Genomic DNA, 67,472 nt, shown 5'->3' on the forward strand with positions numbered 1-67,472 from the left:
TAAGGAAAACATTTAATTGTGGTGGTTCTTTTTCAGAGGTTTCAGAGGTTCTGTCCATTATCATCATGATGGAGAGAACGGCAGCATGCAGGCAGACATGGTGCTGGCTTCATCTTAATCAGAGGGCAACAGAAAGTGGACTGTGTATCACACTGAGCTTGAGCATAGGACACCTCAAAGCTCAACCTCACAGTGACACACTTCCTTCAACAAGGCCACACCTAACAGTGCTACTACTTCCTGTTAGTTTCCGGGCCTGATTACGTTTAAACTACCACACCATCTACACTGCTGAATTTCTCCATTCCACCATCTTTTGACATTATATGGATGACTTTTCTCTCCAACTCCTGAACTGAATTAATCTGCTTCTTTGTTATCTCCTTCCAGCACAGTGAATATTTTTAATAGGAAAGAAAGAACAGAAGTTTCAGCTGCTCAGCTCCAGATGGGAGGAAGGGTAGAAAAAGCTGCTTCCAGAAGCAGGTTGAGAACCACTATCACTGACTAGTCCAGGAAACATAGGCTTCAGGAAGAGGCTGATCAAGCCATGGGCCTTTCTCTAAAGTAGATTATATAGTAGGACAAACAGCACATCTTAATAGACACAGGAAATTAAAATAAGTCCTTAAATTACAGCTGATCACAATGGAATAACACTACCAATCATCAGCAAGAGAATTATGAGCACAAAGTCGACACAGTAAGAGAAAACATTCCTAGACCTGAATGAACATGAGAAAACAACATACCTAATTCAATGGGCTAGGGTGAAAAATGCTATGCAGGCCCTTGAGGAAGAATTGCCATCAATAGTCTCACTCCATCAGGCATGATGTGCCCACAGATACAGGAGCATGGCCATTATGGGGGTAGCCAATCACTTTCTGCTTATATTTCAGCCCCTGTCCACGGGAGTTAATTCATGCTTAGTCCTGTAAGCCTGGTCAAGTGCAAGACTGCCCTAGTCATGGAAACTCCCACCTATTTGCTGCAGTGCAGGAGCTCATGTGTAGGTTGGACATAAAAAGACTGATGCTAGAAAAAGCCAACAGTAGAAAGACAGACAGTTCGCCATTCTGTAGCACGAGTTCTAACAGGTCTTACTAATAACCGGCGTCAGCTATCGGGTGAAAGCCGATCAGAGAAGCAGAGCAGTTCTTACTTCTACCAGTGCTCTGACCAAAGGGGAGATCCTGTCCTCAGACTGACTACCTGGACTGCTGCTTAGGACTGCCTTGAGTTCCTATCTCCTCTCACCTTATATTCCTCCTCTCTCCATCCTGCCACATCACTCCTTTCTCCACCTCTTTAGTGCTAGGATTAAAGTCATGTGATCCCAAGTGCTGGGATCACCTTTGTGTGAGCTGTTTCTCTTTTGGGCTGGATCAATTTCGTGTAGCCCAGGGTGGCCTTGATGCAACAGAGATCTGCCTGCCTGTCTCCTGATCACTAGGATTAAAGGTGTGTGCCACCACTGCCTGGCCTCTATAGCTGCCTAGTGTAGCTAGCTCTGCACTCTGATCTTCAGACAAGCTTTATTTGTTATAGCATAAACAAAAACCTCCACCGCCTACACCAAGTGGTAGGATCTTTTACATGGGGGAGAAGGTTATTAGGTGTGTGATAAAGTGCAAGGAGGTGGGAAGACAGATGGCACAGAGTCGGTAACTGTCAATAAAGTGTTTACAGAGAGAAGACTGTATAACTATAGGCACACCTCAATGCATTTTGTTCACAGGGCACCCAGAAGGAACTCTGATTTAAATTCTTATATTTTTGAACTAACTGGAAATAAATGAGTTATTTAAAAAGGTGGCTGGCACCTAAGATGACAGATTTCCCCCAAGTTTCATCATTGTGAAGTTTCAGTTGAGTAAATTTTACTTACTTTTAGAATTAAGATTATTACTAATATAAAATTATAAAACATACTGGAAAGAGAAAGCAAATTGACTGGTATGTTTATTGGTAAATCCATAGTCAAGCTCCATGATTTAAAGTTATTTAAAAGTAAAAATATCTACAAAAGGAACATGGTATTTTAAATTAAAATAATTTAAAAAGACTGTAGTATGATGGTTATAAAATAACAATTATGAATATGACATTTATAATTACAGAAAACATTAAAAATGAACATTAACAAAGTTTACCTTGCTGCTGCTTTAGGGGAAAAGATGTGGATGAATATTTTTTTATGTGCATTTACTAAGAGATTTTCCAAATGACATTGCAAATGTCCCTCTCTTTGGAATTTTGCTATAAAATATGAATTTACTCAAAGGAGATAGAATGAATAAATCCCAAAGATGGTGGGAAAATAAGTTGTCAAATATGCAGCATATAATTACAAAGGGCACATCCTGAACATCCAAGGCACAATAGTCAGACGAAGAGCACTACCTATCTCCAGGGACATGCACACAAGAATTATTAATTCAAGAGGAAACATACATTTCATAGTTGATCTTTCACTTGTCTATGCTGACTTTTAAATCCTTTCTTGATCCCAATGAAATCTAGTTTGAAAAGAGGATTTTCTTCAAATGTGAATAGTTGAAACATGATTAGTATCTGTATCTTACATTCTATTTTGTACTTCTGTTCTTTCCTTAATGTTTGCATACATCTAAGTTCTTTAAAATGATAACCTTGAAAATGAATTTCTGAAAAGCTGTTTTCAATTTATATGCCTGAGGTGTTTATATACTATTCTCAAAGACTGGGCTGAGTTATACGAGGTTAGAGGCCACAAGTAGGTATTGTCAGATGCATATTGGACTGTTAATGATTTTTTTATGTTTACATTATGTACTTTCTATTCTGAAATTTTAGACTAGTATACTGAAGAATCTAATTAGGTGAAAAATGCCCCAAATTTCCATTTTATTATCTTACAAAACTCTGAATATATTTTAACTTAATTCCAATAAAATACTGTATCATGTGAAGCGCCCAAATAACAGCCAAAATAACACGTTTATCATAGACAAATGCTATCTCTTCAACCACAGTTCTTCCAGACTTCAACAGTTAATTACACATGGCAATAACTACTTTATCAAGCGTTCTGCTAGTGAGGTCACAAGGCACATAAAAGTTATTTTTAAAAGGATCAATGAAAGAAATATCCTATTGGTTAGGGCTCTATATCCAGGGAAATATTTTTAAAGTTGCTGGTAATATAAATAAATTTCAAACAAGTAGCTAAACTTACTGTCCTCAGTAGCTCTGAATGTTCAGAAATAACAAAAACATCTCAGGAAAAAAGAGAAATGGTATCAAACTTCTTGTTTTACAAAATGTGACAGTTTAAACAAGAAATAAATGTACCCCACAGGCTGAGATACTTGAACACTTGGGCCTAGCTGGGGTGGGGTGGTGGTGGTAGTGCTGTTTGGGGATGTTTAGGAGGAGCAGACCTACTGGAGAAATTATGTCTCTGGGGGAAGGGTTTTCAGAGCACACAGTTTCTCCTTACTTCCTGTTCACTCTTGGCTTTGTGCTGTGGTAGAGACATGGCTACTCAGTTTCCTGCTCCTACTGCTATGCTTGCCACTTGCTGCCATGCTTCCCGATAGACTCTCTCCCTCTGGAACCATAAGTTTAAATACATTCTTTTATTAACATAGAGTTCTGCTGTTAAGACTATATTCAAATGTAGTCCCCTGGATGATAGACAGCAAATGTGGATGGATGCTACATAAGAGAAAAGCTTCAAATGGATCATGCTCTTAGTCCATCATGCTATGGGCTTACACACAGGTGTGAAAACCAAACACACCTAAATAATGGAAGGATATTTACATGCTTATATTATTTCTCATTAAGAAACATTATTAAAGCATAGTGTGAGTATATTAAATTAATTCACAGTATAAACACACTTTAAGGAGTAATTTTAGTTGGGAATAATAAAAATACACATATCATGTCAGTTAAGTACTATTAATACATATTTTGTTTTTTCACATATATGAAAATATACATGTAGGGCTCTTTTAAACTAAACATTTTTACATAAATATCCACTGATTTAAATAAAGGTTGACAGAGGTAGAATTTGTGTCACTGTTCATGATTCGCAGGAACAAGTACTTCAAATATCTCATTACTTTTGTGCTCTTATAAAAATCCACGTGGAAACTCACTGAAAACCATCACCTGAGAAGCGAATGAAGAGAAAAATGATACAGTTGTTCAATATATTAATAAAAACTTAATTCAACAGTGTTTTAAATTACAGCCTCTCATAAAACTTGCTTCCCAAATCTCATCATATTTAAGAAGCACCAGTCTACTTCTTGAAGTGCGTTGGACACATGAAGACAAAAGCAATAAAAACGTGATTTGGGGTTGCTTACTCACAGGGTCCCTCAGCATGCCTGTTGCCACCCTTGTTACGATAAAGCTCCAGGGGACCTTGCAAAGGTGACTGAGGACGCCGAGGGGGAGACGAACACACCAGGCAGCCAGAGCTTAAGTGAAAAGTTTTATTACAAAGGCAAGGGAGGGAGAAGGAAAAAGAAAAGAGGTAAAGAGACAGAGAGAGGACAGATGAGAAGAGGGAAAAAGGAAAAGTCCTGTCTGCCCTGGGGGAAACAAGCGGAAAAGTAAGAGGAAAGAGGGGGTACATGCCAGGTCTGTCTTTTAAAGGGTCCTTTGCACCTGGGCTGACCAGGGTACTGCCTGGGTGCGTTCTGCCAGGTGACAGGGGCAGGCCAGCGTAATGCCTGAGTCCTCACAACTGTGATTAAAGAACTACATACTTGGTCTCTGCCCCTTGTACCTGGCACAAGGCTCCCAGGAAGAATTTGAGCAGTAAGAGTGACTCTGGGATGCACATGAGAGGACCAATTAGGGGAGAGCTGCTCACCAGGAAGGTGAGGTTGGATAGAGGAGAAGGTCAAGGGCCCAGTCACCAATGACGGGTCAGTTTCTTACGCCAGGTACTCGAGTCTCTGTGGGCTAGAGGCCTTCCAGAGAGATGGACACGTGGAAGCTGTGCTTGGAGATGGAACGGAAGCTTGTACCCTGTGTTTGTCCGGAAATTCATTGGTATCGTTGTAGTAAAGTGTGCGCCCCTGGCAAATTCAATCAAACCTGGGAGGAAAACCTACGGGACCCTAGGTTTAACAGCAGGTGGGCCAGAGGCACACTCACCTGGGGTGTACTTGGCACCCGAGGAGGGAGGACCCTTGTTGACTGACCCCTTACCAATGGGATCTGACACTGTCTTCAGACAGAGCAGTTTAAAGAGTGTACTGAAATTTTAGGACAACTAGTTGGTGGGTTGTGCTGGGTGTGTGGTAGTAGGAAAAACATGCTCTCCTATCTGGGTGATGTTAATAAAAAGAAAATAAGAGCAAAAAATGGGTTATATATTTTCATTACTAGAGAGACACTAATCTGAGAAACCATTGCATGTGTGTGTAATTTGTTTCTGAGTGCTCATTGGAGAAATCCTTTAAAATTAGTTTTAGCAACATTACCCAGAAATATCTACACAAATGGATTACTGGTTGATAAACATGTTGCAACACTAAGAATTGTCAATTATTAGAAAATTAAAAGTTGTGAGTCTGTTAACAGCTGTAAAGGATTCTAATGTACATGGGCTGGGAAGGTTGTAAGTCTGGAAATGGAAGTGAGTGGTGGTAAGGGTGTGGAAACCAGAGCCTAGGCAGTGCTGAGGGTAGGAAGCAGCTCTCTGTGAAACATGCCCTACAGAGGTGAGCTAGCAGGTAAAGTGCCTGCTGTGAAAGAGGAGGGGCAGAGTTCAGATCTCTAGCACCCACACAAGAGCTGGCCCCTGAGTAACCCCAGAGCTGGGGGCAGGCAAGGAAAGATGGAATCGGGCTGGCCAACCAATCTAACCGAAGTGATGAGCTCAGGGTCCAATGAGAGGCCTTGACTGGAAAAGTAGGGTGGAAGGCAATGGAGGGAGACACCCAGCATTGACTTCTAGACTTTACACATTCACATACGGGCCGCACAGCACACCTGCATGTACACATGCACTTGTTGATCACGGGGGGGGGGGGGGGTCCCCAGCCCTGTTATCGGTGGCTCCTAAGAAGTCCAAGATAGCTCTGAGTCCCCAGGAATTTTTTTTTAGGGAATCTACAAAGTCAAGCCTTTTACAAATAATACCAATGAATTATTTGTCATTTTACTGGCTCCCATCCATGGGTTACAGCTGAGTTTTTTAGAGGCTACCTGATGGGAGAAGCTACAGGTACATCACAAACACCCAGCTTTGCTTGTGTAGACAAGTGGTTGTCCTGGGCAGTATGTAAACAATAAAGTTTAATTTTATTTAGAGAGACAGGGACTATTGGCTAAACATCCTACTTGGCCACCTGAAGAGCTAAACCACCAGAGACTAATGTGGAAAAGTGTCTTTTAACTTATTCTGAGGGTTTGTTAACAAAAGTTAACTGGTTCTTAAGCATCCTCAAAATAACCAGGTACCTTACGAGATCCATACCAGATGTAAGGATGCAATGACTCAAGGTGAAAGAGAAAAGTAAGTGTTGTAAGAATGTAAACATCATGGCAAAAAGTAGCTATCAGGCATCCTTAGCCCAGGACCCTAAACACTGGCCTCAGTTTGTGGAAGCACACAGCAACTATTGTTTGTTATGAGACTTTGAGTCTCTGAGGAAATGCTAATTATCTTCGACACACAGCTCTTCTATTAAAAGAGGCAAGGAAATGCATCACTTTAAAGAAACTGACTCAGCCATTTCTGTCAGTGAGTCTGCATTCTTCAGTCAGTATCTGTCAAAGCCAGGGTCTGACTCAGGCTTCTGTCCTATTTTCCAGGGTATAAGTACATCCCTTCAACCCCACCTCAGCCGAAGATATCCCAACATCACCTTCTTGGGATCAGATCCTCATGTTTACGGAAGCTTGCCCACTAAGTGACCTCAGCAATTTCAGTCCTAAGTCTATACTCAGGACACTTCCTAACAGCTATCATATGCCTGTCAAGCACAGAGCTCGATCTCATAAATGCACCACTGAGAATAAGAAGCCAGAAATGTACAATTGCAATGACAAAATCCAAAATCAAAGGAAAGCGGAGCTTGCAGCTAGAGCCAGGGGGCCTGTTTTCTCTGTCTTGGTGCATGTCAGACAGCTGTGTTCAGTTTACTCCCAGTGAGCTACATACCTCGGATACGGTACCGTTTCTTGACTGACTGACTGTCTGTCTGTCTGTCTGTCTGTCTGCCTGCCTGCCTGCCTGTCTGTCTGTCTGAGGCAGGGTCTCATGTAGCCTAGGTTGGCTTCAAACTGACTATGTAGCTGAGGATGACCTTGAACTCCTGACCTTCCTGCTTTCACCTCCTAAGAAGTGGGAACACAGCTTTCTGAACTCATTCCTATTGCTCCTTTTGTCTGGCCCCTACATTTTCTGTGTGGCTCAGACACAGCGGTGAGGGAGATCTACCACAGACAAGTCTTCAGTCAACCATCTGTATCCACCCCTCAGTCAGGAAAGACTCAGGCCCCTGCTGAGTTAGAGTGAAGTCTACACTTGCATGCATGTATCTCACCTCCACATACTGTGTATTCCCACCCTACCTTTCAAACCATTCTCCTCCCACATTATTCCCCTACAGCCTGCCATTCCTGCCAAGCTGAGTGCACTGTGTCTCTCCGGTCTGTCTTTCCATCTTCCATCAGCTATTATTTGTACACTGAATTTGGTACTTGATTAATATCATCCTGTGATATCTCAATTCTTAGCAATTTCCTATGGCTTTGATTCCAACTCCTCTTCAGGGCTAAGAATGAATCAAGATTTCTGCATGCAGGGCAAGTGCTCCTTTAAAGACCCACATTCCTAACCCTTCCCCTTTTAGCTGGATAAAATAGACACAGAGAGAAATACATGGATCACATGCTCAGTTGATAAACGTTTACAACTACACCTACCATGTATCGGCTGTCATGCCACCAACACATAGAACATCTCTGTTGCTTCAAGAAGTTCTCCTGAACACCTTCCCAAGCCATTTCTTTTTCCCTGATAGGGGCAATAATTCCAAAATTTTTACAACTACAGAACAACTTTGCTTGTCTTTAGTATATGATACATACCTTCCTGATAACTATGCATTTATATGTTCAGGAGAATGTACAGGAGATCTCAGAGTAGAACTCAGAGGTGATGTAGGAAGACCATGTCGGCGCATCTCTTGGATTGCTCGCTCTCTGTTGGTGAAGATCATAGAAGAGATTATATGTAAGCACTATCAAAACCCAAAAAGTGTCCTTACAGAATGGAAAAGATCTTCACCAACCCCACATCTGACAGAGGACTGATCTCCAAAATATACAAAGAACTCAAGAAACTAGAAATCAAACTACCAAATAATCCAATTAAAAAATAAAGAATTCTTAACAGAATAATCTCAAATGGCAGAAAGACAATTAGGGAAATATTCAACATCCTTAGTCATCAGGAAAATGCAAATCAAAACCACTCTGAGATTCCATCTTACACCAATCACAATGACCAAGATAAAAAACACCAATGACAGCTTATGCTGGAGAGGATGTGGAGAAAGGGGAACACTCCTCCATTGCTGGTGGGAGTGCAAACTTGTACAGCTGCTGTGGAAATCAGTGTGGCGAACTTAGAAAATCAGGGATCAACCTACCTCAAGACCCTGCAATACCACTGTTGGGCATGTACCCAAAGGAAGCACATTCACACCACAAGGGCATTTGTTCAACTATGTTCATAGCAACATTATTTGTAATAGCCAGATCTTAGATGCCCCTCAACTGAAGAATGGATAAGAAAATGTGGTATATTTACACAATGGAGTACTACTTAGTGGTAAGAAACAAAGACATCCTAAAATTCACAGGCAAATGGACAGAACTAGAAAAAAACCATCCTAAGTAAGGCAACACAAAACAAGAAAGACAAATATAGTATGTACTCACCCATAAGTGGCTACCAGACATAAAGCAAAAGATACCCAGCCTACAATCCATAACCCCAGAGAAGCTAGAACCCTCTTCCAGAATCAGATGGAAGCAGATGCAGAAATCCACAACTAACCAATGCAAGCTCCTGGAGTATAATCAAAGTGAGGGAGGAGTGATAATATGAACAAAGGAGTCAAGACCATGATGGGGAAAGCCACAGAATCAGCTGACCTGAGCTAGTGAGAGATTTGACTCAGGTCTGACAAGTGGAAAACCTGTATAAGATCCAAACTAGACTCCCTTGATATAGGTGGCAATGGTGTGGCTGGGACAATATATGAGGCCACTGGCAGTAGGACCAAGATTTTATAGTAATGCACAAACTGACTTAGTGGAGCCCATTCTATGTGGAGAGATATCTTGCCCAGCCTAGATACAGGGGTATGGGGAGTGCCTTGGTCCTGCCTTAACTAGATGAGATTTCCTAGGGGAGGCCTTACCCTCTCCATGGAGCAGATGAGTGGGGAAGTGGGGGGAGTGGGAGGAGAGGAGGGAAGGGGAACTGGAATTGGAATGTAAAAAACAAATTAATTAAAAAAAAAAAAAACCCTAAAAATGGCTATTGGGTTATTAGTCAATTAAATAACACCTACTAATGGAATTAGCATTTCTACCACTTTTATTTATTTGTTTTGTTTTGTCTTTGAAATGGGGACTTACTATGTTACCCATGTTACTATCCTAGACTCAGACTCAAGTGATTCTCCTGCCTCAGTCTTCCCAAGAAGCTGGGATTACAAATGGAGAGGATGCCTGGCTTAGCCTTATATACTTTTACCAAATCTGCAGGATTGAAAAAAAATATATTTGTTTTTATTTCATGTGTATGGGTGCTTTGCCTGCATGCTTGTCTATGCACAACACAGATGCCTGGTGCCTGTGGAGACCAGAAAAGGGTTAGTTACAGATGACTCTGGGCCAAGCAGCCGGTGCTCATAACCACTGGGCCATCTTTCCAGCCCCAATTTGCAGGGTACCCCCCCCCCCATCCAGGAGTATAGAAAATATTTCAATTAAAAGAATATGCATTAGAAAAAATTGTTCAAAGCAATTATGCTACAGCCAAGTCATAACATTAGGACATCAACAAAATAGTATATTCGAAGCATAATGATCACAATATATTTTTTTTTAAAAAAATAGGATACCAAGTATACATTCAGAAACATACAAATCCCCATAAGCCAGCCACGGTGGTACATACCTATAAAGCCAGCACTTGGGTGGCAGAGGCTTAGAAGGAGAGAGACCATGTCCTCAAAAATCAAACCAAAGCAAACAAAAGCAAAAACCAACATACAACTAGATGATAAACTAACAATACTAATAGTGATTGTGGGACAGCTTACTTTTTTCTCTCTGTTTTAACTGTTTATCTGTTAACAGGCAGTTCCCTCTCCTTTTGGACGCCTTCTGTGGCCTTTGGTAGAGTTAGGCACCCCGGTTTCACCCGTCCCTTCCTGGTTCCCCTTCTACCCTCACTCTAAGTCTTGGTTCTTACTGGACCTCTGCCCCTGCCTATTCTCACATCAGTGCTGTTCTCCAGAGCATGGTTTACAAAGTCCTTACTGATTCCAGCTGAGGGGAAACTCATCCTCCAATAAGTCAATACAATTCTACACTTGCTTCTGCCCCTGCAGTTACACATTTCTTACCCACTTCTTGAGATAGGGTTTTGCTATGTAGGGCAAGCTGGCCTCAAGCTCACAATCCTCCTGCCTCAGCCTACTGAGTTTGAGGATTACAGGTGTGTACCATCATTCCTGACACTTATTATTTATATTCATTCTTGTGTGTGTGTGTGTGTGTGTGTGTGTGTGTGTGTGTGTGTGTGCGCATGGATGTATCAACTCAAAAGCAGTTATTTAGAAGTCTATGTATGGAGCAATCACATAACAGTTTTATGTCACTAACTTGTCACTGCAGTCCCAGGCTGAGTACAGAGCTTTCATTTTGGATGTTTCCTTCCTCTGCCCCACCCCACCCCCTTTCTCATCTCTCTTTACACATAACTCTAGGCTTCTCTGTGCTCCAATCTCCCAAACATCGGAGACAAAAGAGCCCACTTTCTCATCACATTCTTTCCTGTCTAGAATCTGCCAGTGCCCACTGTTTCCTCTGTGGCTCCTCAGTCTCTGGCGTGGGCCTTTTCTTGAGTTACTCAATACAACTTTCCTTCTTAGCACAGTTCCTCAAACCTTTCCTGTTCTCAATATTACCACATCAATAACAGTTCAGAAGACTTTCTCTCTCCAGATTTCTCCCTCGCTCTAAGAAATGAGAATGAACATGCAGAACCCTGCTCGTGTACTGTGGTCTCTGAGGGATTAAGCACTGGACTACCTAAATTATTTTGCTGCCTCTTCCCACCCACAAGAAGCAGGTTTTGTCTTGAGGTTGGCTGATAGTGCCCATGAGAGAACTTCACTTAGTTTGACAGTAAAGAGCAGGGAAGATGTGTTCTCAAGGCCCTCGGCTTCTCTGAGGCCCAGGGCTAAGGAAAGGGGATGGATCTTTAACTCTGGGCCATTCAGAGCATGACGGAGGGTCTTAGGATTACAGAAAAGTGTACTTATCATTAAGAAAGACAAATAATTATATACAGTTTAGCACTCTATTTTCTAAATTTCAAAAAAAAAAAATCACCACAGCTTTCATACCACTGCTACAATAAAATTCATTTCTATTTGAAGTCATAACCACTGACTTAGCAGCAAACCCCTGACACTCCACACAGCGTATCACTTAAGTTTGATGCAAATGGAGTAGGATTAATTTTTTTTAAACGATCTAATAGGCAATTTTAGCCTCTTGAGAACAAATCCCAGGTGTCTCAGAAAGAACAACAGAGAAATATAACTTGGCTGTTGACTTGAAAAGTAGACTGATTTTAATTCATTTCTTTTTGGACACTGGTCTCCCACGCTAGCCTTAAACTCCTGATCCCTCTGCCTCAGTCTCCTGTATGCTGGGACACAGGTACACACCACTACATCTGACGTGGTTTACCTGATAAAGCAGGTTACGTCTCTGCAATATTTAGGGACTCAATGTTTTAACCTAAAGCAAATGAACTGAACTATGAGCATGAAAATGACTAAGGAGCAGGGAATATATTATAGAGGTTAAGGGCTATATAAACAGGTATGTTTGTATTTTAACAGTGGCTCTGTCATGTACAAGTGTGACTCCAGTTTCCTATCATGTAGGCATGCTGGGTGTACAGCTCACACCTGCTAGCTGCTCCTAGGATACGATCAGCAGCAGCATCTCTGAAATGCATTCAAGGCTTCCGAATGCACTGTATTTGGGGCCTCTTGCAGGGACCTTTGCTATCTCCCCATCTACACCTCACTGTCACCCCGTAGAATGCTGCAAAAAGCAGTCCTATAACAGAGTTATTTTCCTTACTGCAGGGATGCTATCTCTTACAGAATCTTTAGCTCCATGGGAGAATTAGCCAAGAAATTTATCTTATATCTTAATACTAAAGAAGCTCGCTATTTGCAAGCCATATTAAATCTCTTTGAATAGGATAGAAGATATGTAGGAATACTGTTTAGTGTTAAACAGAAATGTCTTACCGTTCATATCTCTCGTTTGAAATCTGCCTTTTCAGATTTTCATAATCTGCCTGAAATTGTGTCACTTTAGCTCGTAGCATGGAGGTTTCTCGGCTCTGGGTAGTTCTTAAAAACAAAGGTAAAGATCTCAGGAATAGAAATGAACAGTCTGTTTTGGAGGTCAAGAGCAAATATAAACAGAGGTGCTGCTTAAGAACAGACAAGGCTCTCTGGCTTTTCAACAGTGACCCTCTCAACTTCCGGCTTCTTTGGCATTCTTTGGGTTATTGTCAGTCATGGAGCTGGTGGCATATGCTGCACATGCAGCAGAACACGAACTAGAACAGAGATGTAAATTGGTCCTTCCTTGCCTCTTATCCCTGGAGGAACACTGTTTTCCATTCCCCAAGTCCCTGTAAAAAGCCCATTCTCATCCATGGTGATGGCCACTTATGAGGACCAGATGTCACCTGCTCTAAGCCTTTGTCCATCTATAACACAGCTCAACCTGACCCTCTGGAGCTCTGCTTACTCCTCAAATCCAGGTTCTTCCCTGAAGCTCACTCTTCCCCTCTCACTCCCACAGTGCCACCTGGAGGTGGGGAGGATGTACACATCTACAGCTTCATTCTTCAGATGTCCAGCAGCACCAGGCAAGAAAGCCAGGTCCGGGGATTTTGTATCACCCTCCCACAGTGTCCTCCCTACCACAGCACTGCCCCACACAGGTTGCTCCATGACACTTACAATTTGCTTTCTGAGAGGGTTAACTTCTCTTTCAGCAGCTGGATTTCTGTGTCCTTCTCATGGGAGGTCAGATGGGAATGAAATTCCTTATCTCTGTTCGTAGCTAACAACGATTCAAGATTTTTAATGGTCTGTCTCTCACTTGTCAGTTGTTTTTTTAATAGTTCTGACTCTGATTTTACATTTTCTAATTCTGCCATTGCCTACAAGAAAAACAAAGAGAAATTTAGTAAAAACTTAGGCTTAGTCTGAAAATTATTTATCTTACAATAGTAATTGATATCAATTTCCATTTTTGAATACTGGTTGAAGACTTCAAAACATTTCTTTAGTCATAAAAAAAGCATCACAGTTTTAAAGTTATCTTTGCTGTTTTCACTTAGGGCCTATTTGGCTTTAAGGCACGCTTCACCCCTCCAATGACTACCACCTCCCCCAGCTGCCAGGCCATGAGCTAATAAGGTTCCCTGGTCTATGCAGTAGGCTTACTCTTTGACCACTAAGTCAAACTAGTATCGTTATTCTCAGTACATGGACTGGCAAGTAAACCCTAAAGATATACTCCTGTGAGAGCACACACCAGCTTGTCTCAATTTGGGAATGGGGAAGTCCAGTAAAGGAGATTTAGTTAATTAATAATTTAAATGCCTTGAGATTTTTTTTTTTAAATCAAGAAAAATTCAACTATTTCACTCAGAAAAAAAAAAACTGTTTAATCTTTCAATCAAATTTTACTTTTAGACAGAAAAAGAATGTATGTTCCTGATCTACAGTTCGAAAATGCCTAATGTGTTAAGTACCATCTATTTCAAACCCAATTTTATCCTTTTTATTTTCTTATAGCACTGGGACCAAACCCAGAACATCATGCACGAAGGCGAGGACTCGCCACTAAACTACATCCCAGCTCATCCTTATGCTTGACAGAAAATCTTGGCAGAGAATCTGTAGTCATATTGAGTTATCAAAACCTTGCTGTCAAAACGACCTAACGGAGAACACACGAAAAGGGAACGTAAAGTGCAACCGTGCCTAAAGGGTCCCACAAAGCAATGTGCCCGACACTGTCTCAGCACCTACCCTCTCCAGATCCAAACTTTTGGAATTCAGCTGTTGGGTCATGAGGTCTTTGCCCGTGTCGAGCTTAATGCAAAGTTCTCGGAGAGATGACATATCACTTAACACTGTTGCCTTCTCATTTTCAAGACATCGCAGTTCTTCTTCTAACCGAGCCATGGCTTTTGCCATTGATGAGATCTGAGACTCGTAAGCATGATGTGCATTTATGTGCTGAGTAAAGAAAGCAAAGCATGAAGATCCAGTCATTTGAGTGCAAGCCTTCAAAGACAGCTTCAGGAACTTGTGTGTCCACAAATACACTTCAGAAAAACAAGTGCCAATTTGTATACATGCTATAACATTCTCAGGAAGTAATGTGCTATTTTAAGATGGCCTACTTAACACGCGCAAAAGGAAGAACATATAATTATTAATTATCATGACTAAATATCTCATGTATACATTTAGAAGAAACAAACATGAAAATTATGCTAAAATAGTGTGAATATGATTTTAAAGGTTTTTTTCATAAATATTCCTTGTTATAATAGTATTTTCTCATGAAATAGTAACATTTTATGTGAATATACTTATATATATTTCCAAATCATTCTTTTAAATTCAAAACTTTAAAACTAGAGTTTATTTTAAAACTAAATCCTTGAATTTATAATTAAATTTAGTTTAGTTTCATTGGCCAACTTTATAAGATTTCAGTAATTTTGAAATAATGAAAAAATTGAAATACTGATAAGACTTTCCTAAATTAACCCACTTTAAACTTCTTATCATTTAAAATTATGCAATAGTTATTAATTTATGTAAATTCCACTTTGGTGTTTCAGGAAGACAGCCACTCTTAAAAGGCTAATTTTTTCTTTTAGTATAGTTCACAGAAATCAATTAAAAGCCAATATTGTACAATGAAGATTCTTAGATATCATAGCTACAAAAAAGTAAACACTTGAATTTTTCAATATTAGTACACTGAGCAAACAAACACAAGCACATGAAGCCAGACTAACAATGTGGTTCACAGGTAGGACACTGTCCTAGCAGGCACAAAGGCCCAGAGTTCCAGCCTCCGAACTATAAAAACAAACAAAACAAAACAAAAAACCTGTAACAACCCATTTTATACATCACATAAGAATATTAACAATAATAAAGAATAAAACATTAAGGTCTCGCCAGAGACACTATTAAAAGTAGAGAAGCATTTCGTTAATACAGAATCTGTAGTTCTTCTATAGTGTGGAGGCCTGTCATTACAGACTGCTGCAAAATGGGTGTGATGCTTTGGTTTGGTGGCCCCCATAGGCTCATAAAGTTGAACCTGGTCCCCATTTGGTGGTGCTCGGGAGACTATGGAAATTTGGGGACAAGGAGGCTTGATAGAGGAAGGACATCACTGGGGATGGGCCTTGAGAGTTTACAATCTTGCCCACTCCTTGCTTACTCTCTGCTTTCTATGTGTGGCTGACGGTGTGACCTCAGCTCCCTGTTCCTGCCTCCTGCTGCCAGGCCTCCCTTGACCCCTGTTATGGATTCTCCTGGATCTGGAAACCAAAATAAACTTTCTCCTCTAAGTTCCTTCAGGTCATGGTGTTTTATCACAATGACAGAAACGTCACTAATAATCCTGAATGGCATCATTTCCCCTTCAGATCTGGAGGTGGCAAGCCATTATTCCTTTTTCTTTTTTGCGGGTTTTTTGTTGTTGTAGTTTCATGATGACTTTATAACATATATATATGTACATATATATATGTACATATATATGTATGTGTATGTATGTATGTATATATTAAAATATAAAATTATATATACATATATATATATATATATAAAATTTTTTCTTATTTTACATATTGATCCCAGTTCCCTCTCCCTCCCTCCCATACCCCTGGCCCTCCTCCCATCCCATCCCCCCCCCAACTCCACAGGGAGGGTGATGCCTTCCAGGAGGGATCATCAAAATCTGTGAAGTCATTTGGGGTAGGGACTAGATCCTCCCTCTTGCCTCTAGGCTAAGGAAGTATTCCTCCATGGGGTATGTGCTCCCAAAATCCTTTCATGCACCAGGGATACATCCTGGTTCTAGAGTCAGAGGTCCCTTAAACTGCCCAGGCCTTCTAACTGAGACCTATGTTCAGGGGGTCTGAGTCAGTCCCATACTGGATTCCCAGCTGTCAGTCTGGGGGCTCATTAGATCCTCCTTGTTCAGGTCAGCTGTCTATGTGTGTTTCTGTATCCTGGTTTTGACCCCTTTTCTTATCACTCCTCCTTCTCTGTAATTGGATTCCAGGAGTTCAGGTCAGTGTTTAGTTGTGGGTGTCTGCTTCTGTTTCCATCAGCTACCAGCTGAGGGCTTTATGACGGCATATAAGTTAGTCATCAATCTCATTATCAGGGAAGGGCATTTAAGGTAGTCTTTCCAATGTTGCTCAGATTGTTAGTTGTGGTCATCCTTGTAGGGCTCTGGACATTTCTCTAGAGTCAGTTTTCTCTTCAAACCTACAGTGGTTCCCTCGATTATGGTATCTCTCTCTCTCTCTCTCTCTCTCTCTCTCTCTCTCTCTCTCTCTCTCTCTCTCTCTCTCTCTCTCTCTCTCTCTTTAACTTTATGTGTTAAGGGTATTTTGCCTGAAGTCTGTACACCATGTGCATGCAGTGCCCACAGAGCCCAGAAGAGGGCATCAGATCCCCTTAAAACTGGAGTTAGGCATTGTTGTGAGCCCAAGTTCTCTGACAGGGCAGTCAGAGGTCTTAACTACTGAGCCATTGCTCTAGCCCTGCAAACCCAGATGTCAAGTTATCAGGGCTAGCTCCTTCTGGAGACTCTGAAGCAGACAACTCTATGGTGTTTGTGGTTTGGTGTTTGTCTTGTGGGCATCTCTGTCTCCTGTGATTTCACACTGCTCTCCCATATCCCAACTTTCCCTTATCTAAGACATGGTCTACCTTTCCCAGCACCATCTAACCTTAACCACATCTGCAAAGACACCACTGTCAACAAGGTCAGAGAGCTAACTTCCTCAGTGAGGTTCCACTTCCCCTTGCAGTAACATCGCAGGCTGGTGACCAAGTCTTTAGCCCACAGGTCTTTAGGAGATGTGTAAGATGCCAACCATAGCCCTAGTCCAAGGTAAGTCTGTAATCAAGCAGGACAACTTCTATTCAGTTTCAAGTCTTAGAGGTAACTATCTGTGACCCTAATACACTGTCCCTGGGTCTCCCAGGATGGGCTCACTTTCTTAATCCTCAGGGACAGTGGGACTACCGCTAGCCCCAATCCTAAGTCCTATGGCTTCTGGTGGCTTCCACCCTCAAGTTATCCAGTCACACTACTGGCTGCCTCAGGGTATTATGGGCATGCTGAAATACCTCTGAAAGCCATTAAGTCTGGCTTCTTGGCTTGATAGTTCTGTCTGTACCCTCCCTCACAATGAGGCTTCCTTCCCACACTCTGGGCCATCTCATGCCTCTAAGTGTGTCATTTGCTGAGTGGTTTCTTCCCTGGACAGCGAAGCATTACCTCCTGGATTTCCTTCTCGAGGAGCTCTACTCGTTCTCGAAGGTGTCTCCTCTCTGTGTCGATGGACAGCAGCTCCAGGCGGACCGAGCTATTCTCCCCTTCAGCTTGCTGGGCTTTGATCTCCCAGTCCTCAGCACGGTTGTGAAGCATCTGGAATCTGTCTAGTAAGTCTTTGTTTTCATTTTCCTAGTTTAAGAACAATTACGTTATTTCTAAGTCGATACTGTCAATGGAACGTGTATATCATAAATACAGACACACCACAGGGAACTGCTTGAACTTAGGAAACATCAGTATGTGTATTGGCACTACACTAAGGTCCATGGGCAGAAATATAAAGTTAGTAGGAAAGACCTCTACTCTCAAATGGAATATCAAATGTCCAGTATCTTATACCAGAGGCAGAATTAAAGACAAAAGAGAGTTCTTAGAAACTAGAGTGAAATGCAAGCCGACTCACCTTTGCAGCCATCAGGCTCTCCCACCGCGACACCTCGGTGATGTACTTGTGAACTCTATTCTTCATCTCTTCTTTGTCTTGTATCGCTGCTTCCAGTTCCATCGAGATTTCCTATAAGTCAGTCAGGCAAGACAGAGCCAGCATCAAGCTTTGGTCATGTCAAATATATCCTTTGGAATCGAAACAAGGGGAAAATCTCTACTGTGTTATTTTCATGTATTTCTCTGAGTGACTGTGTGTGTGTGTGTTATGCACATAGCTCATGTGCACAGATAGAGAGCAGAGGAGGATGCCAGGCATCCTTCATTACCATTCGTCTCCCGCATTCTCTCAAGACAGGCCTTTCAACAAGCTCCTGAGAGCTGCTACTCTATGACCCCCAACTTGGGAGTGGCAGGCAGTCATGCCAGGCTTTTGTATAGGTATAGAGGATTTGAACTCAGAACCTCCGACTTTCATTTCACAGCAAGCATTCTTACCCACTGGGCCATCTCCCCATCCCTGATCTGGACTTTTCAGCAAACTTTTCCACAAGGCTCCCATGACAGTATTGCCCTTGCATTTGATTTTACATCGGGGCCAGTTATGGTCAGTAGTTGACATAAAAAAAGTTAACATATCTACCATGTGATTTATATTGAGTAATACTAAAAGTAATTTTCTAAATATAAGAGAAATCATTGGTCCTTAGAGCATAATCCTGTAATATACCATTAAAAACAAAACTACTACCTTACAATATTTGCCATTTAAAATATCTCTTTACTTAACTACAGATGTATCTCTAATATAATGGAAGTAAGCACAAACTACTAAAACTTGTCATGGGTCCTTTGTAAATAGAGAAAAGTTGCCCTAAGGGTGACTCTGCTGTCCTCACCCAATGCTGTGACAATAACTTCCATTACAGAGAAAGCTATGCTCCCTAGCAACAAAAACCAAATGGTATCAGGCCTGGTGACACATACCTGTCAATACCACATTTGAGGGGCCAGAGATGAGGGTCAGGACCAGCCCTTGGCTACATAGGGATTTCAAGGCCAACCTGGGCTATATGTGACCCTATGTCAAACAAAACAAAACAAACAAACAAACAAACTCAAGTGTGAAAAAAGTTCAACTCCAAATGGAGGAGACTGCAGCTGTGCTGATTAGGTGGCCTGTGACAGCTGCATTCTAAAACTATCCTTGCTAACACTCGGACAGCCACTGTTCCCCTCAAGGAGTTCCATGTCTTCCATTCTTAGAAGTGTAATACTTAGCAAATAAGTAAGTTCCATGGAAATCTCTGCCTGGTACTACACCTGGTTTTCCCTCGCCATCGTGGCCAGGTCATCTTGTAGCCTTCTGTTTTCCTTAAAGGAGATCTCTCTAGACTTCCCAACATCATCAAGCTCTTTGTGAGCCACATCAAGCTGGCGGCGAAGGCTGCTTATCTCTCGGTCTCGATTAGCCAAAGTGTCCTTTAGCTGGCTGTGGAAGAGTGGTGTGGCAATAATAAGCATTATGGAAAACTCTAGTTTACTTAAAATGAGACTATAACAATCTCAATAAGTGTTCGAGTACAGAGAGTATAGCTGCTGCCTTTGGACACTCATGCACTTTACATTCCTATCAATCATTATATGCAAATAAAGCCACAAAATACATATTATTATTCCACAAGTTAAGCAAACATAACATTTTCAACTGTTAGGAACAAAACATAATATAAAGCTACATTAAATATTTAGTGTTTACATTTCCACTATTATATAAAACATAAAGGCATGCCAAATAAATATAATTAGTGACTTTTGTTTTTAGATGGCTTAAATTCTTTCTGGAGACCAGACACAAAATATAAAATTTTTAGAGTGCTCAGGGTAAGTTTAACTGAAGAACAAATGTAAAAACTGGCTATCAGTGCAATCTAGGATGAGATGATGACTTGAACAGGTGAGTACATAAACACAAAGAGCAAGCAGATAAAAGCACAGGCGATAGGGTACCACAGAGGCAGAGAACAAGTCAGAGCAGGGATGGAGAAAGCAAGGTTCCAGGGACAAAACCGGGAACTTCACAGGAGACAGTTTCCTCTCACCAGACTGCCAACAAGGTAAGCCCTCATTCTCTGAACAGTTCTCAAGCGGAATGCCCTTTCATTGATTACTTACTTCAAAGACGTTTCATACTCTGTGACTGTGACCTTCACCTGGGCAATAGCTTTCTCCTGAAGAAATCACAGAAACATAAAGATTCTAAAAAGTCATTCATACAGAATCATCCTTACTAAATTTGCATATCTACCATATTTAGATGGTAAGTAGCTAAATATACACTTTAATGACATAAATCACACATAAAGCAAGCACTAAGTAAACACACTTCTATATCCATCTGTATGTCACATCTGGACATGTTTCTACCCACCTAAGAACTGAAGTGGTTTCTTTAAAGTGTTCCCTTAATGAGACAAAAACCACATTCTAGAAATGTATCAGAACCCATCTTAAGGATTCCAATTACTGGTTAGAAGGAAATTTAGATCTGTCAAAGATAGCTGTGGGTCTCGGGAATCACCCATGGGCAGTAAGAATTGCATGTTTCAAGTGGAGAATAACTGTCTCTTGTGCCAAGATGCCGGAGAACGTGTGACAGACACATACTTTATTGGTGAGGCTTTCTTGCAGGCTGGCGATCTTTTCCGTCTTCTCGTCGACAGTCTCCTGGAGAAAGTCCTTCTCCTTGTCAATCACACCAATGGTCTTCTTCATGGTGTGAACTTCTTCATCCTGTGATGTCATCTTATGGCTTAGTTTCTCTACACAGAGAAGGATGCTTGTTAGATGGACGCAATCAAGGTTAGCAAAAGCAAAATTTCCAAGGGCTCACCTAGTTTTTCCTCCAGAATTTTAATTTCTTCTTGGGCCGATTCATGTTCACCTCTTTTTATGGCAAGCCGGTGTTGACAGTCATCAAGTGAACGCTGTAGTTGTTCATTTACTATCCTAAAACAGTGGACAAAAACAATTGCATTCTTTATCTCTCACAGAAATCGCTTTGTTAAATAAGCAGCCTAAAATATTTCCATGTATTTAAGTTTCTTTTATTTCTTAGTTTAAAGCTCTTCCAGTATAATCAATGGTATTCTATTATACAATATTAATCTTGCTGCCCACCATTCTTTTTCAAAATGGTTCCATCTTCCTAAAAATAATATGGTATAAAAATGTAATTAATTGTATATTCTCTTCTAGAAGTTTTGTGGTAGTTTTAAAGTTCTCCTTTGTTTCCTAACCCTTTTCCTCAAAACCTATTTTCTGATAGTGGAGGCAAAGAGAAAGCCCCGTTTTTATAACATGGTTGGACACTGCAGACTCTCCATAAGTCTTTACCATCCTGACCATGAGAGCTTGTAACTTTGCTTCTTTGACTCCAAGCAGAAGGTGGCTGTAGGTCAGAGTATGCTGAGAAGGTAGGCATGTCTTACAGTGCAATGGGGTCAGACTAAAGGTTGACTGGGGGACAGGGAAAGGATTCGTGGAAGCTGGGCAGTCCTGGTGAAGAGTCTCCAGATTCTGTTACTAGGGAAGTAACTACCCCTTCAGAAGGAGCATCCTATAAGCTGTAACAGAAGTCTTGGCTCTCAGTCACAGGCTGCCAAATATCCCGGTCTGGCTGGAAGGACCATTCTCACCTCAGGTCATTTGAGGGGAATAGCTTCCAAAAGGAAGGGTTTTCTTGGAGGACAAGAAACTCAAGAAGATACTAATGGCAGCTTGACTTAGAAATGCCTAATAAGGAAGATGTCTGCTTCCCAAAATAATTAGTAAAATGGGATATCTGTATAGAAATAAGGAAGTTTTATAGAAATGCTGGGGTATTCTGAAACAAACATTACCCTGGGTGTCCTCACAGCAAGTGAACCTTGATGACTGAGAGGCAGGAAGGACAATCAAGATGGACTGACTTCTTCAGAACTAAACAACTGAACCAAACCAAGTAAGAAAGACACAAAGTCCAGGCAATTGCGCTTGAGAAGCTTCTGCAGTCTACATGGTTGCTCCCAGAACCTAGAGCCATTGTGTGTGGGGACAGCATAAGAGGAGGTACCATGTACCTATGTTCCTAGAGAAGTTCCATTGGAAACATTATCCCAAGTTTATAGAAATAATTTACTTGTCCAAAGTCACAAAACTACCAGAGAAAAGGCAATGGGCAATGCCAGGCTGCCTCATTTTGCTCTCTACTCAGAATGCAGACAGGAAAATGGAATGGCCCACAGAGGCCTTGCTGAAGAGTAAGTGGTCAGCAATGCTTAGAACTCTAGGCAGAGTTAATGACCCCTGTGAATGTAACTTTATAAATGGGGTGGTTTGCTCACGGGAGAGGAGCTGATAGAGGCAGCCAGGATAGCATCGCAACTGTTAGAAATCTAAAGGAAGCCCTTTAGGTGAGTCCTAGAAAAGGCTTTGGCTCTTCTAGTGTAGAGAAGAGAGGGACAACACAAACATCTCACTGAGGCACTGCTACCCAGAATCTTCCTAGGGAAAACCAAGAGGGATGCTCACCAGAAGCTGATAGCTGGCACTTCACTCACTGTAAATGCAAAAAGAAACTCTTCAAAGTTGTCAGTAAAAATGAACTAGTTTCTTAGCTTTAAAAGTTTCATAGACAGAGGAAAGAAATGATTTCCCAGCAAAAGAAAAAGCAGTCAAACTGAACTTCATTCTGGCTCTCCATCTAATAGACCTGGCTCAAATATCCACTCAGCCTCAAATTCCATAGTTCCATAGTTCCATTATACCGATTATATACTGCACTCTCAGTTTATGGGACAAAATTCATGATTTCCTTTCATGACAGAGTATATCTAAAACATATCTTAAAGGTTTCTTCATCCACAATAAATGTTTCAAATTCTAAAATGAAGTTCCATCTAAGAGAGGTAGGTCTGGAAATTCAGTGGCCTATTACAGGAAAGCTACTGGTGAGTTTTCTTGGAGCCTCTCCTATGAGGCCAAGGTTCCAGCCCATTATGAAGGCTGTGAATAGTATCACGTGGTCCACCAGAAAAGGAAGAAGGATGGAACAATCTTAGCATCAGCCGCTGTCATTCAGTAACAACACTCTTGTTCTCAGTGCTAAGAAAATGCAGTTTAGGTATCCATCCTGCACAGCTTATGAATCTTGTTTCCCTTATTTAAAATGACTCTTAATTCCTTAGTGAACATTTCTCAGGGAAACTAACTGTATATAGCTGAATATATCTAGTATTTCTGAATCTCTCTAACATTTGAAATATACCTGCATATTTCTGAATATATGTAAACAAATCCCGGTAAAACAACTGACACCTATTGGCATAATCATCGATCCCCCCCCTCAGAGGTCATGGGTTATGGAGAAAAGTGAATTGTCTAATTGGGCTAGAAAACAGTTTGTCCTTGAGCAAGGGTTATACAAACTATGGCCTGTTGCTTATTTCTTTCTAGTTGCAAAGAGTTTTTATGTTTATGTAAGCGAAAAAACTTTTCACAGGAAAACATGTGACATGAAAATTAAATGAAATCCAAATAAAACTGTATTGGAATAGAACCATGCTCATCCACTTACATGTGGCTTACAGTGACTTTTTCATGTCTGAAGCCAGTTTTTAAAGGTGAGAACAAACTTCATGGCCTACATGGTCAGCAAGCTTGCTGATCCAGCTCTGGCTAGTATGGGGGGGGGGGCATTAGTTGTCATCATCCCAGCACACAGACATTCCCTTATTATACTGAGGATGTTAGGGTTAGGTTATAAACTGCTAGACCATTAAATACTGCAGTACAAGAGAGACAGGAGTCATTAACATTTTCAAACTGCAGTTTTCATACTGTCTTCTGATGCTACACCAAGAAACCAGACCAAAGACCCTCTATTTCTACCACGAGAGTTGTGCCTGATCCAGGAGGCCTGTTTGAAAGCGTGGAGATTTGGTGAGGACAGTTCCTAACACAGGAAGGGAAAGAGAAGATGGCCCAGGAGGTACAAAGGAGCATGGACCTCATCTACCTGAGAATCAGCTTCTTGTATCGGACACCATGGGATTAAAGGAATAATCTACAAACTACACTGAAAACAGCACAAGGTTTAGACAATGTACTTCCACTTCTCTAAAGGTTTTATTTGTGGTGTGTATTGCTGAATTTAGACCTGATATCTTGAACTCAAGTTTTTACCAATAGAATGTGAAAGACACACTGTTCTTAGAGATAGTCTCTCTCTAGTTTTCTATTATCTTGTTGTGATTCCTGGTTTTGTACACAGGGTCTGTTTTATTTCATCTCTTTTTGTCTTTCTGAACTGTAGGTGAAATTCTTGAACTCATTAATTTTCTACAGTATTTACTGCCCAATAACCTTCCCGTTGTAATTTAATCAACCCTTTTAAAACTGTTATCACTAGAATTTGATTGCAGTTACTGCTTCATTACTGAGTTTCATAGATAAAAATTTTGTTGACATTTGAAAATTTCTTCCTAATTTTTAGGGTTGATATAACTAAGACAAAGAGATTCCTCGACTCTTCAGAGCAGAGCCTTTCTCCTAACCTTCAGTTACCTTCTGTTTTATTTATTTAGTCATTTTTGCTTATGATAGCTTTACAATGGCGGGAGCTAACACAGCCTGCTTTTATTTCTTTAAATTTTATATACTTGAAACTGATGAATGGCTAACCAATGATACAATATGGACTCCCATATAAGTCACCTTTTGATTTTATGAAAGAAAACTTTCTTAAATTTGCCTTTTGTCCTCAAAGTTCATAGCTACTGTCTCAATCCTGACCCATGACCTTTGTTGCTTATCACTTGTCTCAAATTCATGCTCCGTGTGCTATCAGAGTTAGCTTTCCTGCCCCTGGGCTAATTTTGCATTTTCTAAATCAGAAAAGGTTAAAAGAAGACATTAAAACATTTGGAATTCCTATTACTTTGAAAAAGGCAAGAAAAAGGAGGGAATGGCCCATGTAGAGGAGGTTCTAAGAGCCCAGGAGCAGCCCTTCCCTACAGAGCACAGAATCTCAAGTACTTACTAAGGTGTCGACAACTTCTGGAGATCATATCAACTAGTGAGAGTTTCAGAACTATGGATACCCAGTCCTCTCCAGACACACTCACTAAGTCAGACCTCCTGACTTCCCTCCACCCCTCCTAATGGCTCCAGGAAGACTGAGCTATGAGGCCAACTTAGAAACTACTGTTCAAAGACACAGAGCAGAACACCATGGTTAGTACTGCATAACCAAAGAAGCATGTCCAGAGGTGAAGCAACAAATCTTTACAGACTTACCTAAGAGAGTTCATCTCGGTTTTCTGATGGGATGAGTCGCCAGTCACATGGCTAAGCTTTTGAGCTTGGAGTTTTGCTTTGTTCTGTAATGACTCTACTGTTTCTTTCATTGCTAATATTTTAGATTGCAATTCATATTTTTCATTTTCAAACTACAATTTAAATTTAAAACATTAATAAGCATATATATGGTAATGTATGTCTTATTTTTTATAGTTACTCTTTGATAATATTTCTGGAAGACAATTATGAAAATATGTTAGATTTTTCAAACACTGAACATCATCTGTACTCTTAAGATTGAGATGTGAAGATGAGTGCATCCACTTGCCTTTCCTCACTATTATTACAGTGAAGACAGTAAAACATAAATGACAGCAATGAAACAGGAAGGGAGATGACAAGCCACATTAAAAATCAAAGGTACTTCCTATAACACAAACAAAACCCACAAAAAACTCTATGGTTCACTTCCAGCTTTTAGAATGAATAGACTGCCCCCCCCAACCAATCCAAACCTGCAATAAGTAGACAAGAATTATACAAAACTGAGAGCTGAAAAGAATGTAACCACAAAAAGGTTGAGATTTATTTGAGAAACAAAGTAAGCGTTTTCCTTGAATGCATAAAATAAGACCTGACTCTCTATTGAGAGTGCCATGCTTCTTTGGGTAGGACCGTAATACTTTAAATATATTAAAATTTCACCAAATTAAAAATTCAATGAAATGCCAATAAAAGCAATTCCTAACTGGATTGCTTTTTTTTTTTTAAAAAAAAGGATGGTACCTTACACTTTATGCTAAAATTCTTTTAGAAAAAAAAAAAAAAAAAAAAAAAAAACAGAAAGACAAATTGGGAGTGAAAGAATGCAAATAAATTTACCAAAGAGATACTGAAATAAATAATACTGCTATTGTAATTAAAACCATACTTCATGTAGAAATGAACAAGCAAATATGCCTATTTTCCCCATATGAGTATATACAATATGAAGAAATCATAAAAATAAAAAGAGTATCTGTTAAAAAATATTATCTGACCTTCCATGGGCAGGCCTTAGTCACATCCTTTTTCTGCCACACAAACCTATAATCCTGGATCTTCTTTCTTTTCTGTTTTGTTTTTCAAATGGGATCTTGCTATGGTCCAAGGTTGTCCTTGACCTCCTACACTCAAATGATCACCCTGCTTCAGCCTCCCACATGCTCAATCTACAGGCATGCACCACAGCACTAAGCACCTTGCTTTTAGTCAGTGCATCATGGTGGCATGCCTTCCTAAGCCATGCACTGCTTAGTTTTGCTTTTTTCTGAACTTTAGATGAGTGAACTCAGACTACATGCTTTCTTCTGTAACATACTGTTTTGGTGCAACAGGCATTTGTACCAGTCATACATGTTGATGTTCGTAACTTTCATTGTATTTCTGCTTAATAGCACTCTACTGTATGACTTATAATCACATATTCATTCAAATAAATACTTTAGGCCTTGTGGGATCTATCATCAGTCACCACCACTTCATTGAAGCACAATAATAGATAGTTAATATTGACAGACACACAGCAGATGAGGTGGTCAGTATCTTCACTAAAATGCAATTGGTGCATTTGGTCTGGGAACTGTAGCTTGCTGACCTTTCATATGGAATACATATCTAGAAATTAACTGTTGACAACATGCAGTTGCCATTATCATTCCTGCTGTGGTTTGAACATGAAATGTTCACTACAGACTCCAGTGTTGAAGCCTTGGTCCCAGCTAGAGGCACTTTTTGGGGAGGTGGTGGCAACTTCAGGAAGTAAGGTCTGGTAGAAGCAAGCAGGTTGCTGGGTATGGCATCATGTTCCCTGCCTCCCATCTTCATGGTTCTCTGATTGCCATGGTTCAGAATGCTAACGGGAATGTGGACAGCTAAAGGCCAGGTTCATAGGTTTTGGAGGGGAAGGACGCTGGAGAACAAAGGACTAGAAGCCCTGTGGATTACACTGTAATATTTTGTACATTCCCTGAGACCTGTTACCACGTCAATATGGAGATGCTAATTAACCTGGAGAAGAAAAGGTTAAGTAGTCAAGCACTCATGCTGTGGCTTGGTTATTTCTGGCAACCTTTAGCCAGGTTTACAGTGAGAACTGGCAGCAAACAGCAGTTCAGCCAGAAAACAAATGCGAGTATTGAGGCCAACAAGGGGATGGCAGATTGAAGAAAGTAGCCACACTAAAAAGGCGTCACAGACTTTGTAACAGGATAAGAAGTCCTGAGAGCTTGGCTGGCCCATGCTCACCTCTGGTATACAAATATAAACCTGTGAAAGACTAGGCTTTGAGGAAGGAATGGGTGCTTCCCTGTTTCTCAGTGGCCTGGCTACTGCTCAAATTGGCAGCAGACCTTGTGTGAACCTCGTGCTTCAGCCTTGACTAGCTAGCTGTAAATAATCTTAAAATCATGTCTGGGTATTTCAGGCAGGAGCCAATTTCTTATTCTCTGTATCTTAATATATATAGCCATTCATTCAATAATCATTCTTTACTCACTGATCTGTGTTTCTGTATGTTGTACATTACAATGTATAAGGCATTATATGGTTAAAGTACTGTAAGAAATCTAAATGTAGTTTAAAGAATATGGGAGGACATATAGGTTACATGCAATATTATAAAAAAAAAAACAAACATAAAACAAACTTGAGAGTCTTCTGCCTTGGGTATCTGAAGAAGTCCTGGGAGCAATATCTCACAGGTACTAAGGGCTAATTATAAAGAAAATTACCAGTGAGCTTCACTTTTTAGTCTGTCTGCATCCTATAATTGCATTTATAACACCAAACCACAATAACCACAGCTAGCCACTACCACTGTGGCATGTGTGTTGTTCACCCATTACATTTTCACAGAAAGCCCGAGAAATAATTACTAGTTTTACATCATAAATTAAAACCTGTCGGAGACAGAAGAGCAAAGAAACTGGTCTAGATAGGAGCCAGATTTGAACCAAGTAACAAGTCTCAGAGCACACCCTCCTCCCCCTTACATATTAGTTTTCAAAAAAATATACAGTATATTAAGAGCATCACTGGCACAGTCATTTATCTAATATAATATGCCCCAAATCCTTTGAGAAATTACCTGGTGATTCATATATGTTAAATGTTCAATAGTTTTCTCCAATTCCGAGTTCCCAAAAACATTCATTTCTTGGATATTCTAAAAAAGAATTTTATAGAAAATGTTTATTTGTGTCAATCACAAAAGTAAAGTAACATCAGGTTGCAGAGATATGTGTCCTATTTCATAGAATCTATGAATGTTCTAGAAAGGTCAGACATTTTATAAAAGCATTCTTTCAGTTAGAAAGTTAACATTTCCGACATTCATGTGTCACACAGAAAAGAAAAGGGAGTGGACTCATTTAAAAAAGACGTAGGTGGATGGATCCTTGTTAACACAGGCATCATACTGAGAACAGCACACCAAATCACGGGGGCATGAATGCGCCCTCACATGGGGAGATATATGTCCCTCTCCCTCTATTTATTTCTTACAGTGCTGCTGACTCCTCAAACTAGGTTATAGCTCTACTGCTGAGCTAGAACTCAGATGTTCAAAAAAAAAAAAAAAAAAAAAAAAAAAAAAAAAAAAAAATGTTCAAAAAAAAAAAAATAAAAAAAAAAAAAAAAAAAAAAAACCAAAAAACAAAAAAAAAAACAAAACAGGACATACACACAATCAGGAAGACAGCAGTAAGACCAGTTGTAAGAACTGGCTGGTCAGGATACAGTAGAAGGCTCATTTTCTGGTTATATTGCATCACATAAGTCCCAACTACTGCCAAGACACATAATGCAATGATCGCTGAGTTTTCCTAGTGAAGATGTATACTCATATTCATGCTATTCCTTAGGAAGCTATATTTGATATTTGCATTGTAGATCTAGTTAAAGGGATCACTGCTGTGTTAATTAAATCACTTCAACAGTGCTGATATATGCTCTATACCAAACACCAAGCAAGGTGTTAGGGAGCAGCCATGAGTAAAGTCTCTGACAATGTAGATTACATACAGCCTCATAAAAAAAAGACAGACCTAAAACAAGAAACTAATAAGGCAGGAGGTCAAGAGTTCAAGGTGATCCTCAGTTCTAAAGCAAGTTTACATCAGCCTGAGATACACAAGACCCTGTCTCAAAATAAATAAATGGTGCTAGAGGTGCGATGCAGGTTGCTGAAGGAAGGGTGACAGCAAGAGTCACTCCCAGCCCTGGACTTTGCATGCTGCAACACTCACTTGCCAGGTAAGACATGCCACTAGGGCAACAGTGATGTGGCTGTTACAGGTAACTCCTTTCTCATTACTCTAGGCCTGTACCACACATGGGAACTACATGTCTGATGCTGTAGCCTGATCAAAGGCCCAAAGCTGAGGTCATGGTCTGCAGGGTAGAACCAGCTACTGTGCTAATGTTCTAAATAGCCATGCTGTCAAAGTGCCTACATACCTACACAGCTGGGCTTCTCTCCTGATGCACAACTGCCTAACTGCAGAGAATCAGAGCCTTACCCTGGACATTTATATCAACCCCTCACACCCACAGAGGATAGGGGACATCACAGGAGGGGAGGCAGGAAGGACATGAGAGCTGGAAGATGGGAAGGGTGCTGTGAAAGGCTATAGTCTGGACATGGCATGGCCATCACGCCCATGCCCTCCCAGCTGCTGGGATTATGTGCACAAGGCATACAGAAAATCAAGCCAGCCAAGACTGTTGCATAAATGGGATATATGATCTTCAGGCCACACCCTTTACTGAGGAGCTATTGGCAGTTGATAGTTTGAGGAGGGGGAATCATTCTTTTGTAATCACTGATAGGATTCCTATGCCCCAAACTACACACATATAGGCAGTACTAACTGAGTTAGTGAGTTATTATTTTTTTAAAGAAAAATTGAAACAAGGGGGCTAGAGAGGGGTTAAGAATATGTATGATCATATTTCATTGTTATACATGCATGAAATTCTCAAGCATAAAGGAAAATAAATATAAACAAGTAAATTTGCTTCTAGGCAAGGAGCTTTGTTTTCATATCAAAATGGATCTAGAATGTGGTGCTCACTCTCTGATGTTTAACCTGGGATTAAAGGGCAAGTCAAGGCAGAGAAAGAAGGACATTTGACGAGGTGGAGGATTGTCTGTGTAGAAAATTTATGTCAAGAAATGGTCTCTTAAGCCAGGGGCCTTGAAAGAAAAGGAGTAGGAAATAGCAAAAATGAGTGCTGGGAAAAAGATGACAGGCCAGGGTGACTGCTAATGGTCTTGCAACAAGTAATGAACTTTACTAGAAGTAGCATGACCAGATTTACATCATTAAAAGGCGAGTCTAAAATCAATGTTAAACATGCATCAGAGCACAAAGGGTCCCACTATAATAATGCATGTGAGAGGATAATCATAACAAGGTGGGGCAGAAGGTGGGGAGACACATGGACAGGTAAATACAGATGGGTGAGGCTAGGCAAGACATTTAAGTTCATCATAACTCAGGTCTCTATCTGTAAACAGAAACTATCAGAAAAGGCTTTTGTGAAGAACTACTGTGACAGTTAAAAGCACTTGGAACAGAACCCTTCTGAGGAAAAGGCTTAGCTGTTCAGGAGGCAGCACTGATGGCCTTGGTTGACAGCTGTCACTCGAGCTTTCAGGGAGAGCTTAGTCATAATGGCTTCTGGGAAGACGGACAGGAAACACTCCAGAAGGCTGGAGGAGTCAGATGAATAGTGTTGTTTTCAAAGGAAAGGTCTCTTGGAAATTCACAAAAGCCCACCTCCTACAACCCAGAAGGGTTCTGCTAATCTCAATGCTGTTTTTCTTAGCTGCTAGTACTAATATGGTTTTTTAAAAGTCTATTTTTACATTTCTGGTCATTACAACAGATATGGAAAAGGGTAAGTGAGTGGCTGTGCTAACGGATGCCATATTGAACAGAAGTTTTCTCTCTGGTAATTTTAACTGATTTTTTTTTTTTTCTAGAAGGCAGCACTCCAAAAGACTCTAATTAAAAACATTCTTACACTGTCTTTGGGTATATAACTTTAACTGAAAATTTGTAGCATAAAGACTATGCATAAAGTGTTTATTTTTTGTTCCTAATTTTAGTGGTTAGCTGCAATGCATTTATTTCATGATATTAACTGGAAGTAACTATGGCTTCCACAATAAGAACACTCAGAACTAACTATGTGGATATGCTATGAGATAATGCTTTGTATATATTAATACACTTACTAGGGAGCAATTCTAAGAATTATAATCTACCCAAGAGAAACAAAAACTTCACACAAACACATACAAACATTACTCATGGGTGAACCTTAAAGATATCAAGATGAGAGACACCAAACATTAAAACACACATGTGGATTTGGGATGTAGTTCAGGGGTTGAGTGATTGTCTTGTACATGCTAGACTCTGGGTTCAATGCCCAACACCACAAAATGAAAAAAACCAACCCATGTTTAATGATTCAGTTCACATGAAATGTCCAGAGAAGGCAGAGGCAGAGAGGCAGAAAGTGAATCAGTATTGCTCACAGATGAGCAGGCTAAGGAAAGCTGAAGCTATTATAATGGATACAAGGTTTTGGTCTGTGATAATGAGTTTTTCTAAGATTAATTATGGTGCAAATTATAAAAGAAAAATAGGGAGAAAAGGGATAGCAAGAGCCACTGAACTATCCCTTTCATTAAATGGGTAAATTGTCTGCTAGGTGAAAAATAACCATTGTCATTATGTAAAGAAGAAAAGAACACTACTATTGACCTATTGACCTACAACAATCCCGAGTTCAGGGTGTGGCTTGGTTCTTTTGCAAGGACTGAATAGGAATGTCTTGGGATTTGTCTGCTGTGACTTCCCAACTCTGCTACCATGATATGAAAGCAGCTATGGACAGCACTTTATCCATGATGGAATAATTCTAGCTACCGTCACACACAAACGAGGCAGCTCAGCTTGGGCTGGCATGCTGCTATGCAAGCCCCAGCTCCATGTGTGTTCTCCACAGAAACTTCACAGGAAAGTGCAGTTACAAAGGAAGGCAGTCGGGGAGGGCACAGTCAACAGGTGCCTTTCAAAATGATGCAAACTGAATTACTTACTTTCAACTTTTCTCTTAGAGCTTCCTTTTCTGCTGTAATTCTTCGTAAGTCAGATAATACGCGCTCTTTCTCCTTTTCCATACAACTAACACGACTGTTGGAGACTGTCTTATTTGAGGAATCCTCTTTCAGGGCAGATAACTCTTCCTTTGCCTTGATGCATTAGAAGATAGAAAAGTACTTCGGATATAGTCCATCATTTTAAAAAGGGTATGGGGTAAGGATACATTAAATACCTGCTACTTCCTTTTTCTTCCCCAAAACCAATAAATATAAGATTAAAAGGGTTAAAATGGAACACTAAAGTCCCAAAGGCAAGAAGACTAAGAGAAAATGCAGCCACAAAACACTGGAAACTAGAAGCAGACAGCAGAGAAAAATTAACTAGGTAGACTCAAGAAAGCTGAGAGCTAAGTCTACTGTGGGGAAACTTCAGAAGTGGGTACTAGAAACACTCACAAAAGTCAATGTCTCTTTTAACTTACATGTCTATCCCTCCTGTCAAAATAGTAAGGGACTTCATAAGAGATAGGTGTGCAACAAACCAGACTCCAGGATTTGTTCAGTCAACTCACCCTCTGTGCCAGCTCAGACTCCGTAGTGGGCCAAGCTGTGGCAGTGCTGGCCTCTCCAGAGTAGATTTTCCCCAGGAGCAAAGCTCAGAGCATGCATGCACCACCGTCTCTCACAGACTGGCTAGCCTAGGCTAATAGGCTCTGGAGACCCACTTGTCTTGGCCCCTCAAGTGCTAAGATTATAGATGAGAGCCACCATGCTGCTTTCATGTGTTGGGATCTGACCTCAGGTCCTCAAGCTTGTGTGGCAGGCACTCGAACAACTGAGTCATCTCCTCATACACAGATGATGTGGGATAGTGCTCTCATTCACTGTAAAGATTTGTCCCTCATATTGGTTTAATAAAAGGCTGATTGGCCTGCAGTCAGGCAGGAAGTATAGGAGGGGCTAGCAGACTAGGAGAATTCTGGGAAGGGGAAAGGCAGAGACACAGTTGCCAGTCAGGTGCAGAGGAAGCAAGATGAGAACATCTTACTGAGAAAAGGTACCAAGTCACATGGCTAAACACAGATAAGAATTATGGGTTAATTTAAGTTGTAAGAGCTAGATAGTAATAAGCCTGAACAATGGGCCAAACACTTTATAATTAATACAAGCCTCTGTGTGTTTATTTGGAACTAAGTGGCTACAGGACTGGGTGGGACAGAAACTTCCTTCTACACATAGAGGCTAACTGAGAGCTAGTATTTCAAACAGTGGCTGTATAACCAGTTTATCCCTGAGATTCAGATATGTGATAGCATGTCTAAAGCTGAAGAAAATTTTGGTACAGAGACAGCTAAGGTCTGTTCAGTTAGTTTTAGAACAAAGAGAATATAACTGACCTGGCACACTGATAAGCTAGAAAAGAGGGAGAACAAACATAAAAGAGAAGTATCTGTTTTGAGAAGAAGATGACAGTCAAAACTACTACTACTTTTCATCTTAATTGGGAAGGGAAATCATGAGTCCCACGTGCTGGGAAAACATGCAGGACTCACAGTGATTCCATTACAGCCAACTGATTTTAAATGACCTGTTGGATTAATTGGGACCAATTGCTTACTTCGTTATACAAGACACTGAGTTTATCCCTTTCCGCTGTGAGCAGTTTCACATTGGACTGTATATCCTCCATGTACTTTTCAAATCTTTCTAGCATTCGCTGAAGCTCATCTCTTTCTCTTGTGATCTGATGAACGTCTGAATTGTGATCCCCCTGAAACAATGAAAAAGATACACATCATCATTTGTTATAATTACAGCCCTGTGGTTGTCACAGAGACACTGGCTGAACCAGGCTCGCAGACAGAACAGGTCTTTTAATGTAATTAAAGAATAAATAGCATGGGAGCAGATGAAAGCACTGGCAGTAATGGTGCAAATTCCCCGGCATGGGGCCGCAGGAGGCACATGGCTGCCAGTAATGCCACCTGTGCAGATCTCATTAGATGCCTCCAAAGCTGCTCTCCTTAGTCGCTCCTATCACACATCAGTGGTGCCGCCTAAACTCCAGCCCAGGAGATCAGCAGCCCTACAACTTCATTGTATACAAATGAAGCTGAGGGTCCATGCTAGAATCTTTGGGAGCAGGATATAGCACATTTTGTCAAGTCTGCCATGTCATTCTGATGTATGGTAAGTTTTCAGAGTCATCACTTTATAACTCTTTGCCAAGAAAGAGCCCAGGAAGGTACTGTGTACCTGTTTCCTATGATTGACCACTAAGGTTGCCATCTCAGGTATAACAGCCCCAGTTTCCCCAGCTTCATACCCTCATGAGGTCTATCTGAGCAATGGTACAAGCATAAATATTGCTACCAGACAGTATATATTGGGATTTTTACTGACTAAGCAACATTTCTTCCAACATTCCTCTGATTTCCAACATTTCTAAGAATAGATCTACTATTGTAGTATAATTCAAAGGATCCAGTCATCACTGCTATGAAAATGAGAATGGTCAATTTATAGTATGTTAATGTCAATGACATAGATACAGAAATCCTGATAAACTGCTATATTAGTGTGGCAGTTTAAATAAGAATGGCCCCATAGGCTCCCATGTTTGAATATTTAGTCCTATGTTGCTGGAACTGTTTGGGAAGGATTGAGAGGTGTGGTCTTGTTGGAGGAAGTGTCACTGGGGGCAGGCTTTGAAGTTTCAAAAGACTCCCTTCCCCAATGTGCCCTCTGCTTCCTATCTGGGGATCCAAATTTGAACTCTCAACTGTTCCTGCCACTCCTTTGCTTTGCTTTCCAGGATTTGATCCCTCTGAAACCATAAGCCTAATTGAATGCTTTCTTTTATAAGTTGCCTTGGTCATGGTGTTTTGACATAACAAAGGTAAAGTAATACTTTTGGAAAGAGTCTTGGCTTATGTTATCTGACATCTACTGAACATATACAATACCAGTGAAGACTCAGTAAATGGTAGAGATGTGTGAGGTAGCTTCCACAGAGGAATGAGCTATCCTTTTGTTAAACAAGAACAATTAAAGTATGATGGACACAGCAGGGCACCATGAACACATTTAAGGGGAAGCTACACAAGAGCAGAAAACCATAGAGGAAAACCTGTGACCTAAGATCTTACAGAATATAGTATGCACAGACCCTGGAAAAGTAGTGCAATAAATAAAGATCCATGCCTGTTTTCATTTCTGTCTATACCTCAGCTTAAATGTCACTTTCTATAAAGGTTCCATAAGGAACCCTTCCAGATTCTCCATATAGTTGAGATGTATGTAAAACCCATGTGAGTTGTTCCTGTACAGTCTTCATTAACACTTAAATGAGATCATAAAGTTATCTTGTATGTAATAGTTATGATAATACTATGCAATGGATGTTAATTAATACCCCCTCTCCACTCTATTATTCTCAACACATTACCAAGCAACATGCACAGTGCTCAGGGGACAGCATCAGGAACTCCTTTTCTCCTTTTTCCTTATTTTGAGACAGGGTCTCAGTAGATAGCCCTGGCTGCCTTGGAACTTGCTTTGCAGCCAGCCAGGCCTTGAATTTGCAGCCCCTCCCACAACACCGAGATTACAGATGTAAGCCACCTCAATGGGCTAGGAACTATCAACATTATCTCTACATTACATGCTTCATTCATAGAAGACAGTATATCTCTACTGAACTTAACCACACAGATCAGAGCTGCTTTAAAACAGCAAGCAATAAAGAAACAAACTGTTTCCTAGTTAGGAAGTACACACTCCCTTTTGTCAATGATCACATTCAATCTTTCTAGAAGGGGTAGTTTTTTTTTTTTTTTTTTTTCCTTTTCTGGATCCGCATGTGAGGAATTGGGGCTGTATGAGGTCAGCTTCTCCAAGGTTTATCAGAAGCTGGTTCAAGAAGCTGGGCCTGGTATCAGACTTCCCAGTTCCAAAGCCTAGTGCTGTCCTCACACTCAGACTGTTAAAAGGGAAATGCTCCCATCAAAGACAAGAGCAGCTTAATGAGGTAGGGATAATAAAGATCACTCATATTAAACATGCCTATAATTTTCCTGATTTATTGTAATTCCAAGAAACTCTGCTCACCAGCGTACCACGAAGCAGGAAGCTGACAGCTACAGGCAGTACCAAGTCCAGATTGAGAGAGCTCTTTGTTGTCTGCTAACAAAGTGCTTCCACACATGCTCAAAATGCTGACTTCTATGTGGGCAATGCAATCCCCAGGTCTCCATGCTCACAACTGTCTCTCACACACTCATTTCATTCACGTGCTAATCCACAGTCACCCACCACGCCTGCAGCGTGTTATTGACGCTGTGAAACAGTTATTGGAAGCGATGATGCTCTTAACTCGACCAACAAAGCTGGGAATGACATAAAGACAGACTTGTGTGCCATGAGGACAGATCTACTCTGTTAGCAGAGGGAAAGTGCAGCTGTTACAGAACATAAATCCTGGAAAGAGCAGAAATGTATAGTACTGTGAGTCTTTGTGGTCTGGCTTCTGAAAGCCTACAGGCCTCTCACATGGCTCAGCTATTCAAGCTAAATTTACAGGAATCAAAATGGTTTCCTTTATTGCTGGGTAGTTTTCCTAACAATGCAGGGTTTCCCCATATTGCAAGTTATAGAAAAAACAAAAATCAAGATTAGAACTTCTTAAAGCATGTATTAATGATGTTGTACTTAAAATACAGCAATAAAACCATGTTTATCACAGGCACACACGTGTGCACGCACACACGTACACACACACGTACATGCATGTATCCTTTTGATTACTCTTAGGAACAGTATTACCTTTTCTGAGCATTTGTACATTGAGGATTTTTCCCGGGCATAGTAATTCACAGAATAAGTTCTTCGCTGGATGATATGCTGGAGTTTCTCCAGCTCTTTCTTGTAATAGTCTCGTTCCTCCTCTATGGCTCTCAGGAATGTATCTAAACGGGAGGGTGACTTTTCTCGGCGTTTTATTCCGTGCTCTAGCCTCATCCTCTCAACTTCCAAAGTCAGTTCTCTTTCTGCAGATTAAAGTCGTTAAGATAACATTGAGGATATAATGTGGATTAGTCAAATAAATAAATAATTTACAGGATGGAAACTACTAGCAACCCTGTTCTATGTGTCAACCACAAGGATCACACAAATCTGGTAAATATTGAGAATGAGAAGTGATCAACAAGTGAAGGTAACCACCCCCCCCACCCCACCCCACCCCCTGTTGATGTCATCACAGTAGGACACTATTTGGTATCATAAAAGAAAGCAATGAATTTCCAAGCAGGGCATCCTAGAAACCCTAAAAGAGCACTGGAAGAAAAGCACTTGTAAGCAACCCTGCAGGTACACACCTCACTCAACTTGAATTTAATACATGCACAAAGAAACCAAAACAACTCATTGTTTTCTTCCAATAAGCATAAATAGTAGCTTTCTGCTTTAGAGGCCTTGTGTGTGTTAAGTGCCTGGGGCTGTAGGAATATACCACTATAAACAACCCAGCTCACAATGATTAGTTTTGATTATAAAGATTATTTTCACAGAGTTCAGCCTGTGGAACTGACACCCATGACACTGATGTAGAGCCATTTTCATGATGTATGCGATACTGCCATATTCCCCTTCATTCCCTTAGCAGATGTACAATTTACTAGATGCCACTGGCTAATCCATGGAATTAGAAAATTTATGAACTGGCCATTTCATCCGAAGAAGGAATGACCAGAGAGGAAAGCAAGAAGGGATGAGCAACTGCAGTAAATGTTAAAAAAGAAACAAGCTAACAAGAAAAGAGCACTGGCTGCATTCAGTGCCATGTCCAAATACATTGGAAAGGACAGTTCTGCTGGCTGGTGAGGCAGGGACAGGAGCCACCTGGAATGCAGTGAGGAGCTACGGAGTGGAGTAGGGGGTGATCAAAGAGACATAAGCGTGGATTTTAAGGGATTAAATGGCATTCGCTTAAAGGCTCTGTACTTCAATGTCTGATATTTCAGAACGGTCTTCTCAGGCTGCCTCAAAGAAGCATACACTTCCACTGTAAATACTTCAGAAGTCTCTCCTGTGACAACCAGTCATAACACAGGGAGGGATTCCTACCATGTCCACACTGCCTAGCATCATTTCTGGTTCACAGCAAGTGCCCAACATGTGGTTATTAGATGAATGTATGAATGATCATCTACTAATAGCAACAACATGGTGAGAGCAAATCCCTTTTTAAACTTACATTTGGCATCTTACCTGTGACTGCAAAACTTTCCAACTTTTTGCTAAGTCTGTATTTTTCTTGTTCAAGTTGATGAACAACAGTTTCCAGGTCTGATTTCAGAAGGAGTTCACCATTTAGTCTCTCTTTTTCCTTATGGCATAAGTCTAATTCCTACAAAACAGTAATTCTATAATTAAGTATTCTAATAACTTTATTAAACATTTCTAATACTTATAGGTGAATGGATACTTTATAAGCATATGTATGTATATAGATATATAATAGCAATTCATGTGTGTGTGTGTGTGTGTGTGTACATGAACATACTTTTAAGCCCTCTACCCCTAGGACCCACAGTCTGCACACTGGCCTGGAACTCTGATCACTGCCACATTTAACTCTTCATCAGAGAAGTTTCTTCTCATAGTAGATGGGAACAAACACTGAGACCCATAATTGAACAATGTGAAAAGAGTGAGAGACTTTGGCGCAGTCAGTTCTAAATGGGATGTCTTTATCAAACCCTCCCCTCAAGGATCAGGGTCCTCTGTGGAAGAGTATCCAGAAAGAATATAAGAGCGAAAGATGGTGGATGGTTATAAGGAAACAATGTCTTCAAGACACAACAGGACTGATGCACAAATGAACTCACAGAGACTGGCATTACACACAGGTCACTCAGGTTCATGGCCAGATGTAGTCCCAGTAGAGAAGGGAAAATGGACACAGTCTCCCACCCCTAACTAAGAAGCTATCTACAATTGACACCTACTGGGAAAGGGAAAATCAATTTTCTCCAGTGAAGTGCTTTTTTGTATATTAACTCCACTCCAGGACAGGCCCCATGCTTAGCTGGCCAGACAAAACAGACTCCATGTTTTTTGTATGCATATTTTGCTTTGTTTTGGTATTTTTTTGTCTTACTGGGTTTTCTTTTGTTTTGATATTTGCTTTTGTTTTGTTTGGAGGGAAGGATGGAGAGAGGGAGAAATAGTAAGAAAGAGAGATAAAGATGGGTAGAGAGGGAAGATATGAGAGGAGCTAGGGGAGAAAAAAAAATCTAAATATATTGATTATAAAAATTAAAAGAAAGCAAAAAAAAAAAAAACCCCACAAAAAAACAACATATAAAGCAAACATACCATAAAACCCATAGTGACAAATGCTAACAATGCTCTTTTGTGGAAGGTAGAACCCTTATATTTTGTTTGCTATTCATTTGTTTATTTAGCATATTGTCCTACTTCTCTCTAAATGACTATGTTTGTGCACAACACAATTTATTAATGCCTACGTTTAAAGAGTGTAACAGTATAGACCCAGCCACATAGTCACTGTTTCTGCCATAGCAAGTGCAAGTGAACATTAGCTATCAATTATCATTATCTCAGAAATACATAATATACAAAGCTAACAGAAAACATAAGAAACTGTTGACAGTGTCAGCCAACATTACAGAGACTCGATCATGGATCTGAAACAAGCACTGTCAATCATCCTCAACACTCACAATGTGCAGACAAGAGTGAACAGTCTCTTGCACACATGCATATGTGTGAGTTCTATACTCTCACTTTCACTTTCAAAATGCCTTTAGCACACTGCTTCAAAGATGCATAGGGTGAAATTTCTTGATTGTAAGTCATCTCTTGCAAATCTTGCTGTTATTTAAAATGCAGTCAGTGAGTCCGAATGACCTTTTCTCCTTGAAAGTCTCACTGTCAGTCATGAAGCCACTATTATGTGCTGTTGATACTATGTGTACAAAAATCCACAAACAGTGCATACAGTCTACTATTCCACAGAAACAGCATGTCACCAGAATACAGCAGCGTAGACTATACATAATGAAGAGGTGCAAGTTACTGTTGGTCTCTGCTTACTCTTCCAACATAGCAGGCTATCACAAGGAAGAGAGCCCTCCATCTCTAAGTGACTATCAGTTTTAGCCTATAAGACCTCCTAATTCCACAATAAGCCCCTGTATTAAGGGTTCTCTTGGGATGAAGCCTGCCTTTGTCACCAAAGGTTATAGGGACAAGCATGATGACTAAGAAAATAGCTTGAGTTACACAAGCAAAACAATTAAAAGAAGAACAAATACTTCTAATAATAATCAACAAATACCAGTTTCTGATCAATTATTAGTAAACTGCCAAGCCATAAAGTAGTTAGAGGGATACAGAGTTCCTACCAGTGTCTCATACTTTCAGTGTTACCTATAAACCCAAAGTTAGAGAGTGATAAAATGATGAAATTGCATAACCACACTGTGGAACATTATCACTCAGCTATGGACAGGAATGGAGTTCCCATTCATGTTATGACCTCATAAACCTTGAAAAGACGCCAAGTTAAAGACCTGATGCAAAAGGTCACACAATACATGATCCATTTATACAAAACCGTCAGAATGAGAACCTAGTAAATGGTTGTCAGGAGCTAAGCAGGAGGTAATGGGTAACTACAGGTGGGTGTAGGGTTTCTTTCTAGAGTGATAATGTTCTGGGATTAGCAGTGATGGCTATTCAATTCTGTGACTGCTAAAACCACACAGCCCACTAAAATGACTGCACATTATCCATAAACATTGTTTTTCAATAGACGTATACAACCAGGCATCAATCCCATGCTGGGAACACTGGCAACAGTATGACACCAACTTACCAGTTGAAGTTTAGACATTTTTTCCTCAAGGTTCCGCATTTCACAGAGGTTTCTTTTAATCTCTTTCTAGGAATAAAAAGCTTGTTAGGTGAGCATCTAAGACCCTAAGACTATACATTACCATGGCATAAGGAATAAGACCAGCTGGTTTGCACTCTATCAGCAAGGTCTGAGACTCTAGGCTAATGCTCAGTGTCAGTGAATAGAGTGAAGCTGAGATGAGATTCTGTTTAATACTGTGGTGTCCTGAATGCCTGTGTGGATTCACTTATCAAGTAGAGAACCACTTCAACTTTCCCTTCTTAGGCCTCAGCTTTGGGAAATGATGGTGGTCATTTCCTAACCATCCTCTTCACTGCTCTTGGGCTGCTTTTACCAGCCTGGATCTCTTACATTACAATTGAGAGAGCAGAATGCCCTTGAAATACTGTGATCCAACAGCAAATCTTGTGTTGCATCGAGTTGACAGCTGTGGGACTTGTCAATAGGCCATGAAGGGCCACATTCAAAGCATTGAATATAAAAGCACAGAATGTACAAAAAGGGGTAGAGCAAGAGGGGGATGACAGAGAATGTAGCCATACACTAAACCAGAAAAGCAGAAATAAAACTATATAAACTACACACCCCACACCTTCCCCCAGTTCTGAAGATCAAGCCCAGGGCCTCAAAGCATGTGAGGCAAGCACGCTGCAAACTGGGTCACACCCTTAACCCACATCTTCTTCCGCTGGCTGGCTATGCCGGGTCTCTTCAGAGTCCATATACACTCCAGGACTATTTTCCTCTTTGCAAAAACTGGCACTGTATTCTGATAGGACTTGAGTTGAATTCACAGACTATGTGGCTTCACAACATATGTCTCTGGATGAATGCACACAGGATGCCTTTCCACTTACACATCCTTTAATTTTCATGAGTATTCTGTTGTAACTCAAGTTTTCACCTTACTACTTAAGTTCATTCTTTTTGATGTGGCTGAAAACAGAATTTCTTTGTTGATTTGTTTTTCTTAGTCTTAAATCAGCTGGCGTGTGTGTATGTGTGTGTGTGTGTGTGTGTGTGTGTGTGTGTGTGTGTTTAAGATGTAATTTTGTTGAACTTATTCTATTTCATTATGTGCAAATCTTTGGATTTTCCACAATTGAGGTCATATCACAGATGTACTCTTTTTTTGAAAATTGTATGCCCTTTATTCTGTTTTATTTTTGTATCTATCTGCTGAAAAGCTCTTCCAGTACTGTTTTAGCTTAGTTTTATTAAGATATAGTTTCAGAATGTATCCCAGGCTGGCCTAGAACAGTGTTCCTGCTTTAGCCTCCCTGCAAATGCTGGGATTTCTAGGCACGTGTCAGTCCTGACTTAGCAGAAATAATAAAAGTATCCTAGACTTGTTCTTGATTTTAGTCTTCCAACACTGAGTATGTTTGCTATACTAGCTGTATTATATTGATATAATTTCCTTCTGGTTTACTAACCCGGGGGTTAGCATTGCCTAACATGAATGCAGTGATTTACAGTGCACAAAACAGTGGACTTCACACTGGGTCCTGTGCACTCTTGGCAGGAAGAGTTCCCAAGGATACTATCAAGCTATGGGTACAACCAGCTCTGTGGTACTGGGGAATGAGCCCAGGCACATGTACACACTGAGCTTCACCTCCCTGCACACAGCCTTTAACGAGTGGCATCTAGTTACTTAATTGACTTACAGTGCGCCTCATAGATGACCAGAGAGCCTGACTGTATCCTAGGTATGTGTGGCTCTCTAGTCTCACTCTCCCTCTCACAACTGCCTTTAGCCACTGTTTCAAAGAAATCTCATTCATGTTTTAAAAGCACACATTTTCAATATTAAAATGAAATGCCTTTTGATCATCTAGGCTAAGCTGGGGCTGGCTGAAGGCTTTATTTTTCTCCTATTATATTTCATTAAGATGTATTCCAAATATAAATTTACTTTTAAAATACTGATCAGCACTGTGAAATACCTGCCACTTTGACCTAGTGATTTTTAACAAAGGTAACGATAATACCATGTGGATGACTAGCATAACACTGAACCTTACAGTCAAAGAATTAAGAAAAGAAATTCAATTCATACATGTTTTGATTCTAGGCCAGTAAGACACTGATCATAAAAAGTAGGCTGGGCAGTGGTGATGCAGGCCTTTAACCCCAGCACTCTGGAGGCAAAAGCAGGCAGATCTCTGTGAGTTTGAGGCCAGTCTGGTCTACAAAACTACAGAGACACCCAGTCTCAAAAAACAAAACAAACAAAAACAAAACAAAACAAAAAATCCCCAAACCCTTGGCTTATTTGAGGCAGACATGCACCCCCACTGTGAACATGGCTCTCCTGAGCTCAGCTCACTGTGCTCAGGGCTAGTGAGCTTCCACAGCACAGACCCAGCCTCACCTTCGCCTCCCCAAGCTCCTTGTCTGCAGTCTCCAGCACTTCCTCCTTATGCCTTTCCAGCTGCTGAGCTAGCTGGTCGATTTCCGTTAACTCCTGGCAGAGCTTTTCATTCCTGTTACTTAGGTTTACAACTTCGGTCGTCACTGTTTCCTTGGTTTCCATGAGTTCTTGAATATGCTTCTCCAGTTCTTTATTAGCTTGCTGAAGAAAGTCAACCTGGAGCCAATTTACAATCACAGTCATAAAAGTACATAAATTGGGAAGTTATCTGAAATTCTCAACTTTCAAACTAAAAGTTCTAAACACTGTATTTTTCAGCTGTTTTTGTCTGTTTTTTTACCCCTCCAAACTGACAATGGTACCTTAATGAAAATATGTCCATCCACTGGCTTTGATTTTTTCATACACAAGGAAAGGATAAGAAATTTTTGTGAACTTGTTCCCAACAGAGGTCTAAAAATATGACAAGACTGTCACAATGACATTAGCTTGTGCTGCCCAATAGAGTAGCTATGAGCATCTAGATAGTGCTGCTGAGCACTTGAAATATGGCTCTAAACCGAGACACTCTATAAACGTAAAGTGCATGGAGTTTCAAATTTCTGGGTTTTGTTGTTGTTTTAGGAAATTAAAACTATGACATGCTGAAATGAAGTTTTGGATATATTGGGATAAATGCATTATTTACAAATATAATGTATCCATCTGGCTGGATTCACATTTCCATTGGACAGTATATTTGAATGCTGAATATTTGAACAAACTCTACCTGGCTACGTACAGACATCTCCAACATATTTAAACATCTAAGTTCATGTGTCACACCTTACAGAGCTCTTCTGCTTCTTCATCCTCAGGTCAAAGCATGGCACAAACTTTGTGTTTTATTTATGTTACTATTTCTTGACAGAGGTGAAGATAAGCCTTGCAACTTTCATGTTACACAAGCCTTTTACTACCAAGCTACACTCTTACCACATTAATATACCAATAACATATTACATGCTAATATATGCTATATAATATGTATGTAAAGTATAAAGTGGATGGATAATGTTGTGAATACTATAGCATATATTATAGACAGTATATATAATCTATATATAATAATATAAGCATATGTATACCTTACAATCATCTTCTACAGTATAAAATAGTTATCAAGTAGTAAATATACAAAGCCATCAAGAATTCCCCAACACACAAAGATAAACTTTGTCAGTATATTTTAAAATATCCCTCTGGGTTTTCTATATATATTTATATATTTTATTGTTTTGTTCTTTGGGGATAGGGTCTCATGTAACCCATGGAAGTCTAGAATTTACTATGGGGCTGAGGCTGGCCATAAACTAATCTTCCTGCCTATCCCCATCCCGTGCAAGATCATAGTAGTGTGTCACCATGCCTCACCCAGTCATGGTCTTTAAAGAGCAAACTAAAGGTACTGCCCAGAGTTTATGATCTTCTTTTAAGTTTGCAACACTAGATCTATCTTACTTGTCGCCTCATTGAGCATTCTGGCTTCTGAAAGCTGCCCCTTGTTTCTACATACTCTGCTCTACTAGAAACTCCCCACAGCTAAGCATGGTGGTACAAGCCTTTAATCCCAGAACCAGAGAGGCAGACAGATTTCTGTGAGTTCAAGGCCAGTCTGGTCTACATTGAGGGTTTTAGGCCAGCCAAGGCTATATAGTGAGATCCTGTCTCAAAATGAATAAAAGGGACAAATAAAAACTCCCTTATAAATAATACTTCAATGAGCAAACCCATCACTTTTTATAAACCCACAGATCATTATAAAATTTTCAGATATTTATATACTTAGTGAAATAACCCTAAGAGCCATTACCTGAATATTTAACTGAGCAATAAGCTTTTCATTGGTTTTATTTCTATTCTCCAGAGACAGGACATCCGGGGAACGACCGCCATCCAAAGCAAGTGACAGCCGTTCTATTTCTCGTTCTCTTAGTTCAATCTGAGGACATAAATTTGTGCTTTCAGTTGTAAACTGGTTGTGAAGCAAATCCGTAACCCTGCACTTTAGTTTAGACATGTCTTTCCTTGTGTCCCAACAATGCACACAAGCAGCTATTTATCCTGGAAACCATACATGTGTGAAAACACAGAACACACCAGCATTAATAGTGTCAACATAGATCTTATCAGTGCTTTTATGGAATTGATTCTAATTGAATATCTAAGCTTTTTTTTTCCTCTCAAGTTTGGCAACTGTTTATATGAAAATAATTGTCTTGGCAGATTATACATGTTCAAGTATTGGAATAATGCTGACATACTTCAGTTCTTGCTAGAATGAATGAATGAAGGAATAAGTGGAAAACATGAAAAACTGAGTTGTTATCAAATTCAGTATTAAAAAAGAAAATAGGGTTGAATTTACATATAGTCAAAAGACAAACTATTAACCAAAAATTGACATCAATTCACATGCAAGAATTGGAATAATGCGCGCGCGCGCGCGCACACACACACACACACACACACACACACACACACACACACACACACACTTGTTTTTCCCTAAAAATAGAAAAACAACAATGACAAAGATTCAACTTACTAATTACTGAACACACACTGAGCTATGTAAGGCTGAATAAATAATGGACTCTGACTTCCAGGAACAGAGAACATAATAAGGAGTGCTAGCAAACACCCCAGTAGTTGCTGGACAACAAGTCTTCTTCAGCAGAAGAGTGAAGGAAATGGTATATTGGTGGCACCAGCACTTAAAGGGATAAAGTGGCCCACTCTGCATTCTACATCTGTGCCTATGAAATCACCAAGACTTTGTTAAACACAGGATGCCCATAAAGGTTATAGCAATGCTGTACCAAAAAAAGGGGTGCTCCAGGCAGTGACACCAGTGCATAAACTCATGGGAAATATCAGAGGCAGCAGAAACGGCTCAGCATAACTGGGCTGTAATATGCAAGGAAGCTCTGCTGGAGTGAAGTGTGAAGAACTGAACATTGAACCAATGTTCAATGGGATATTTGTACACTGTGTACAGATATATTGCTGTGATTGGTGTTAATAAAAAGCTGAATAGCCAATACCTATGCAGGAGGTATAGGTGGGACTTCGGGCAGAGAGAGAACTCTGAGAAGAAGAAAGGCTGCGTGGTCAGCAAGACGAGAAGGAAGCAGGATGGGCAGTACAGAGATGAGGTAATGAACCACGTGCCAGAACACAGTTTTAAAAATATGGGTTAATCCAAGTTATAAGAACCAGTTAGGAACGAGCCTAAGCTAAGGCTGAGCATTTATAATTAATAAGTCTCTGTGTCATTATTTGTGAGCTGGCGGTCCCAGTGAGGAAGTACTGCTACACAACCCCCTGTCCATCAAGTCTTAGGAGACCCCGGGAACAATTTATCACTACTTAAAGGTAAAAACAGCACACTGAAACAAACAAAGAGATATCCCAAGAAAGTGGGATTAGACTGTCAGGAGAGGTCAGGAACAGCAAAGTATGGGGTGCTGTCATTGTTTTCAGTTCAGGGCTTCCAGCATGCTGGGTAAGTGCCCACCACTGAGCTGACCTCTGACCCTCACAACCTGGAAAACAAACACAAGTAAAAGAAGACTCAATAGCAGAGAAGACTCAACTAAGATGGATGGGCAGTCAACTAGGACTTTAATCAGTAAGGGCAAGCAACAACCTCCAAACACTTTAGTCACCTCAGAGAAATGGCAGGCAAGGTTTGGGCAGTTTCTGTTCATAAAGTACTCAGGAAAATGTGGTTAGAAACTGAAAAGTAACAATGACATTCAATGTGTGCTTATTTTTTCTTCCTTTCTTTTCTATGTTAAGCATTGAATCCAGTGCCTCATGCTAGGCAAGTTCTTTACCCCTGAGCCACACACACCCCAGTATAAAAATGTGATACTTTTAGTGCAGGGGTTTTCAGCCTTCCTAATGCTATGACCCTTACAATCCCTCATGTTGTGGTGACTCCCAACCATAAAATTATTTTCATTGCTAATTCATAACTGTAAGTGCTACTGTTATGAATCATAATGTAAATATCTGATATGTGATCCCTGTGAGGGCATCATTTGACCCCAAAGGGGTCATGGCCTACACACTGAGAACCAATGCTCTTAGTGTCTTCATAAAGAAGTTTTTTTTGCTTGTTTGGTTGGTTGGTTTGGTTTGACAATATTAGAACTTCCTTTAACACATTTCTAATCCAAATAATTTCAAAGAACTTTACAAACTAAGAGTTATAACACATTGGCACATACAGAGTTATATGTACAGATCATGCAAAAAAGAAAAAAAACAACCATGTACATGAAAAAAAAATTACCCAGTTCAAACTTCAGTGAGCACAATAGGAAATAAAGCATGCTGTTTAGCCAAGAGTCCAACGATAGCACAAGCACAAAGCTCGCTCTGGTTACGATTTAACAGCATCTGCCTAGCCCTTGCTCCTTAGAAAACTGTCATGCTGAAGTAATGCTTCTACACTGAGACGCAGCAACCCAGAAGAGCAACTGTCAAAGGCTTACAGTTAGTAAAAACGAAAATAATAAAAGAAAAATAATAATAATACAAGCCAGGCAGTGGTGGTGCACTCAGGAGGCAGAGGCAGGTGGATCTCTGTGAGTTTGAGGCCAGCCTGATCTACAGAGCTACATAGAAAAAAACCTGTCTCAAAAACAAGACGGAAAAAAAAAAAAAGACAATTATTTTCTTCTGTGTGTGTGTGTTTTTTTAAAATATCTATTTATAGTGTGTGTGTATGTGTACATGCCTCATAAATGGAGGTCAGAGGACAACTTTTGGGAGTCGGTTCTCTCTCTCCACTGTGTGGGTCCTGGAGATAATCAGGAAGTCAGGCCTGGTGGCAAGCACCTCTAACTGCTGAGCCATCTAGTCAGCCCTCTTAACAAATATAATTATAAAACATATAAATATAATTATAAAAGTATGTTGTCATTCTTAAATAAAATTATTCTTGAGATGAACATAGTAACACAATTTTTATTTAGGCTATTTTTTTTTTTTTGATTAGGGAAAATAGATACTTCAAATAAAAGGAAAAACAAAACTAAAATTACTGGTCACCTCAGTGAATAATGAAGGGAATGAACCAGGTACCGCTATCTAGAGCTACTCTACCTATTAACTTGACTAACAAGCACTTTGGGGAAAAATAGACTGCATTTAAAACTAGGGATTTGAAATATCAAATATAAGACAATTCTAGTCATGATCAGATCATATACAACTCAACCCAGACACACAAATAAGCAAGTCCTACCTGCTTGCTGTAACCTCTCACTCCATTTTCCATCAGCATTAACTTCTCTTGCAGCTGGTAGACTTCCTCCTGAAGTTCCTGAATCCTGAAACATACATATCCAATGTCAGCATATATAACAGACTTTGGTTAAGAGAGACAAAACAATACAATGAAGCATGACAGTAACTATTGCATAAAATCCCACTTCTGGCTTCTGGGGAGGGATGCAGTGCTATGCTGAAGGGCTCCAGAACCTCAGCTTAAATACAGTATCACCTTGAAGAGCTAATTTTAAAGAAGCAGAAATCAAAATTACTTGAGAGGTGAGTGATTATAAACTTAGATACATCATGCAATAAATCACCTCACTGTTCCATTGGATACTTAGAGCAACTCTGAGGTATAGCTACCAATTTTTAGGCTCAGGACACTCAAGGTCTAGTTCAAAATTCACAATATCACTAAATGAAACAAGGGACAAGTGTGTGTTTTCTGACCCTAACCAACCCTGGAGAGAAGAAAACTGAGTAAACAGCAGTTTTCCAGGTGACCCCAGCAAAACCTGCTTTTCTTATAAGCTCTGACAGGATCAAGACTCTGTCCAAGCCATCTGAACTCCACATGGCTTCCATTGTTTTGGTATGGCATAACGCACTTCTGACAGGAAAGCCTGAAGTGGGTCTGCTTTAAGGAGAAATATTCCATGAGCTGCAATAAGTAGGTTGCAGAGAGTTCATCCCAACACTTACCAAAGCCAAAAGTCTCTACTAATCTAGGCTAGGGATAAGATGACACATGCAAGCACTCTTAGATTACTGCAGGAGACCATATGCAAACGTGTGTGTGTGTGTGTGTGTGTGTGTGTGTGTGTGTGTGTGTGTGTGTTACACCAAAGTAAACAGATAAAAGAGATTGATGGCGCTGCTACAGTAAACAATTCTTTCAATAACACTACCTGGTAGCCTCGCCATAACCTTAACAGATGAGCAAACCACAAAAGGTCAAGGTAGCCATATAAACATGGGCACATAATATTGGAGAGAATAAAGGACTGAAGTGGTCCTCAGATCTCACCAAAGCTCTTTTAGAATGATGGGCGGCTGAAAAGTCTCCTCTGTATTCTCTACATGAACCACAAAGTCCTCACCTGCGCTGTCTCCACATGCACCCCTATTTGTTGGCCTTCCCCAGAATCACTAGAGTATCACTAGAGCTTGCTCTTTTGCCCTTAAAGCACCATAACTCTCTCAGAGACATCTGGACTGCAAGCATTTCCAAACAGCAGCATGACCTCACTCTGACATCTCCGGGCATGTGCTCAAGGTCTCGCCCTGGAGGCCTAATGAATAGTTAATTAAATGGAATTTATATCTGACTCTAATTTATATAAGAAAATATAAATACAGGGCTAAAGAATGGATGAGAGAAGAACTTCAGATCAAGTTAGCAATCTATTCATGCCCAGCTGGCATTTTGCTATAAGTCTGAAGTGGTAGAGATTCCAGTAAAAGATGGAACCTACTTAGATGAATCTGAATGTCAAAGTGACACTATTGAAATGGGTTCCTAACAGCAGTAGGTCATTTTACAGCAAGTATGGGCAGAAACCTCAAATATAAAGTTTTTAAACAGTAAAATGTTCATATCATTCTGAAAACACCTATTGAGGACCTATGTAAAGCTCAAACCTTCCCACTAAATACCTTACAAAACAGCTTGTGATCGATCAAACAAGGCAACAAATGTTGTGGGATATTTGTACACTGTATGAGAATGTATTCTGTGATTGGTTTAATAAAGAGCTGAGTGGCCAATAGGTAGGTAGGAGGTATAGGTAGGACTTCCAGGCAGAGAGAGAAGTAGGAAGTAATAGAGGTGCATGAGAGAAGCCAGGAAACATGCAGAGGAGACAGAAGGTACAAGATGGAAAAGAGGTAACACCACGTGATAGAATGTAGATTAATATTACAAGAGCTAGTTAGGAACAAGCCTAAGCTATATGCGAGTTTTCATAATTAATAAGAAATTTCTGTGTCATTATTTGGAAGCTGGCAGGCAGAACAGAAAAAGATTGGTTACAAACAAGGACGAAGATGATGATGATGACCGAACTCAGGTCCTCAAGGACACCATGCATACCTCCACCACTCCCAGCTTAGCCAAGCCAGTATGTAACACACCTGTTATCAGCCACTTGCAGGAGGTCTGCGATGTATGGGTCCTCTGGCTGTGGGACTGGGTAGGAGCTGACCTCAGAGGGTGGGGCTGGCTCATCGATTTGCATCCGCTGGCGTCTAAATGCAATGCTTCTTTTCTTGCCACCTACAAATGGAGAAACAATGTCCCTATGTCTTAAAACCAAGGAGAACCAGAACACTTTTCTAAGTACTGAACAGCACAGATCAACCTTTTCTTATAAAGAGGGCTCATCTGTAAATATTCTCTGACTGAGCAATGTGTTTCTCATTCAATAAGGCTATAAGACAAGTTTTCTATGCCTGTGGGCTTGGCATACACACACAGGTTTAAACTGTCCATAGGCTAGATCAGATTCCAGCAGGATTAAAATCTGAGCGTGCCTTGCAGTGGTCAGTGACATGAGTTAAATATCACCATCACACAACTGTCAGGTGAGGAACACTGACAGTAAGACCTAAAATACACAAGCTTATTAAACATCAAAAGAACAGATAACTGGAGGCTAGGAGATTGCTCAACTGGTAAAATGTCTGCCATTCAAGCATGAGACCTGGGTTCAAGCCCCAGAAACCATGCAAAATAATCTACTTGTGGTGCCATGCCTGTAATCCCAGCACTGGGGAGGTAGAGACAGGAAGATCCCTGGGGCTTGCTGGCCAGCCTGTCTAGCCTAATAGGCATACCCAAGGCTCACTGAAAACACCCAAGGCTGTCTGAAAACAATCTAGTGTAAAGCAATTGAGAAAGAAACCAGAGGTTGACTTCTGGCCTACATATGCGCGTGCACACATTACTGCACAAACATACAAAGAGCAGATAACTGAAAACTCCAAAGAACACAACTAGAAAATAATAGGATGTAAGACAATCACCTATAATCTGAATTAGTACTGAATACCTCCGCAATTATCTCTGTAAGTAATAGGGATGTTTTTAAATGGACAGATTGATCTTGGAGTTGTATAAAACTCATAGCCCATTTACTTTTACAGTAGCTGGCAAGATTAGCACTGCACTTTGTAAATGAATAGTCTCTCGTGACAAGGAAGTCTGTCTTCATGGTTGAGAAGGAGAAGACTCACCGGGAGTTTGTACTACAGCTTGCAAATTCTTTTCTTGAAGTTGTTGGATTTTTTCATTCTTAGCTTTGCTCTCTTTCTCCAAGAGTTTGAGTTTATGAACATACTGGTTATTCAGAAATTTCAGATCCTCTGTCTCATGTGAACACTTTTTCAATGTAGTTTTCAACTCTTAAAGTGAGGAAGATGAAAATACAACTCTAAAGATCAAGACATCCACACCAAGCTGAGAGATGCCACCTGGGCATCACAGATGGATGAAAGCTAATGAATGCACTTCCTACCGCTAATGACTGCTCATAACCCACCAATCACAAAAGGCAACTTTGTTTTTGCTATTATTGCGTATGACTAATGTGTACCATGGCTTTGATCCAGTAAGTAAGCTTTAAGTTGAAAAATTATTGATTATAAAATTCATAGTAAAATAACAAGTAATTATCCTTTACCTTTGAAATCTACTTCCTGGCTCAACACTGCCTAATAAGTGCCATGGCTTTTACCTACTCAGTACTTTCCTTTTCAGTAACAGAAACAATAGTTGTTTCAAGAAAACCTTCCATTCTGCCACTGAATACTCTTTATACCAATTTCACATCAAAAACGTCTTCTGCATATAGTGAGAAAGACAATGCTATGGAGTGCACACTTACTTCCACTCTCAAGCATTCAGTACATTTTCCTGTATTAATGGAGCTATTAGTAGGACTATTAGATTTCTTATCAAGGATTGTAAAACAAGACTTCAGCCTTTTCCACTTATAAAACTTATAAAAAAGAAGACAAGGATCCCGCATTTAAAAATTCATCAAATTTCATGTACCTTTAATGTGCTGGTCTGAGTGTTCTCTCAGCTTCATCAACTCCAGATACAACTCATTATTCTCCCTACTCAGCCTTGCATTCTCAAGTTTATAAGGTTCCAAAACAAAATCGAAATTGGCACTTTCCTTCTCCGCCTTTGCCGAGGACAACCTGCTCTGCCGCAGGCTCTCTGTTGTATGAACCAAATCACTAGAGTTAAAGGACAGAAAACGCAAATGCGAGAAAACATTCTATTAGTTGTCTACTAACTTAAAATACATTTCTAAAAAGGCTTAATTGTAATGAAAATGTTAAATAATATCAAATCTACAAGAAGAAATGAACAGTTATGTTCTTTCAAGGTATCAAAAAGTCCTCAGAACTTTCTCAAAACAAGCTAATATAAGTTGTAAAATACAAACACGTGAAACTGTTGTTTTTTTTTTTTTTTTTTCTCCCCCGCAGTTTTAAAAGTACTTTCATTGATAATTTTACCTTTAGTTTAAAGATCCCATTGTTTAGCAACACCTGATTAGGGCCCCCAACCAAATGAGTTACCATGCCAAATCACGGTTCAATTTCTCCTCTAGGTCTGTGGACCCTGAAAAACTGACTTTTTATTGAGTAAACATGTATTGATTGCCCGCTGTTCACAGCTCCAGGAAGACAGCTCTTACCTCTAAGAACACAGACAATAGAACACTCACTCACTAAACATTTGGTGAGGAGAAAACACATGCACACAATGTACTTATTAATGAACTTATGTTCTACAATCATCAAAAACACATAGTAGATGATAACCCAAACATTTCATCTGCAGTGACTATAAGTGTTCACACCAGAGTCTTATGAAGTTTTCAATGAAAGGACAACAAACCAAGATGGCAATGATGATGGACAGTAAGAGAGCACGAAGGTGAGGTACAAGGGAAAGAACGGACAGGGAGGGCACGCCACAGGCAGAGGGAGTAGTGTACAAAGACAGCAAGGGTGAGAGTGATTCAACACGTGGGAAACAAAGGAACTGCGTCATGAGAAGTTTGAAGGCTCATATCCAAGGCCACAAGTTATTTTCATCCATTCTCTGCTCTCTACCAGCGTTACTTGTTGTCAACCTTAAATACCTGCTCTGATCTCAAACCTCCCGACTACAGCTCTTCTGGAGAAGGAGGGGGAGATCACAGCCTCTCAGTTATGGTAACTTAACATGTGCCAATAATAACAACAAAATTGAGAGCCTTGCTAGAACAATAGAAATTAAAGACCCGCTTGACAGGCACAGAACTTCAGGGGAAAGTTGAGTATAACTCAATGGTGGAGCACCTACCCAGCACACTTAAGGCTCCTCGCCAGTGTAAAAGGATAAAAACAAATGACAAGACAGAAAAGGGAAAAGCACCTCTGACCTCTATCAGAAACCTCAGAGTGTGATTCCATTCGGGAAAACCCTCAGAAATGGTGACTCGGAACAGCACAGTGGGTATGGCAATCCCTAGTGTCCTACACCATGAACGCCCTGTGTTTGGACTGAAGAGAGAACAGACAAGCTTCAGCGGACTTCCCCAAAGTCCACCTGGTGCTTTACTGAAACAGGAAGGTCACCACAAACTCAGGACATGGATTAAGGATTACAGACATTTATAGCTGTATTTTTATCTTTACCTGAAAAGTTTTTCTACCAAAGGCAGACTCTCTACCGTCAGAGTCTGGCGGTAGCCCAGCTGGTCTAACCTTTTCCTAATGTTAATATACTTCCTCTCTGCAGCTGTAGTCATCTTGTCTTCCCAAAACCAGTTTTATTCACTCTCCAAAATTAAAGTCCTAAAAGAGAGGGTTGAAATATTGCTGTTAAAGTTTCACAGTAAGAGAAACCCCTTAATATGAAAGAATGACTTTGTTTAGTCATTAGTCTCTAATATTAACAGTGATTTAAATCCAATACTATCTCTATTTGCCACATTAAAACATGCATTTCTTCATAAACCCAAATGCAAAAGTTAAAACAATGATGATTCTGGAAGAAAACAAAGATTTCCCAGAGGCAGGCAGGGGAGCCTTGAAGGAAATCCACTTTCTTACATGTGGATGGCATACAGGTATGTTACTCATGCTAGGCAAGTGCCCTACACTGGGCTGTGCTCACACCCACCAGAATTCCTTAATAGCAACAAACATAAAAGAAAAATATGATAAGTAGGACCTTATAAAAGTGAAAAACATCAACTTATCAAAACACTCCATTAAGGAAAATGAAAAGTCACAGTTGGGTGTGGCTTCATGGCAGTTCTTGCCTAGTATGTGAAGTTCTGTAACACCAAGGAAGAGGGAAAGGGGAAAGAAAAATGAAAATCAAAGCATGCTAGAGAATAGTCATAAGAGTTAGGAAGATATTTATATACAAAACAGAAAGTAAATTCTTGGAGCTTAATAATAAAACAATCCAATAAGAGAATCAGGGTTAGATCTGGCAAGGAGGCACACACTTGTACTCCCAGCATTTAGGAGGAAGACATGGGGAGACAGTCCTCAATTTGAGAGCAGCCTGGAATACATAGTAAGTCCTAGGACAGCCAGGGATATATAGCAAGGCCTGGTCTCAAGTTACCCTCCCAAATTGTGCTAAAACTGAATTTTAGTTGTACAAAAACTTGAAAAGCACCTTGCAAAAGATATCTCGAGAAATATATATAAAAAGATGTTTAACGTTAGTTCTCAGGAAAATTCCGATTATAACCACAATGAGGTGCAACTTTGTCTATATCAGAATGAAAAAAGGATTGATAATACTTAGTGTCAGCACAGGGTCCCAGCAAGCGAAACACACACAAAGCTGAGGGGGTATAAAAAAGCCACACAGGAACAAGTCTGGTGGTTTCTTACAGGGCTAACAGGCTCCTAAGCCTACAAAGCTGTAATTCTATTCCTGCATATTTACAAAAGAAAATGGACACAAAAGTCAATGGGGAGACTACAACAGTGTTTACAGCAGTTTTACTCACAATTGTACCAAACTGGAAAAGGGATGAAGCTATGGTACCCTATACCAGACAGTGTGACTCAGATAGGAGGCAAGAAGCTGTCACTACAGACTGGCAACAGGGATGACTCTCAAATTACTAATCAGGCAAAAGAAGCCACACACATATACTATGTGACTTCATTCACTAAAAGCTCAGAAACAGGTAAAAGTTCACCTGTGGGGCTAGCAACAGTTTCACAGGGAAGAGAGTGACAGGGAAGGATAGCTTTCTTCTCGGTGATAAAAGCACTAACTGGGATAAGTCACCCAGACACAGCACAGGCACTTATGGAAAGTTTTCAGATGTGCAGTCACACTCAAGGCCTGTGCATTTCACCAAACACATTTCACTCCATCTTTGTACTTTATTTTGAGACCCAGTCTCCTTAAGAAGTCCTGAGTGGCCTGGAACTCACTTTGTAGACCAAGTGGCCTCAACCTTTTCTTCTGCCCATTCCTTTGGAGTGCTATGATTACATATACCACCATGCCCACATTTGCTTCCATTTTTAAAAAGTAACACACACATATAAGCACCTCTGTATACATTTGTATACTTGTCTATTTTGTTTGTTGCAGTGTTAGGGATCAAACCCAGAGCAAGCACTCCACTACTAGGCTACACCTCCAGCTACTATACTTTTTTCCCCCCAAGACAGGGTTATATCTGTCTTTTTTAAACAAGTACGACTATTTTCTCTATTAATCTACTGTAAAACTGAGGTATGCAAAGATCATGTCTTTAGAAACGCGCTCCTTTCCAACCTTTGCCAAATAAATGTAGAACTCATATTTCTAAATCAAGTAACAAGTATGTTCTTCACAAACAGTAAAATGTAAGTAAGTGCTATAAATGAATATAAGTAAAAACCTGCTGCTCCCAACATCCGGTATGGGACAAAGGACCAACGGCATCCTCCCTATTAAGCATGAAGCAAAGAAAGGCTGTCCTAAGAAAGTAGCTTCCCAGTCCACAAGGATACTTCTAAATTAGGACCTCTCCTTGATTACTCCCCTTTACATACCTAGCCTCTCTGAGAGGCTTCCCCTAGGACTTTCCAGTTCCTTCCACAAGAGGGACTTGACTGATGCTTTGATCTCAAGAAAAACACCTGACAAGCTAGACTTACAAGGCAAACTCCAAGAAACATTTCCCCTCTGACAGCTGCCAACACCGGGTACCCGGACCCTCTCCATCCTTCAAGATGAAGAAGGCAGAATGAGAATACCAAGTAAAGTCCCTCCCAGGAAAAACAAAAACATATACATGTTAGGTTTTCCTTATATTCCGGATGACAACTTTTAAACATCAGAACAACATAAAACGGCAGGTTCAGCGTTTGGAACTAGCTGTCTATAGAACCCGGGCCGAGGGTGTCTTAATGAGGTCACCTCTTACTTTTTACAGAAGCATCCGCCGTGTGGATGCAGAAGGGCACCACACAGAGGGTGGACCGGGGCGGCGTCGCCGTCCTTCCGGGACTCAGCCTGGAAAGTGGAGCCACCATCCTCCCGGACAGGACATTTTCACGTCACCCCAGCCGGCGGCTCGGGCCCGCCGCCGCACGGTCGGACGGTGGGACGATCCCCGCGCCGCCCTCCCCCACTTCCTCCCGGCAGCGCCCGGGCCTCCCTCGGGGGGGACCGCCCCGGAGGCCGCGCGACCCGGCTCGCACCCCGCGGCCCCGCGGCCTCCCCCGGGCCAGCCTTACCGCCGTTCCCGCCGCCGCTCCCCCGCGCGGCGCATCGCCCTGGGGACCCGCCGTCCTCGCTGGCTCCTCCCGCTGCGCCCAATAGCTCCGGCACGAGCGCGGTTTGAAAATGGCGCGGAGAGCGGTCGCGGCCCACAAGGAGGAAGCGCCGCGGTTGCCCCGGTAACCGGAGCGGCCCACAGGGGCGGCGCGCGCCGGCCGGTGATGGCGGCTCCCGGTCTTGGTGCCCGGAAACGTAACGGCCGGGCAGAGGCGGGCCCACGGCGCCCCCTGGCGGAAACCCTGAACCTCTGCGATGCCCGGGGACTTTTCAGCTGGCCTCTTAGAGGCAACCAGCAGCTGTGCCTGCAAAACCTAGCCTCGGTCCCTCCTGTCTCAGCCCCAGCAGAGAAGGGTGATTCTTCCTGACCACCCAATACTCCTCCTGGACGTCACTGTCCTTGCAGCTTCTCCTGGTCACTAGCCTATACGGTTCTTGTCCACAACAATGTAAATCCCCAAAACCATCAAAACATACTTAATGTACCCACCTGCTGCCTCCATTTGAGTCCAAGATTATTTATGCAGCTATATTTCCCTAGCTCCTACCTCAGTATTTGTAAATGTTAAGTTGAAATAAATTGTTTATAATAGCTTGCTCACAAATGGAAAGAGCACGGTCAACTCCCCAAAGTCCATCACTCCACTAAAAACTTCCTAGATCGATAAGAGCTGTTTGGTTTTGTTTTCTGCTTCTATTCTTTACGAAGCCAGCTTTACTCTGAACATGTGCTTTGTCGTTGCACAGCATGTAAATGTGTAGTGGGAAGTGGATTGCTTTGTGCCCATTTGTCCATTACTTTCACATCTCCATTTTGTGTGCTTTGTCCGTTTTTAATAGAATAGCTAAGAAACTAATGAATTCTGTAGAGAATTTTTTAGACCATCTTACAAATATACCATATTTGTTAGCATATTTTAATTTTTTTGAAAAGTAGCCATAAATATCAGTAGATGACTATGCAATGGCCACCTAGTCAAGAATTGTAGGTTTTCCATACCCCAAAAGTAACAACAAAACTCAATGAAGAAATCCAAAGGGTGAATGGGATTGAAAGCCACAGTTAAGCTTTGCTCCCAGGGACTCTGATAACCCAAAAAGAGGTTCACTGCAGATCTCCAAGGTCTGAGGTCACAAAAAGTGAAGGAAGAAAGGGTAAAGCAAAATGCTGCTGCTTCCACCCCACCCCACCCCCCAAATCCTAGCGCTTTAAGTAAACTGCATGACTGTGTATGCTGGAAGAAAAAGAAATACCCTCACAATAGAAAGGGAGCCTGCTCTTTGGGATTTGTAGACTTCTAATATTACCACAAACAGGAGTCTGAAAGTACTCCAATGAGATTTACCCAAAGTTGGGGGAATCAAGATTGCTGGAGGCAGAAATCGAGATGTAAAAGTTATTTCACTGAAAACTGTGTTGTATTTAGAGTTGGTCTGGAATGTTGTGGTGATTTGAAAGAGGAAGACCCCTATCTGCTCATACATTTGAATAACATGGTCCCCAGCAGTTAGTGGAACTGTTTCAGAAGGATTAGAAGGATTAGAAGGATTGTTGGATGAGCTTTGTCACTGGAGTATGACAGCTAAGGTTATGCTGATGGCTAACTGTGCTTAAAGGTTTAAAATTTCTGCGCTTAAGAGAACAATAAAGTAAAATTGGACTTCCAAATGTTATGTGCTGTTAACAGTTACTTTTTGTAATTGCTGGCTCCACTGTTAGAAGGAACAGTCTATCATGGTAGGAAGGAGGCATGGTGGAGTAGCAGGAACATGTTGGGGAAGCCCTCACATGGTGGCTGTGCCTGGAGGCAAAGACCAGGACAGGAAAGAAGTCCTAGGCCTGCCCATAGTGACCCAGCTCTGCCACGCAGGTCTCACTTCCTAAATGTCTACAAACTTCTGAAACAGCCCCAACAGCTGGGGCCAGGTCCAAACCCATGGAGGGACTAGGAGACATCACCCCAGGAGGCAGGCAGACAGGGACAGGGACGAGGGACTATGCAGGTTCATTAGTAAGCTTTCACTTGAACCTTTCGGATAGACTTCTCATGTCTTCTCCCTCCCCAAGACAATCACTTGATGGCCTTTTCCCACTGGTGAGAAATGTTGGGTAGGACTTTCTAATCTCCCACAAAGGGGGGAGGAAAGCTCTGTGATGGGGAACCAAGCTTCCTATCCAGTCCTCTGTGGTAACCCAACCAGTCAGTCATGAGAGACAAAGTGAACTCATCTCACCCCAGACACACACAAGTCTTGGCTCTGTCAAAACCAACCCTGGTTTCTGGGTTCAGATCCCATTCCTATTTGGGAAGTGTCTCTCCTTGCAGTCCCCAGAAGGAATCGACACTTCTTGGGTGTAGCAAGCTTTCTTGTGAGACTATCTTTGGACCACCAGCCCCAAAATAATGGCATGGAGATGTCTTATTATGAAATTAGCTTAGGTTTATTTCCAACTAGCTTAAATTAACTTGCTTCTATTAACCCACGTTCTGATGTGTGACTTGGTCTAGTCTCATTGGTGTCTAGATTCATCTCCTCTCTCTCTCTCTCCCTGAAATCCCACATATCCTTTCCTGCCTAGCCATTGGTCATCTAGATCTTTATTAAAACAACCAGAGGGCACCTTGGCAGAGACATAGCTTTACAGTGTACAGAAAGATTATCCCACAGCATTTTGGGCTACTTGGCCTCAGAGTTTGAGCTTCCAGACTGTGAGAGGATACCTTTCTATTGGTTAAGTCAGGCAACTTGTGCAACTTTGTTAACGCAGCCCTTCCAGATGTGTTCAAGTACCAACTGATAGCACAGATGGATGACAAGGACTTCAGAAACGGATGAACATCTGGGACTAGAGTAACTTTTCAAGGTTTCACAGCAGATGGGACTTGCATTTAGACCCTGAGACAAAGAGAACTTGGAGGTATTAATGAAGAGATTTGGGGGAGGGGAGAAAAAAGATGGGAAGATATACATAAAGAAGAAACATTTCTGCCAGTAATAAACATAGCAGTGTGGTGGCATTTGGGGCAAGATGAGGGACATTTATTATAATTATTAAAGGGCTCACCAAATTTGAGATTTTAGAGTGTGGCTTTTGTCCACTACACCACTGGACACTGGGTTATAGAAGGGTGAATGCTGAATAGTGAATGTTGTGCACAAAGTGATGTCACCTAGGACAGAAGTTAAATAACCCTCTTAATGTGATAAAATATCTGAGGGACAAAGACTACAAAAAAGAATGGAAAGCATGTAGTGAGGAGTCAGCCTCTCTGAGAGAAGACAGGAAGAAATCTAGACCAATGTCAAGATTCAGAGATGGAATGACCACAAAGCCACATTAGAATATGTTGAGGCAGGAATGGGGCAGGAACAAAGGTAATGATGTGAAGTGGTTTTGCAGAGATGTCTTAGAGACAGCTGGGCATATCCAAATGATGTGGCTTTGGATCACCGATTTTCCTGTATCTCCCCCTTCCCCTTAGACTGTGAGTTCCTTATGAGTTAAAGAGATTTATAGGCCTTTCTCTGTAGGCATAACCACGCAAAGCACTTAACAGAACATGTATAACGTGAATTGAATGATCCAGATCCTTTATCTGATATTCTCTAGAGAAGATACTAGGAAATTACTCTCGGGAACAATCATTTTCATTTCAAACACTAATGCAAAGAATTAGTTTCTCTTCACCTTTTGCATTGAGGTAATAGAGGTAAGTGTGGAGGCTCTAAGGGAATGAAAAACAACGTGATAAATATTACTGAAATAAAAAGCCAACAAAACAGCAAGCCACCTACATGTCAAACATTTCATGTCAAAAGACAAAGCACAAGCTAGAAAAATATTTACAATTAATACCATAGACCTAAAACACACTTCATTTCTGCAAATTGGTAATAAAATGACTGAAGGCCAAATATATATACATATATATTTGGTTTTTTTGAGACAGAGTTTCTCTGTGTAGTTTTGGAGCCTGTCCTGACAGGGAGCATGTGGAGTGAGAAACAGCAGGTAAAGATGTTAATGAAAAAACAGAGACACAGGACAGAGTTAGGAAGGCAACCCAGTGAAAACGGAACACCCCAAGTTTATTCTTCAACCCCAACCAAAAAGGGGAAAATAGCAAAAGACTTCTTTATCCTATACAAGGAACAAACAGACTTTCTTCCTTAATTCAAGCATTTAGTGAATACACTTTAGACTAAATCTCTCCTTATCTGGCCTTGAGGGTTAAGAGTAACCACACATCAAACTGAGTCTCTTGTTATTTAGATAAGACATCCATGCCTAAGACCAAACATCCTAATGCAGTCACACCTTAGACCTTTAGGTCTCATGACTTTAATCTTGGAAGAGTAAGGACAGTTTAGAACTTTCTGACCTTCAGCCAGGATGAAGCAGAGCTGTCTCTGCTGTCTCTATGGACCCTGACACATTTCCAGGGTCCTCAAGGGTCAATTAGACCAACCTTCTAAATAGGGTACATATTTCCTCTCCCCCAAAATGTCTATGGTAGTTGCCATAGAAATGTAGCCATGACAACTGAACTCCACTTTCCCAAGCAACTCATTGCACTGCTGATCATCTTTGGTCATGAGAGTTTCTTTGTGTAGCTTAAGTCAGCTTCCCCTTAAATGTGCATAATTTGTTCTGAGTATGCACACAATGGCCCTTCAGAATAACTCTGTAATCTTCAGTTTTTCCTCATGGGCTCCAAAGCTATTCTTTATCTGGCTATTCCCTTTGGAGTAGAGACACTCCAATTTCTTTGTTTTCTTATTAAAATGTGTCCTTGAAAACGGCTTAAGCTGAGGACCAGGATATAGTTATCTCCTTTGATACATCTGCATAATGTTCTCCATGCATACCAACATAGACTAGTATTAGATTGCCCTTTAACAGACATACTGTAATCTCCAGTAAAGAGCTACACATGGTCCTCTTTCTGTGGCACATAGGCTTTTAATATCTACATTTGTTTCTGTGAGAGAGTATGGTAGCCATACATGTCAAGTCCCATTGCACTCCTCCCTATAACCTGGTTTTTCCATTCTTTCTGACTTCTCCATGTTCCCTGAGCCATGGGGGCACAGAGGGAACTGCTGTCACTCAGTATTCCTGTCTCCACATGTTGGCTAATATGTGTCTTAGCACTGACTCCTACCCACTGCAAAAAGCAGCTACTCTAACCAAGTCTGACAGCAGCTCAGGCCTGTGGACATAGCCTAAGCATTTCAGAAGGTAATTTGACAACATACCTGGTCATATCTTCTGTTCTTAGCTTTAAATTAGGGCTAATGACTTTAAAACTGACCTGATGGTTCATTTAGTGTAAAACCAACTTAGCTAGGTAGATGACTCGGTCGGTAAAGTTCTTGCCATGCAAGCACAAAGTCTTGAGTTAAGATGCCCAGCACCCATGTAAAAAGCTGGGATTATCAGCAGGCACCTATGATCTCAGCTGTGGGGACAGATAGACACGATCACTGGCTAGCCAGCCTAAATGAATCATTGAGCTCTAGCCTGCAAGAACGACGCTCAACAACAGGATTCTCCTGCAGCTATGTTTATTGCGTGGCTCATTACAGCAAGTTGAGGGAAGACCCAGAAGGAGGAAAAAGTCACTGCTTATATATGCTTTAGGGAGTCGTGTCCTAAACTGACAGGTGCAGCCCACAATGCTCGTAACTGTCACCCCATGATGTGGATCGCGCATGCACATTGTCAAAAACAACCGCGCCTTGCTGGCTTATGGACAGGAAACTGGCGCCATCTTCAGGAATGGCACCGGTGGCTCTCTACACTGCCTCAAAAAAATAAAGTGCAGTGACTGAAAAGGGCACCTGATGTCATTAACCCATGTTTTTGAAATAAAAAATGACACAAAACACAGCCTTCTCGCCGTCAGTTTATCTGCTGCCATATTTCACCTTCTGATCTTCACGGCAAACAGCTGGGCTTAGACTGGTGATGAGTGAATCTTCTTTTTTATTCCATAAAGTGCTGCAGGGAACGAATCACCATGCAGCTACAGATGTCATATTTTGAATGGTATGTGGACATTCTAAAGTATGGCCTATAAACATTCAGAATTTTAATTGGGACTCCTATGCTTGGAAAGATCCTGAGGTAGTATTTAATAACCAAATGTGCTACTGAATATTCAAAAACAGTCATCTTTTCTTGTAACATCCAGTGTAATAAGGAAACTCTTGGAGCAGAGCACCCTCTAATACAAAGGCTAACACTGAGGGCTGTCAGACACAGTGCCAAGTCATTTCAGCTTATTATTTCAATTAGTTCCCACAAGAGAATCATGAAGCAGGCATGACTGTACAGAAAAAAAAACAAAAACAAAAAACAAACAAACAAACAAAAAAAAACTCAAGAGTTATTCAGCTGGCAATAGGTAAGGCTAGGACCCAAACTTCCTATGTTTGATTGCAAAGTGCATGCTCCTAACCATTATGCAGCCCATTTTGATAACTGGAAGAATAAAGATCACATTGTAAAAAGGATCTACATGCATAGTATGGAAAAACTGATGACTTTGGGGTAAACAGTAAAGACAGAGGGTTATCTCACACAATGAAAAGGCTCTGCTGGGCAGGCTTAGTTACGGATGTTTGCTTTGTCAATTGGGTTCTTCGCCATCAGAGCTACTACTGCTCTAACTCAGCATACCCCATCCTAAAAAGGAAGGAGTTGGCAAGGCGAAGGGTCTTGCATACCCTAAGAACCTCCCCTTTATTTTCAGGATGGGGTATCTTTTCTAGGACTCCCTTGACTGTTCTCTTGCATTTCAAGGACTCACACAATGCACTTTTACACAGAAAAAGGGAGAGATGGAATCTATAGCTGGCTCAGGCTGGCCTGCCCATTAGAACCACTGGGGAGATTTGTGAGCACCCAGTTCCATCTTCAGATGGCATTGGCTGGGCTGTGGTGCACAAATTTGCATTTAAGCATTGCTGGTGAGTTTAATATGTAGCAGGTTGCGAGCCAATGGTTTTGTGCCAATTGTGATTGTCAAATTTGGTTGAGACAAGGTTTTTCTGTGTATCCCTGACTGTCCCAGAACAAACTCTGTAGACCAGGCTGCCTCTGCCTCCTCAGTGCTGGGATTAAAAGTGTGTGCCACCAACGCCCAACTGATTGTTGCATCTGTTGGGCTTTTTCCTATCCCAGGAAAAGTAGAGGTCTATTAGTGAGGACCAGGCAGCCCCATATCCTGTCTCTAGAAGAATCTACAGAGGTATATGTAGACAGTCCTTCTTCCAACAAGCACATATTTGAACTTTACAGAAGATATCATTCATGTGGAATCCCCCATGAATCTGACTCATTCCACAGGCTTTTATTAAACCTATACTGCATTGGTTGCTGTATGCAGTGAGCACTATTGTAGGGCACATTTTCCTTTCCTTGGGGGCCAGTTTCCTCACAAAGATTCTCAGCATGAGTTGACACGGCCCATAAGGCAGCACATTAAGGCAGGACAGGCTGGGCCTCCAGCCGCCCTGAACCTCAGTGGAGATTGTAGCTGTGTCCGACACTACAGGCACTGCTAAGGACACTCTCGCTTTTTCCCTTCCATGAACTAGTGTCTATTTATGTTTCACTTTTTAACTCGGTACTTAATAAGTGGTTATGTGTTATAGACAATGATTCCATGGGGCAGCCTTGACCCTGGCTGCTAAGCTGGTGACGAACAAAGAGACAAGTAAATCAAGCAAAAATCCCAAGTCTCAAATGTCTCAAATTGACAAATACCATGAAGGATGGTATTTATGATGGTGGCAGGACAATGAAAATGAGGGGACCAGAAAAAGATGTTGGAAATTAAATGGAGACTAGTACAAAATGCAGACTAGAGCACACCCCATCAACACAATTTCTTCCTACTTTTTCCCTTAGGCAATTAGGAAAAAGACCTACCTTTTAGACTCCACATTGCAAGAAGTCCAGATGGGCAGGGATGCCAGCCGAGATGGTCTCAAGCTTCCTTCTCAAGGGATTCTACCGTGTACAGATTGGTATTGCTTCATCTTGCTTGGTAAGTCTGCTGCCTCTAGCACCTCCTATTTCCATGTATCCCTCTGCCCTGTGCCACCCACCCTACCATCTTCCCACTCCTCTCTTAAAAACGAGATTGCCCCAAAACCACTTAGAAATTTAGGTAAGTGAGCACTGTTAGTATAACTATACTAAAAATAACCAGGGACCTTGTTTACACTGCAGGGACAAAAGCCAGCTGTCCCAAGGGAGAAGTGGCACGTTAACTCCTGGCTTGTTCAGAGGTAGGATGTGACTGCTCTGTGAAGCTTTGCGCCTTGGACTGAGGGCGGCACCACGGCAGTACTGAAGCTGCTTGGAGATTGTTAGAACTGCAGACCTGGACCACACAAAGCCTACTGCCTAAGGCTCCCCAGTTCACCATGGTGGCCAGGGGCTCCGTAAGTACATTAAATTCTGAGAGGCACTGCTATCCAGGACCTAAAGCAAACAACAAACAATCTCACTTCACTCACGCCACTCTGATATTATATATCAACTTAGAATGCAATACTATTTTTTCATTCACATTCAGGAATTCTCTCACAATTTTTAGGTATGTGCTTAAAAGTTCTATCTTCTTTCCACATTTTTTTCCAGTAAATAATATGGTTCAATATGGTCTAGAAAAACAGTGGACAGGAACTTTATTACTTAGAAAAGAGTCAAATCATCAGTTAAAATTAACCTTTGTCTATTAATAGGTTTGGATATACTGTTTGGTCTTTAGATGTATTATAGTATGTGTGTGTACATACATTATATACTATATATATAATACTATATACTAAACTATATATATCTGCTACCAGTAGAGAAGGCAAGAAGCAAGCCCAGCACTCAGAGAGCTTGATGCATAGAAGTTTGCTTCCACTAATGACCAATCACTGCATCTCCCTTTGCTCTAAATTTTTAATCTTTAAAAGTCCAACTTTTGTATATGTGCACAAATGCACATAAATGACTGAGTTTAAAAATGCAAGGTAAATGCTGAACTGACAGAACACCTAAAGGGTACACGTGGATCTGTGTGTGTGTGTGTGTGTGTGTGTGTGTGTGTGTGTGTAAATAACACTACAATACAATCAAGCC

At 40.9% G+C, this 67,472-nt stretch overlaps 1 protein-coding gene across 1 annotated transcript; it reads right to left on the bottom strand.

The window, feature by feature from the left end:
* Positions 1-3,724: 3,724 nt before the first annotated feature.
* Positions 3,725-58,493, bottom strand: Cep135 (centrosomal protein 135). The gene is made up of 26 exons (XM_051198188.1): positions 58,282-58,493; positions 55,213-55,371; positions 53,567-53,757; positions 52,747-52,914; positions 51,646-51,787; positions 49,484-49,568; positions 46,037-46,165; positions 44,185-44,400; positions 41,766-41,831; positions 39,131-39,269; positions 37,685-37,908; positions 34,479-34,631; positions 32,858-33,010; positions 28,829-28,906; positions 25,699-25,850; positions 21,254-21,369; positions 21,028-21,182; positions 20,536-20,591; positions 19,684-19,852; positions 18,380-18,490; positions 17,920-18,105; positions 14,403-14,612; positions 13,323-13,525; positions 12,597-12,701; positions 8,113-8,226; positions 3,725-4,167 (listed from the first exon to the last, which is right to left on the bottom strand). Exons 2-25 carry the CDS (start codon positions 55,323-55,325, stop codon positions 8,124-8,126), a joined length of 3,423 nt encoding a protein of 1,140 aa, XP_051054145.1. The 5' UTR covers positions 55,326-55,371; positions 58,282-58,493; the 3' UTR covers positions 3,725-4,167; positions 8,113-8,123.
* Between the last annotated feature and the right edge of the window lie 8,979 nt (positions 58,494-67,472).

This window comes from Phodopus roborovskii, unplaced genomic scaffold, assembly GCF_943737965.1.
Source record: "Phodopus roborovskii unplaced genomic scaffold, PHOROB, whole genome shotgun sequence".
In the NCBI taxonomy this organism is placed as follows: domain Eukaryota; kingdom Metazoa; phylum Chordata; class Mammalia; order Rodentia; family Cricetidae; genus Phodopus; species Phodopus roborovskii.

Excerpts from the sequence above, each read along its gene's own strand:
- Cep135 (XM_051198188.1), bottom strand. The coding sequence starts at position 55,325 with ATGACTACAGCTGCAGAGAGGAAGTATATTAACATTAGGAAAAGGTTA. Across the intron at positions 49,569-51,645 it reads CTGCAAGTGGCTGATAACAG|GATTCAGGAACTTCAGGAGG; the intron begins GTGTGTTACATA and ends TGTATGTTTCAG. Across the intron at positions 8,227-12,596 it reads TCAAACGAGAGATATGAACG|AGAGCGAGCAATCCAAGAGA; the intron begins GTAAGACATTTC and ends CTTCACCAACAG.